The sequence below is a fragment of the Durio zibethinus genome, chromosome 5 (assembly GCF_047325235.1).
Source record: "Durio zibethinus cultivar Kanyao isolate XHJ-2024 chromosome 5, ASM4732523v1, whole genome shotgun sequence".
NCBI classification, from domain to species: Eukaryota; Viridiplantae; Streptophyta; class Magnoliopsida; order Malvales; family Malvaceae; genus Durio; species Durio zibethinus.
The window spans coordinates 2097866-2169954 of record NC_143166.1 but is presented as its reverse complement, the minus strand read 5'-3'; the positions used below and the strand labels follow the sequence as shown (position 1 = coordinate 2169954).

Sequence of the window (72089 nt, the reverse complement as noted above, 5' to 3'; positions counted from 1 at the left end):
GAACATGAGCTGCAAGATTTTTACTAGTATCGCTCAACTTCAAGATCTCAACTCCATTCAGTATTACATCAGCAAGTTGTGGCTTTGAATCAGTGTTAGGCTGCAAGGCAAGCCAAAGATCATTTCTTTCTTCTTTCACTTCTGAAACTGTGATAATATAGTCCTTATGCATTGCAACCAAAGGACTTCCAGCCATAGCAACTATATCCAGGCTGCTTTCCACTGTCTTGTTGTTGGCATACACGTTGAACACTCTCTGCTTCACTTCAGTTACATATAGTTGAATCTCGCAGAAATGAAGCCTAACAATGTATTTGAAACCTGAGTCAACAGGAAATGTCCATGTCAGATCGTACCCCACATTGGCAGCCTCATCACTACCGCCAATTGTCCTGGCTGTATTGTACAGGTCCCCCGGTGCTCCATATTCACTTAATGTCCAAGAGCTTGTATTGTAGTCTATATGATCATCATATGCTTCAATAGGAGTGCCATTTCTAGAACCCTGTCTGTATAGTTGGTCATCCAGCCCAATCCAGAACGGCTTGTTCAGACTGTTACTATACCTACGTTGATTCTGTGAAGTATCTCAAGCTCAGGTTCGTCTTGAATGGACGTAGCATTGGAAGTTTCCTTCACTCCATAATCAGAGAGTTTGAGGGACATTGAGTAAATCTCTATCCCATTTACAAAAGCAAAAGCGTCTGAAGCATGTAGTGATGGAGCAAAGATGATATTCAAGGACTGTTTCTTTAAGTTAAGGAGGAAATCTTTAGTGAAATAAGGTGATTTCAAAATGCTTGCCATTACAGAAGGGCTAAAATTGTTTAAAAAAGTGTAATTGCCAGAGGTGACAGAGAATTCGGCCAGTGTAAGAAGTAGGGTAGAAATGAAGGCGAATAAACTTGAGGCCAGGGGACATAGGGAAACTATAGGTGAAAGAAGAACGAAAGAAGCCTGCAGTTGCATATGGATTCGCCGGAACCTTTCCGGTTATAACCGAGATCACAGGGCCGATCCATGTTTCTTCATAATAATCCGGGAAAAGATTTACATCCCCAATCCAAGTTTTACCATTAAACGATGAGTTTCCCGCATTTCCGCAGTCAAGAATTATTTGGTCCGAGGAGGAAAAACAATTCCAGAAATTGAACAAGAAGCTGAGGTGAAGCAGAGAAACAAGTGATATCCATGAGGCGTAGGGATTGGGAATTTTCTTCATAGAGGCAATATTGTAACAGCTGCTCAAGGAAGAGAAGAAGATAGATAGGCAAGCGTAGCCGAAACATCCAATAACTAGGTTGTTAAATTGGTAATCAAATGTAAAGGGGTCGTTGGTCCGATGTTTCCATTCCAAATTTGTCTGATCCATAGCTAATGTGTTGGTCCTCCTGGAAACTTTGGCCTTTCATTTTCGAATTGACGAGAATCAAGTCGAGAATATAGTTCCATCCAAAAGCACGCGGATGTTTCTTTGATCATTCCTCAAAAGTCCCAATTGCTTCATTGCACTGGGAAAGTAACTTGAATTTCAACAGTCATAACATAAAAGCATAGCCATTAAAGAAATGAAAACAAAGAAATTATAAGAATCTTTCTGTTGCAACTGAGAATACTAGCTTCACAGTTCATTACTTAAATACTGACAATAAGTCTTTCTCTAGTCTTCCACTGAGACTAATTGGGTAAACTTTTCTTCTCTAGAAAACCATTAAAATTCTTGGAAGTTTCCGTGAATTAATTTGTGTTGACTGGGAGGATTGCTTCATGGGTTATTATTTTTTCTTTAAAAGCAAAGTTGCATCTGTTCCAGCTCCGATTTATTCATAAAATTAACGGTTTTGATTCAAATCCCCACATTTGTAATTTATTTTTTTAAAGGATAAAGGATAGACCGGATGGCTATAGAGAGAAATATCTAGCAAGAATCGTATAATTGGAGTCAAACTTAAAAAAAATTTTCTATACTTAGGTCAAGCTAAGTAAAGAATTAAAAATTGTTAATTAAGTCTCTTTTTACCTCTGTAAGTGATGATTTGAAGAGTGAAAAACCAATATTATTTCTAAGGTTGTAAATACATATATATAAATATATAAATGGGTTTAAAGCTCATAAAATATATCCAAAAATAAAGCACAACCTTATAAGTCAATTAAACATAACATATATTTTAATAGCCCTTTAAATTGAAGATGGTTCGAAATAAAACATTTGAAGTTTAAAAACTAAATAATAAAAACACGAATTTGAAAAGGACTTTGTAAAAAGATCTGTCACTTGTGATTCAGAAGAAATATGTGGTAGCATGATGGTGCCTTTGTGTATCTCTTATTGGATAAAATAATAATCTATTTTAATAAATTTCATCTATACATAAAAAATATCATTGTGAACAATTTGAATTGCACTTTTACTACTACAAAAGAGTATAATAGGAGTAGACGTGTCAACACCTAAATCCATAAGTAACCGACAAAACCACATGAATTCTGTTGTAGTGTCTGATAAAGCTCTATACTCTACTTTAGCACTTGAATGTGCCACAACTGTCTGCTTTTTGCTTTTTCAAGATATCAAAGAATTACCCTGAAAAACATAATAACCAGTTGTAAAACGTCGATCATTAACATTACCAACCCAATCAAAATAAAAAAAAGACAAAGTTCAAGTTTAGAAGTTGATGAGAACAACAAACCTTTTATATATCATTCCTCACAAATATCTTAATATCCTAAGAACTATAGCAAAGTGAATTGTCCAAGGTGTTGTCATAAATTAGCTTACAACTTGAATTGCATGACTAATATCAGGTCTTGTAACTGTCAATTATATAAGACTACCAATCAACTGTCTATACAAAGTATCATCATTGAAAAGTTCTCCATTAATAGCTTTCATTTTGACATTAGTTTCAAGAGGAGTGTCAATAATTTTATTATCAGATAAGCCTACTTTAAAAATAAAATCAAAAGCATATTTCACTTTAGACAAGACAAATCCATGAGAGGAACAATCAACTTTAATTCCTAAAAAATATCATAATGGACCAAGATCCTTTATCTCAAAGGTTTTCCTGGGATGATTTTTTATATTATGAATACCAAGGTTATCATTTTCGGTTATCACCATATCATCAATAAAAATAATATAATAATAAGAACCCCTTATAGTAGGTAAACGAGGTGGGCCCTACACATCACAATGAACAAGATCAAAAGAAGATAAAGAAACTAATTCACTTTTATTGAAAGGTAAAGCAGACTATTTTGCTAGTTTACAATTGATACAATTATTAGACGTTTCTGACTTAACATAACCTAACTTGCCACTGGATACCAAATATTGAACTTTAGAACAAAAAATATGTCCTAACCTATAGCGCCAAAGGAAAAAAGATCAAAGATTTTGAACAACATAAACTAATAAGGATTTTTGCACAAAAGGATGATCAAATTAACCAAAAGGATGATGTGACACTTGAAGTTTTCTAAAACAAATAATCTTCCAATTTTACGGCTTGTCCCAACCACTTTCTCTGTCAAGCAATCATACACCGCGCGACCACAAGAGTGAAAAATGACATTAAAACCTTGATCACATAATTGACCAACAGATAGCAAATTCATGGAAAGTGATGGAACCAAAAGAACATTATAAAAAAAAACATTTTGAGAACATGAGACATAGCCAATATGAGTAGCAGACATATTTGAACCATTAATAGTATGAATAGAAGGTGAACAAGTAATAGGACTTGAAGAGTTAATGATAGAATTATCAAAAGTCATATGATTAAAAGCTCCAAAATCAATGATCCAATCATTAAAATTAGTGCCTATAGTAGTTAACAATGCATATGTAGAAGAATTATTACATATAAAGTTGTTACTCATTCTAGAAATAACCTATTGAATAATTTCTTAAGTTTGATATGTAGTGGAATGAGAGTTAACATTAAAAGTTTTTGTAAATGACGTTGTAGTAGCAACTCGACCCATTTTATGCAAGCCAAATTTCTTTTTCAATTCTAGAAAATTATGCTTTGTATGTCCCAACTCGTGATAGTAATAATATTCAATCTTAGAAGAATCTTTTTGTTGAAATGAGCCAAATGAATTGGAGATAAAATTTTTCGAACATGCAGTAGCTAGTAAAACAATATCATCCCCTCCTTTGGATTGATTGAGGTTGCCTCTCCTAGTTTCTTCAACCATCAATTCTAACAAAACAACATTAACAGAAGGAAAATGGTCACGATGTAGAATAGAAGCACAAATGGACTCAAAATCATCTTGAAGTGCCATTATGAATTGTGCAAGATGACTTTCTTCTCTGTATCGATAATATAATTCTGTGTCAACGGTCCATTTAGGTTCCATAAGAGCTAATTGATCCTAAATAATCAACATTTCAGAATAAAAATAAAAAATTGATTGTCCCTTTCTCTGGTTCAAAATAGCAAGATCCTTATCAAGTTTATATCTTCGAGCAAAATCAGTTTAACATAATGTTTTTCAAGAAAATCCTAAAACTCCTTAGTAAGGCCATATTTCTAAAGTTGCACACTAAATGAAGGAGCAAAAATATTAGCAAATGAAGTAACAATTTCGCTATTATTAATTTCCCATTGTTCATATTCAAACATAAAATTTTCTAATCTGTCAAAAGCTCTCGGACATTTTTTATCACCTGTAACATATGTCCAAAGTCTTTTTCCTTTTACAAAGTTTCATATCAAATAAGACCAATTAGTGTAGTTTGTTCCATCTAATTTCACTGTAATGGGTTGTAATAATTCTGAAAGAGCCATAAGAAAAAACAATTCAAAGTCAATACACTGATCAACCCATAACAAGCCAATAAACTGATCAATTCATAAAAATTGAAACAGACAAGCCAATTTCATAAGTGAACAATCGGGAACGAATAAAGTATTTAGTCAACCCACAGCCAATAAATAAAAATAGGAAAAGACAAAGACAATTCCAATTTCACAAAATCCAAGATGTAGTCAATGGCACAAAAACTAATTCCACCCAATTTCACAAAATGACAAAACAAAAAAAATATAAATGCAACAACCATTTATCAAAGAAAAAAAAGGTCAAACAATAGCAAATCAAAGTAATCTGAAACAAAGAGAAATAACAGACACCAAAAACTTTGATATTATGATGACTTGAAAAGTGAAAAGCCATTATTATTTCTAGGATTATAAAATACATATATACAAATGTATAAATAAGTTAAAGCCCATGAGATATATCCAAAAATAAAACTCAACCTTATAAGTCAACTAAACATAATATACATTTTAACAGTAAGAACTTGTTTCAGAGTAAAACTCCAATAACTTATAGTCACAAATAAAATATTTTAAATTTATGCTTTTTTTAATTCTTATGTATCACATGTAAGTTGACAAAACTTTACAAATGAATTTCAAAGTATAAAAAATGGAATTAAATACAATTTTATTGTAATACTAATCAACAAATTAAAGAAAAGTCTTATTAAAACAAAAATGACAAGATAGATATTATACTTTTGTGATTGCAATTTTTAGAAATCTTACTAAAAAACTGAAATTTAGTTAAATTACTAAATAAAAAGTAGTTTTGTAAAAAAATTGATATTAATTTGCAAAAAAATTGATATTAATTGCAATTATGATTAAAAACAATTATCAAGAATTCACCCTAAATTAGATCTAACAATTCATGTATTTATGTCATATAAAATACTAATAATTTATGTATTTGTACCCTATTTTATACGAAAATTACATGCCACAATTCATATTGTTACGAAAACATGAAAAATATTTTTTCATTATGTTAAACATATTTATGATTTTTGCAAAAATTTTAAACTGTATTAACTTGATATCTTTTATTCATATTGTTTTTATGTCTTATCATCATATTGTATTTGAGATTGTTAGGTTTACCTTAAACATCTGAAGTTAATAAGAGATTGTGGTGTAAAAGCACATATTTAACAATTTGGCGTTGTGGAATTATTGTGGTAAGAGAACGAAATATTTAAAATGTTTAAATTAAAATACATTTTAATCAAATAATTTGATTAAAAAAATTCACATAAAAGGTACCTATCGTAATCACAATTATGTAAAAGATAAAAATATTTATTTTAATATATTGAAAGGTAGGCATCTATTTTCTGCCTCACTTACTAAGTAATTTACTTATTTAACTATATATTCTCATATTTTATTTATTTCAACCAACTTTTTTTCTTATTTACTAACAATTAGAAAAAATCAAATTTGTTATAACATACATTGCAAAATTTGTATAACTAAAGAAAATTAATGCTATGTACTTAATTTATACTAAGCCAATGAAATAAAAATTTGGATGAATTGATAGAAAATGATGTGTATTGTTTTTCAAACATTTTCTTTTAATCCACAGGTTAGGTAAAGAATAGAAAATTGTTTGAAGCCTCTTTTGAATTTTTTTTTTCAGTTCGTAGAATTTTTTTTCTTGTTGTGGCCTGAAAGGGGGTAAGGGGTTACAAACAAGGGACAAGTTTAATTAAATTTGGAAATCAAATTTTTCAACATGACTTACCTAAGTAATATAATTGAAAAAAAAATTATGAAATCGTTACTTCACGTTAACATATATATATTTCATTTAAATTATTACGTGTAAGTAATTGATGACTAAACCACATTGATTCATTCATTCATTTTCATAAAAATTAATATTTATCCTATTTGCAAAATTTAAAGCAAATGTTCTTTTTTGGTAATTAATCTTCTGCTAAAAAATTTTAAATAAAATTTTAAATAATGACAATGTTATAGTTGAAAGAACCATAAGAAATATATACAATTTGGCTCTTGTTACCCCTACTGCTACTTGTATATACAAAAGATTTAAATATGGCTTGAATTAGTGAATTGATTGGCCAAAAAAATTAGTGAAGTCAATTCTTTCTACATTCTTACTATTAAGTTGGAGGAGAAGAAAAAGAAAAAGAAATATATGTTCTCACTTAGTTCTCATGCAGATGCTTATATATCTCCCTTTTTTTATATTATTTCACTTCTTTCATTTCAAAACAAATATTCATATTTAATTTAACATGAAATAGGCTTTTTGCACTTTAATTTTAAGAAAATTTCCAATATTGATTTTAATAGTTTATAACATCATAATGTAAAGAAATAAAAAAATTAATACTATAAAATATTAGAAAAAAAAAACTCTAAATGTTTGAAAAGAAAATGGTTTATTCTTTTGAAATGTAGAAAAATCAAAGATCATATGAACTTTAATTTTTTAAAATTAATGTAGTATTGTAGAGGATCTTGATCAATATTTTTTTTGAAAAAAAAAATGAGATTTTATTTTGATCTTTCAATATGCTAAAATTCGAATTCTGATTCCTAGACATCTTTATCATTTATATCATGAACATTCTAGCATACAAGGTTGAGTTGGTGGTCAATCCCCCCTTTGAAATGGCCTTTTCAAATGAGTTGGTCAACAGACATGGCAATCTCACACAAAATTTACCAGTTAATTAGATTGAAAGCACTTATATTGTAAAACAACTGATAAAAAAAGTTGCAAGATTCAAGCAGAAACCAGGTCAAAAGGCCAAATTATTGCAAGTAGAACCATGCATGATACAGTTATGGAGTTTTGCAGATTCAGGTATGAGTTCCAAAAAAACAAAAGTTGTAAAATCATGTGCTTCTTTTAGGCCATGTGGCATCCGGAAGAGATACTAAAGAGGTCAAGGGACCCAATTGTCTTTCTCTTAGCCATAATCCAGGGCCATGAATAATGACACAACACAAACTTTTTCATTCACACACCAAACCATCGTTTTCCTTTTACTTTAATAGTTTTATTTACAAACAATAACACTAGGAAAATCACATATATACTGAAGTAAGATTAGAATTCCCTTTGTTGAAAAGAGTTGAAGGCTAATTAAAAAAGTAACGCTGTTTTGTTTAAGCCAAGAGCCAGAAATCCTTGTGCAGCTTAGTGGTGATCAAATAACCGCCAAGTTTTTTGCTTTTCCTTCTTACTGCAACTACCATGCAACTGGCATTCTGGATACAGTAGTCGACAAATCCACCAGTTACCCGGTTCCCTGCACCAGTAAGTAGCCAAGAAATATGGAAAAGAGAAACAAATTATTTAAAAATGAAAGGCTCTGACAGTATGTCAAGGATCACCCAATTTAAAAACTTGAATTGATACATAATTAGGAGCCAAAAATGGCTGGTAAGAACTGTGTGTTGTACATTGATCACACCATTATTTAAAACTGTTTCTCACTTATTATGAATATTTTACCATCTTGGACGCTAATAGAAACAGCTACTGCGTTAAAAACTTTAGGCATCACTCTGTAGAGAATGAAGCATTACTTGAAGTCCATGTTGTGGCTGAAGCATAAGTTGAGGAAATGGCGCATGAATATAGGCTGGGGACAGAGTAATAGTGTAGCGTTGTAGGATCATTGAGAGAGCAGTCTTTGTTTCTGTGGCTGCAAAGCTCATACCCACGCAAGATCGAGGTCCCGATGAGAATGGAATAAATGCAACCGCATTGTATTTGGTAGCTTTGGCAATGCCTTCTGCGAATCTCTCTGGTTTGAAAAGATGCACATCATCACCTCATAGTGGAGAGTCATGGTGAAGTGCTATGATCGGGAACATAACCTCCAAATTAAAAGGAATAATGAGCCTTCCCAATTGAACATCTCTTGCAACATTTCTAGACATGGCAGATACAGGAGGATACAATCTCAGGGTTTCATTGATGATCATGATCATCTGCGAGCAAAATAAATTTATAATTTATTAAATGCTGGTAATACACGCTATTGAAATGGTCAGACATTGCGGTTTTGCTTACAGTTTTTAGCTTGGAAATGCCTTCAGAATGAGGATTTTTGTCACCAAATACCTCGATCACCTCTCGTCTTGCTTTCTCTTGCCAATCTGTATGGATTGATAAAAGCAGGACTGTCCATGCGAGCAAGGAATTAGTGGTTTCTTGCCCAGCAAACTAGAATGTTTTGAACACATCTACCAAGTCTTCTACGGAGAGCCTGTTTTTCTCATCCGAATCATGAAAAGCATTTACAAGTAATCCTAGAAAATCACTGCCGAAACTGTCAGCTTCTCCAGTCACTATTTTCTCTTCCCTTTTCTTAACCATTTCCATCACGCATTCATGCATTCCTTTAGCAAGCTTTTCTGATTCTATTTAATCAGTAGTTTTCCAAATCTTGCTGCAAAAGCAAACGAAGGTATAAGCCCGATACATGGAAAAAGGAGAAAAACTAAATCCTTTCGGAACATATTTCAGATTTTGCACTCAAGTGACTTCTAGGTATTTCCTTTCTATTTGGAAATCAGGGGCAAACTCTAGAGTCTAGATTAATCAAGTGAAGACCACACCTAACCAAGATATTATTCAATTTGACTCGAAAGTTTGGTGATTGTATCTCACAAAAACTTATGAATTTAAATATTTGCATATATCATAGCAGATCTTTATAATGTCTCAACGTGAGGTTAGAACATTCCAGATTAACTTACCTGTTGCCAGGAATCCGAGATCTATGAAGATTTCTGGTAGCAAGTATTGATAATTTAGTCAACATTTGAAAAATCTTCTCCCCTTCCAAGTAACAGCTACCAAAAGCTGTTCTAGATTAACTTCTGAAGTCAGTAACCTGAATTGTTCAAACACTTCAATCTCTTTCCCTTCTCGGCCTTTCCACTTCTCTAGCATTGTCTCAACAGCAGCAATTATTGCTGGATTCATGCTCTGCCAAACACAACCATCCATTCTGTAAGAAACTAATTCATAACTCTTAAATGTCAGTACAAAATAGACTTTGTTCGAAGTTTTACTTTTAAGCTCTCCCCATGTAAAGCACGATTTGCCAGCTACCTTTTCCTGGCCCATTTTTCACCTTCGGTTGTCACAAGCCCGTCCCCGAGTATCTTATAGATAAAGTTTTCAGCCTTCTTTTTTGGAAAAGATCCTTCGATATTTTTCAGAAACTCTTTGACTAGTTCTGGTTCTGAAATTACCAGTTGAGCTTGAGTTCCTTCCCAGGTAAGATAATTCTTCCCTAATAAAAGAACAAAAAAAGGGTTCATTTTTTTATTTGAAGTTATAAACATATTCCAAGTGAAAAACATACTAATCATCTCACGATATATGTTGATCCAGGAGCAAAACTGAGGCAGCACCCTGGGAAATGTATCATGAGTCAAGGCAGCCATAGGTTTGCTTAATGCTTCTTTTCTGAATTGGACAGTTGCTTTGTTGTTTCCATTGATGAATTCATATGGAGGTCCTTTGATTCCCTGTAAACTCAGTGCGTACTGTATGCGGACAGGTATCCACCAATATTTGTGAAGGAATTTGAATAGAGCTATGAGGAGAAACAGGCACAAAAAACTTGTGAGAAGGATTAAAAGCTTTGCTGTGGAATTCATTTTCGTCTCTTAACAATGAATTCAGATGTTTTTATGTACTAAACATTAAGCTTTTATGAGCTGAAGACTAACGCTTTAGAAGCCCGCTTTTGGCTTCATTTGGATATTTTTTATAGAATTGCATAACAAATTTAATACGAAAGGAATCAAAAGGAAACAAGAAAAGAAAATTAATTAAACTCAAAATTTTCTTGCATTATTAATTGGTGTCATTTTTAGAATCTTGTCAGCTGATTCTAGAAATTAGATTATATTTTGGAAGTTGATACATACATAATGCACGTGTAATTCTTATCTTTAGAAATTTGTGTTAATAAATAATTTTTTATATACTATAATAATAATAAATACTAATTATTTAATTTCAATTTTGATATAATATAGGTAAATTTTGATACTTCACTACAATTTTGGTAACTTATGATATAATTTTGGTAATTATTGATACAATTTTGATAATCATTGATATAATTTTGATAATTTTTGAAAAAATTTTAATAATCTTTTGATGTTATTTCTAGAATCTTGTCAGCCGATTATATAAATTAGATTATATTTTAGAATGTGATACATGTATAATGCATGAGTAATTTTTATCTTTAGAAATTCATGTCAATAAATAATTTTTTATACTATAATAATAATAATAATAATAATAATAATAATAAATACTAATAATTCAATTTTAATTTTGATATAATATAAGTAAAATTTGATAACCTTTGATAAATTTTTGGTAACTTGAATACAATTTTGGTAATTTATGATATAATTTGGATAACTATTGATACAATTTTAGTAACAATTGATACAATTTTACTAATCTTTGACAATATTTTAATAACCTCTTGATGTAATTTTAGTAATTTTTTGGGAACTTATGATATATTTTTGGTAATTATTGATAAAATTTGTGTCATCATATATTTAACAACAGATTCTAGTAAGAAAGTATGAGTTTAGTTCTAGTATAAGATAATTTTCTTTTTATATAATAACATTATTGTTTTATTCAAATTTATAATTTTTTTATTAAATAAATTTATGGTAAGTTTATCTTAACCTCCAAAGATGAAATTTTTAGTTCCGTTTCTATTAGTATCAAAGGTCAATTCTTGCCAACTTTAAGTATAAAAAATTTATTAGTAATTGATAATTAAGTTATTATTGATTTATTACTATGTTATTAATGATTTGCTATTAAGCTATCAATGATATACAACTAAATTATCAATGATTTATTATTAAATTAATATTGATTTACTACTAATTTATGAATGATTTATTACTAATTTATAATTGGTTTACTATTAAATTATTAATAATTTATTATTAAATTATTGATAATTTGTTATAAAATAATAACTGATTTATTATTAATTTATCGATAATTTATGATAAAATTACCAATTATTAATTAATTTACTATAAATTATCATTGATTTACAACTAAATTATTAGTAATTTACTATTATGTTATCATTGATTTACTACTTAAATTTTTTATTATTTACTAAAAAATCACCATAGATTTATTACTAAATTAACAATGATTTATTATCAAGTTATAACTAATTTATATTAAATTATCTATAATTTACTATTAAGTTATTATTGATTAACTATTGAGTTATTGATGATTAACTACTACTAAATTATATTAATTTATTTTAAGTTTCCAATTATTAATAACACAATTATTATTGATTTCTTACTAAGTTATTTATTATTTACTACTAAGTTTATTAATTAATTACTTTTAAACTGAAACTGATTTACTATTAATTATCACAAATTTACTATTAAGTTATCATTAATTGATTATTAAGTTATCAATTATTAACTAGCAAATTATCACTTGTTTTTTATTAACCTATTATTAATTTACTAATATATTGTTAGATATTTATAACTATGAAATATGAAATTTAAAAGTCCACTAATAATATATGAGATAATGTTCTTTTTATATAATAACATTATTATTTTGTTCAAGTTTTAAAATCTTTCACTTTTTTTTTTTTCTGAATAGATTCATAGTAGGTTTATCCTAACTCCAAAATAAAAGTTTTGATTTCATTTCTGCTAGTAATAAGGGTTTATTCTCTAGCAAGTTTAAAAATAAAGAAAGTTATTAATGATTAAAATTATAAAGCTATTTACTACTAAGTTATCAATTATTTACTATTAACTTATCAATTATTTACTACTACTTTATGAATGATTTGCTATTAAGTTATAAATGGTTTATCATTAAATTATCCGTGATTTACTGCTAATTTACTGATTATTTACTAAAAAGTTATTAATGATTAACTAATTTACCACATAATTATCAATAGTTTATAACTAAGTTATTATTAATTTACTATTATGTTATTAATGATTTACTACTAAGTTATCAATTTACTATTAAATTATTAATAATTTACTATTATATTTTTTTGTATTTAGTATTATATTATCATTAATTTACTACGAAATTTTTAATTATTTATTACAAAATTATCACCAATTTACCATTAAATTATCAATGATTCACTACCAAATTATTATTTATTAATATTAAATTATGCATAATTTACTATTAAGTTATCACTAATTAACTATTATGTTATCAACGATTTACTATTAAGGTATACTAATTTACTTTTAAATTTTCAATGGTTAGCTACTAAATTATCAATTATTTACTTCTAATTTATAATTGATTTACTAGTAATTTGTTTATGATTTACTACAATAAATTAATTACTATTAAACTAAAATTGATTTACTATTAAATTATCACTAATTTACTATTAAATTATCACTAATTTATTATTAACTTATCAATAATTAACTATTAAGTTATCACTTATTTTTTATTAAGTTATCATTGATGTAGTACTATGTTGTTATGCATTTACAACTCTATTATAATTACTTTACCATCAAGGTATTACGCATTTTATTATTGTATTATTATTAATTTGCTAAAAAGCTATCAATTATTGACTATTAAATTATCATTCGTCTACTATTAAGTTATCACTAATTTACTACTAAGTTATCAATAATTATTATTAAATTATACTGATTATATTTAAGTTTTAATGATTAATTACTAAGCTATTAATTATTTATTACTATATTATCATTTATTTGTATATATCCAAAAAAATAATCACAATTTATGTTAGAAAATATAATTTGTAAATGAAAGAAAGAACGAAGAAAAAGTTCAGGTATAAATAACTTAAAAAATATGAGTAAATGTTCTTAATTTACTATCAATGATTTAGCAAATAATAATAAGTTAAAATAATAACTTTTTTATATTAATGCAAATATTAAAACTAAATTAAATAAATATATACAAATATATATTAAGTCAATATTTTTAAAATATTCTTTAAGGTTTTTAGTTTGTGATAAAATAGTACACATTAAGATAAATTTTATTGATGATTTCATTAAATTATTAGTGTATGTGTTTTCTAAATTGTTAACGAAGTACAATTACATATAAAATATTAAAACTTTTAAAATGTTCTGTCACTAATGGAAATAATAAATTTTGTCTTATGTTTCTATTTTTAAATATATAATTTTATTTAAAAATTTTGTTAAATATATGATAAAAGTAATGAAAACAAATGTACTAAATAAAATTTATAAAAATTAAATAGACAATAATTTTAAACTATTCAATTAACAATAATTATCTTCGCATTCTTCATAAAAAATTTCTTCTAACAAACAAAATATAATATATTTTTAATTATTACTTCATTCCTCTTACCATCATTCAAAATGATTTTTTTAATATTTTGATACTAATGAACTTCTCTATTCGAAAAAACTAAAAATATATTGTAAGGGATCATAACAATCTAACTAATATTTAAATCTATGTTGTCTTCCTAAATAAGTATGAATTACGATATCTCTTTTACATGAAATATTTGAATTGTTTTACTCATTTCATATAGCAACAACTTGATCAACAAATAAGCAATTATAAACTCATTGATTTAAATTAATAGTTTTGTAATACAAATTTAAAATTCTCAAAAGATAATATATTTTTAATCTCTGTAAAACTTGAACATAAAAATTTTCTTCTTGAATTATTTTTAGTATCTCCATCATTTTTGCAATTAATTAAATTTTTATTGTATTGTACTTTCATTCTATTTTGAAATTTATTATCGATGTCATAAAAGTATAGTTCAAAGAATATGAATTAATTAATTCAAAATTCAAATTGAGTATAAATAAATTTTTACTCATTTTAAATTTTAATTTAATTAAAAATAATATAATATACGTAATTATAAAAATGAACTAATTTAACTCAATTTCAATTGATTTTTAAAACTAACAACTTAATATTTATTTAAAACCCAAAATGATTGAACATAACCATAATCCAAATTGATATAGTAACCCAATGAAAATCCAATTTTTCTTATTCATCTTTTGTAACAATTTAAAAGTTCTTTATTTAAGTTTTTTTCTTTTTCCATTCATCTTCAATGTCTTATTTTTATTGTTTTTGTGGTTGAATTAGTTGAAGTATAAACCAATTATTAAGTCAAATTTGCATAGTTGCATAAATGAATAATTGAGTACTATATGAATAAAAGTATATAATAAAACTTGACTCAACCCAATTGGTTGTTGATCCTATATCTAAAATCTAACTTGAAAGAATGAAAAGTAAAAATTCAAAATGACTGAAGTACTAAATATACAATTAAATAAAGATTTATCAAATGAATTTTACTAATAAATGCTCTTTTATCACTTTTATGTTTAGTTAAATTTTAATTTATAATAATATTTTTATAGTAAATGTAATGTGATAATTAATTTGATGAATTTCAATTCTTTGAACAAATATTACCTAATATGACAATCTTAAAATTTTGTATATCACAATGAATATTCTTCAACTAACATAAAAAAGAAAATAAAGGAGTATACAATGTTTTTCTAAATAAAAGAGTTTCACATTAATCCTAAAGAAATTTGAAATTAATACATTTGTGTATTTTTTATTTAAACATCATATAATACTAATTTTCTTTGTCATATGAAAAAGATAGAGTTATGCATAATCATTTAATCTTTTATTTCATTTTTCTACTTAGGATAATTTTGGATTGGTGCTTCCATCAATTGAATGTCATTGTACATTATATAAATTGAAAGCTTAATTTTTCTTTTATTTAAAAAATTTTATTATGCATAAATTTTTATTAAATAAAAATATTAAAAATACATAATTTTTAATATTAACAACATAGATACATACTTATTATATACTACTTATACAATTTATAATGATTTTCTTGTCAGTATTAACAACATAAATTTTTATGAATGAATATAACTTTGACATAAACACATTTAAAAGCCAATTCCAATGAATTTTGTTGAAATAATTCTCCAAAAACAATTAATTTTACTTCACTTGATATTTTTTTTACTTAGAATAATTCACATTAGGTTGTTCAATTACCTAGATTACAAAAAAAGTGAGTAATTTAATATAATTAAGAAATTTTAAATAATCTTTAGATATCAATCTTGAGATATAAATTAATCATACATGTGCATATTAAGATAAAAGTTAAAAGAAAATTAAATTAATTATTATTTCGATCATAGTAAATAATTCTTATAGCAATTTGACGGAACCAATCTTGAGTTACTTGTAATTCCACCACCTCCTGAATCATCTAATTTTACAAGTAGAAAGTTCAATAAAAAAGTTCAATGAATCACATATTGCTAATTATTAATGGAAGGGTAAATTTTATTTGCATTTAATTTAATATTAGTTTTATTCTTGGGAATAACAATTACAAAATTCTAGAGAAAAAAAAAAGAAATTAATTATAGGGGTCAAACTAAACTGTAAAAATAATATATTAAAAAAATTATTTTTAAGAACTAAAAAGATTTAATTATGTTATCAATAATCAAATGATCAATTCATAAAACATATAAATAACAAAATCATTAACATACATATATAAGTAATATATTAAAACAAAAAATTTGAAAGACAAAAAATAAAAAAAATAAATATAGTTAAATGACTTAATTATGATTATCTTTAATGAATTTATTTATCAACATTAACTACCTATAGAATTATTTTGATAACAAGTAAAACTACAAATTCCATATAATAGCTTTATTCTTATGCATGTTAAACTTTGATCTCATTCTATTTGTATCTTTATTTAATGTGAAAAATTATTATACTTATAAAAAAAGGAGGTAATTAAAAAAAGTCATTTAAATTAAAATTTATAAAAAATTACTAATGATATTGTTATCAATCACATTTAATATTTTGAGAATTAAAATCATCTATATATATTATTGTTAGTCAATCATTTTTAACACCTTTTTAGTCTAATAATAAAAAGAGTTTATAATAAAAAATACATTTAAATTAAAATTTATAAAAACATTTACTAAAGATATTTTAGCTAATCACTTTTAACACTTTTGAAATTAAAATTTTAAGTAATTTAATTTCACATAAAATCTATTTTTAATTTTAGTTGATTTAAACTAAACCTAAATAAATTGATAAAACTTTATATATGTAAAGATAAATTTGTTAATTTAAAAATTTATAGAAATATTTAAGTCAATAACTATTAACACTTTTAAAGTTTATATTTTTATATATAGATGATATAATCAACCAAAATCTATCTGCAGAAGAAATCGTAATCATACCCAATTCATTGAACAAGAAAAGAAAGTAAAAAATTAGTCATATCTTCCAATCACCTAGAAAATGTCTTGCATCAAAAGGTTATAAGACAAACAATAACCAACATTTGACAATTCATACTTAACCTTAATATAATCTTCTAATCACCTTCAATCCAATTCTTGCTTTTTATTTAGAGTTTCTAAGGATCCATTGATAAAACGAACATGGCAATGTAATGAAAATCTGCTTATCGAACTCCCAAATGAACTGGTAGCCCATGACTTGTTGTAGCTTGCATCATTATGACATGGATAATGTTCCATCCATATTGTGGAAAGGCATAAAAATGTAGCATAATAATGATACAAAATACTTGCATAATTGATTGTTTTCGATTATGTTTAATTTATCCTTTTAGTATTTTTTTTTTTACAAAAATCTTTTTAAATTTTCACTAACCAAAAAATGCAAGACTATAATGAAATGACATATTGAGGACATCTCATCATTAGATTATTTTGGCCAATCAAAGAATCAAGGTACCAATTTAATTTGAAAAATGGTCCTCCAAACAAAAAAAAGAGTTTACTTTAGTTCATCATTAATACTTAATAAGAAAATAAAATAATTAGTCAATATTTTAATTTAAGAAAGAAAATTAATTAAGGAAAGTTTATTTTAATAATTAAAAACTTTAGTGTTAATAAAAAATAAAACTAATCATTTTTTTAATTTAATAAAAAATCATTAATTAAGGATAAAATAATTAGCTTAACAAATTATCAAGGACATATATGTCTATAGCATTATGAAGAATGTGTAATAGTGGGTTGGGTTGGATTGGAGCAGCTTGATAAAATTGAGAGGATGGAAATAGCAAATATGCTATTGGTAAACTGCATAATTGACAATGGAGGCTATTATACAAAAACTTCCTATAAAATATCATCTCACTTGGCATGTTAGAGAATTTCAAAAGAATTTAATCACTTTGATTTTATTTTAAAATTATTTTCATTTAATTAGATATAAAAAATGATTATTTATAAGTGGATTCTGATTGACTGGATCTTGATCTATGTGATTTTAGTAAATCTTCAATTAAAATTTTTAACCAATTAAATATTTAATTTAATTGATTAAAACATTTTCACCAAATTTGGACATGTGCATGCATCTTACCAATTTTATTGTAGCATTCAAATTCTATTATAATTTGTACAATATGTATCCAAAATATTAATGCTCTGTTACTGCTATCACTATTTGGTCATACATCTTTGATTTGGAGATTAACATCAGCCTTTTCCTGCAACAGCAATGCTTGTTCGAGTTTACAGAGCACATCACTTATTGATGGTCGATCTATTGGCCTACTGGCTAGGCACCTTACTGTAATGTCCACTAATGTGGTAAGGCACTCGGACATGATCTTTCCTCTTAGGTATGTTTCAATCAAGACATCAAATTTTTCACTTCGATAGCAATGAACAACCCATCTAGCCAATCTTACGTTTGACTGATCATCCTCTTCTGGCTCACGATTAACAGCTGGTCTTGCACACAAGACTTTTGTTAGAAAATTTAAGAAAATAGAAATAATAAGAAAGAATAAAATATGATTTTGAGTCGTAAAGAACACTATCTTAAAGGCAATTATACCTATAGGATACAATAAAGCCTTAAAAACTCTCTAAATCAGAAGTAGTGAAATTGGTCAAGTAAAAAGATCTATTTATAACAAATGAACAGTCACTAATCAAGCCATTTAAAAAAGTCATGATATTCTGTATAGTTATATTTTGTTGCTGAAATAAACTTTATTTAAATAGTCATGTTTTCTTGTTTAGACATATTTATTCAAAATTAGTAATATTTTGAAATAAATAAATAATACAAAATTTAAAAGATTTAAAAATTAAATCTATTTGCCAAACAAGCCTAAGTGCCCTAAGTGCCCAAGTGCCCATCTTTGACTTTTAAAATTGTCTGACTTGGCCCACTCTAACATTTAGCTCAATTACTTAAATAATATAAGTAATCTCTTTTAAACCACATATAAATAATCTTTTTACTCAATGTGGGATACACTACATTCTAAATTACCAACAATCCCCCACTGGTTTGGAATGTAGGTGCTTAATTTTTAACCTTTCACACAAATAAATATTATGAATACAAGAAAGTATCTTTTAATTGAAACCTTCAATTAGCATATATACCTTAAAATTCTAACAAAGTTTATGGCGTCCATAGATTAAACCTTAACTCCTAGTGTTAAAATTGAAGATATAACACATATAATACTTATTTAATATTCTGTCAGAGGTTTATAACCGCTTTAGCATTATTATAGCCATGTGCTTATCCTTATTTATAAACATTTACAAGAAAGTTTCCAACTTTCTTGTTGAAGCGGCACCACTTCTATGTTTATGTAGGAGAAGTTTCTTATTTATGTCTCTATTGCTATAGACATTTAATTATAAACTCCATTAAGAGTTCAATCTCATCCTTCATTTATGCAATGGCTTATACTAGTATTCCAAATATTTAGAATGGGTTGACTAGTGTTTACAAACACATAATAAAAACTCGTTGTTAACTGTTAAACTTTGCAATTAGAGGTTACTAATTCAAAGTTAGGTTCCCATTATTGGTGTCTAAAAGGAATTTTAAACCCATTCCAATTGTGGTGCTTCTTACCAAATTTCTAGGTAGTGCCTTGGTAAGAGGATCTGCTAAGTTGTTAGTAGATTTAACATATATTATGTTAATTATCTCATTTTTTATAATTCTTTGATATAATCATGTTTTAAACTAATATGTCTAGATTTTCCATTATAAATTTCACTATAAGCTCTAGACATAGTAGCTTCACTATCACAGTACAAAGAAATGGCTGTCATTGGTTGTGGCCACAACTCTATATCCATTAATAAATTTTTTAGCCATTTAGCTTCTTTGTTTGTTGTAGCTAAAGCTAGAAATTCAGATTTCATAGTTGAATGTGAAATGCAAGTTTTTTTCTTGGATGCCCAACTAATTGCACCATATCCAAGGGCAAACATCCATCCTGAAGTGGATTTATTGTCACTTATACTAGTGATCCAACTTGAATATGAATATCCTTCCAAACCAATTGGATCTCAGAAATAAAATAAGCCAAAATCTTTAGTTCTTTTAGGATAATCTAGAACTTTTTCTATGGTTTTCCAATGACTTATACTAGGTTTACTTTTATATCTTGATAGCTTGTAAACAGCAAAAGCTATATCTGACCTAGTATAATGCATAGCATACATAATACTTCCAATAACACTAGTATATTCAAGTTGTGTAATTACATAACCTTGATTTTTTTATTAATTTTATACTTGTATCATATGGAGTATTGGCTTCTTTTATATTAAGACACTTAAACTTATTAAGTAGTTTCTCAATATAATAACTTTGATTAAGTACGAAATGCTTGTTATATCTCTTAACTTTAATTTCCAAAATGGTATTAACATCATTTAATCTTTCATTTTGAAGTTAGAAATCAAATATCTTTTGGTTTCATTTATGCCAATTATATTAGTACTAAAAATTAGCATATTATCCACATAAAGACATATTATAACTCCATATTCTTTAGCAAATTTTAAGTAAATACACTTATCCACTCTATTATGTTTAAAACCATTGGCTACTATGGTTGAATCAAACTTTTCATGCCATTGTTTAGGAGCTTGCTTTAGCCCATAAAGAGACTTAATTAATTTACAAACTTTATTCTCATTACCTGGAAGAATAAAACCTTTTGGTTGTTTCATGTATACTTTTTCCTTTAGGTCACCATTTAAAAATATTGTTTTAACATCCATTTGATGCACATGTAATTTATAAATGAAGCCAAAGATATAAGAACTCTAATGGATGTTATTCTAGCTACCAGAACATATGTATCAAAATAATCTATGCCTTTCTTTTGTTTGATACCTTTTGTAACTAATCTTGCTTTAAAAGTTTGTACAAAACCATCTATATTATATTTCTTTCTAAACACCCATTTACATCTTATCGGTTTAAAACCTGAAGGTAAATCTACCAAAACCCATGTATTATTGGACATGATTGAGTCCATTTCATCATTAATAGCTTTTTTCCAAAAAACAACATCTCTTGAAGTTATAGCTTTATTAAATGTTTTAGGGCCTTCATCTATATTTAGTAGAATTCTTGTTTTCTTAAACACTTTGGTTCTATTTCCTTCTACTATAAATACTATAGAATTTGGAGAAACAAAATCAGAAGGTAAAATATTCTCTTTTCTAGTTCTTTTGCTCTTTCTAAGTTCAACAAAATCATTACTTTCTTTTCTTTTATTTCTAGTCATAGGAATCATTTCAATTTGTTTCTCCACATCAATTTCAGTATCACATATAAACTTATTTTCAAAAAATTTTACATGAATAGATTCGATAATAACATTAATATTTAAATCGTCTATATGCTTTTGAATTCTATGCATAACCAATAAAAATACTTTTAATATCTCTAGGTCATAATTTTGATTTATGAGGATGAGGTATTTTATAAAAGGCAATGCAACCCCACACTTTAAAATAATCCAAATTTGATTTTCTACCATGATTCCAAAGTTTATATGGTGTCTTTAAGAATTTCTTTGAAAGAATTCTATTATGTTTGTGGCATGCTGCTAAAAGTGCTTCTCCCCAAAGATTTAGAGGTAATTTAGCATTTAACAAGATACTATTTACAATATCAACCAAGGTTATATTTTTTCTTTTGACAAAACCATTTTGTTGGGGTGCATAAGGGACTGTCTTTTGATGAATAATTCCATTATCTTCACAAAAAAGAGAAAATGAATCGAAAAAATATTCACCACCCCTATCAATTTGAAGAATTTTGATTTTCAACAACTAATTTATATTCTTTGAATTTATCAAAAGCTTCATCATTTGTTCTCATTAGATACACAAAAGTATAATGAGAACTATCATCTATAAATGTTATAAAATACATTTTTCCTTCTCTTGTTAATAAACCATTTAACTCACAAATATCAAAATGTATGAGTTTTAATAATTCTGTATTTCTTTCAGTTTTAGGAAAAGGTTTATTAGTCATTTTTGCTTTGACACAGATTTCACATCTAATGTCATGATTTTTTTGGTATGTTACATAACTATCCTAAGTCATATGATTCATATTTTTATAATTTAAATGTCCTAATCTAGTATGCCATAAAAAAGAAGAATGCTCAACAATATAAGCAGAAACATTATTTATTTCATTAATGCTTAGTTTAAACATACCATCATTGGAATATCCTTTTCCAATGAATACACCATTTTTGGACACTATAACTTTATCATACTCTATTACAATATTAAAGCCTTTCTTACATAATAGATTTACAGATACAAAATTCTTTCTAATCTCAAGAACATGAAAAACATTAAGTAAAGTTAGTTTTTGTCTTAAGGTGAATTTCAATTCAATTGTTCCTTTTCCAATCACTTTGGTAGGAACATGATTTCCTATAATGATGTTTTCTGGTCTCTTGCATTCTTCATAAGTCTTGAACTATTCTTCATGAATTGTTGCACCAGAATCTAGCCACCAATTAGATGACTTATTTGTAGTGGCCATATGAACTTCAATGATCATTCCAATTTATATGTCAGTCACTATTGCAACAAGTTCATTAATTTCTTGCTCAAGTAGATTTGCCTTGCTTTTAAAACTGGAACCAATCTTAATTCCAACATTTTTAAATCTGCAATCTTTAATCAAATGTCCTTTCTTTTCACAATGGAAACACATTTTATTCTTATTAAATTTGGATTTCTTAAATCCATTCTTCTTGACGTTAAAAATGTTTTGAAATTTATCAGAAGACTTGTGGGTTTTTTAGAATTTTGTCCACTCATATAATTCACGTTGGAACCTCTAAGAAAGTGTGCATCTCTTGCACGATTTTTTGCTTTAATTTGTATGTGAGTCTGAAATTCTTCAATAGTGAAAATATCTATTGAATGCAGAACTTTATTCCTATATTCATTCCAAGAAGGAGGAAGTTTTGACAAAATAGCTCTGACTTGAAGTGAATCAGGAACCTTTATTTCTAGCTCCCTTAACTTAGAAACCAAAATTTGTCACTAGTGCACTTGGTCCATGATTGGTTTGTCATCAGTTATTGAAAATTCAAAGTATTTCAAAGCCAAAAACTTATCCTTACCTTTCTTTTTGTTCATGTATTTGTGTTCAAGAGCAGTCCATATCTCTTTTGGTGTTTTCATATTTCTATATAGGTCATATAGACGATCAGATAATGAATTCAAAATATAACCTCGACAGACTCATTCATCTTATCAATGTTTGCCTTTTGTTGCCTTAACAACATCAGAATCTTTAAAAGTTTATTTTGAAATTGGTTCCAAATTTAGATCAAGTACATAAAACATCTTCAATGCAACTTTTTTTTTTGTTATAACGTTTAGGTTGAGAAAAACTACTTATTAGACACAAAAATTATGGAATCGGCATCAATCTTTTTTACCTAAGTGTGATTTGCCACCTACATGAATCTATCCTTTTTAAGTTATCATAAGCCTAAACTATAGGTTTTTAAAAAGAATAGGTTCTTGTCTACATCAACTGAACTAAAGTTTGGGAGTCAATTACGTGCAGGAAAAGTATTAGCACCCCTTTGTACCCAAAATTGGTACTAAATTAATTATGTGTTATCTAAATTAAACCATAACCAAAGATGATTTTATCATGCAAATCAAACAATTCTAATCTTTTTATTTATTTACAAAACATGGTGATACAAAAATTCTATAACAAATATCAAGTAATTATGCAATAAATATTAAATCATACCATGCAAAAATTATCATGCAAATATATTATAAATCATACTAAACATCATGTAATAATATCATGCCTAGATGATACTAAAATATTCTTGCAAAAATGTCATGCAAATATATTAATTATCATGCAATAATAGCAATCATGTAAATATATAATATCATGCAATAATATAAAACACCATATAGATATATTAATAACCATTCAAGCAAATATATAATCATGTCATCAAATATAATCACACATATATATTAGTAATTATGTATAATCATGCAATTATGCACACAATAAATATAGAAACATGCAATTAAATATAATTCAAATATAATATTAATCATACAATAACATAAAATATTATATCATGCAATAAATATAAAATCATGCAATAATAATAATAAATAACTATGCAAACAAATATATTAATAATCCTACAATCGCATAAATAAATAAATTAATAATCATGCAATTAAATATATAATCATGCAATTAACAATGTAAATCATGCAAATAAACATACAATTAAATATATAATCATGCAATCACACAAATAAATAAATTAATAATCATGTAAATAAGCATGCAATTAAATATATAATCATGCAATTAAAAATATATAAACCATGCAAATAAATAAAAGAAAAATAAGAGTAAACAATAAATATTATAAAAGTTATGCAAAAATCACAAAAAAAAAAAAATGAAAGCAAATATTACCTCAATAAATCACAGGTTCCAACAATTTTTTGCTTTTAAAAATTGATATTTCCTACTATAAATTTTAGCTTTCCTTCTAAAAACTCTAACTAGATCTTCTTGCAAAATTTTTTTCTTGATTGCTTTTTCCTTGTTGGTTCAAAACTTTGCCCAAATTTTTTCTCTTTTTCAATGATATTTGTTTGATCTTAAAGTGAATTGCTGTGAGACCCTCATTTTGATATTAGATTCAAGGTCCTTCTATAAAGATTAAATCCCTTTCGATTTGGAAGAAATTAATTCAACCGAATCTAGGATTTCACTATAAATTTTATTCTTTGTGTAATCTTCCCTTTTTCAATAGATTAAGCCTCAAGTCTTTCCAAAATTATTCAATTATTAAAGTTAAAATTTGAGATAGAATTCAAGAGTTGAATTGACTCCAAGAGTTGAATTAAATCCAAGATTTTCTATGCAAAATCCTACATTTTTTTTATTTTTATTCTTTTGAAAATTTTTTTTTACTAATTGACTTTGTCTTTTTTAACTAAAAAAATAAAAAATAAACCAAAAATTAAACTAAAAAAATTAAAATACAAATAAAATTTAGGGCTTAATCTTTGGGCCTAAAATTTACTTTTCCAATTAAGGCTCAATTGCATAATCAAAATTAAAATTTGAAATCAAATGAATTTCAAAAAATCTCTAGGCAAAATAGGGTGTCGACAGTTATACCTTTTTATACATTTTTTGTGAAATAGGAATTGTACAAAGACAAAAGACATCCATGTTGTTCGGGTCAAGAAAAATTGAAAAAAAAATTGAAAAAGCTCCTCCTCAGAGGTTTGAAACTTTTTTTTTTTTTTGAAAAATGCTCCTCACAACTAAGGTTTTTAAACTTTTGAAAAATAAAATGCTCCTTTACAACGGAGGCTTTGAAACTTTGAAAAATAAAATATTCTACCACAACTAAAGTTTTGAATGAAACGATTTTCTACAATTCTCAAATTCAATTTCAAGATTCAAACTTTAATTTTTCTTCCTTTTAAACATGCATAATGCAAGGGATGAATATGATAAACACAATGTATGCATGCAATGAATGCATGAGCCAAAGATTTTTTAAAATTCCATCTTAATTTCATAGCTTAAACTTTGATCTTTCTTTTCCAAACATGAAGTGCATAAGTGCAATAAATAAGATGATATATGCAACATGTAATGAATGTAGTGAATACAACACATGAATGGAAAATTCCTATGCAATTTCAAACTTTAAACTTTTTTTTCTTTTCCAAATATGCATGATGAATGCCATAAATGAGTGTCATATTCTCAATATGATGCATGCATGTAATGCATGTGATAAATGCAATGTATGCTATGCAATTCATTTTCAATTATGGTAAATCCAGGAGTTATCAAAACTCTTGATTTATATTTTGACTCATTTTAACTCATCAACACTTGTGGTTTTTAACATGAGCTATTATGCATTATTAAGTAGTCTTATCCATTATATCATCTAAATCCAAAGTTTTCTTATTTTAATGGGATCTCAAGACTCTTTTTTGTGTCTTCTTTTCAGCTTTTCATCATGTTTTTCTTCAAATTCTTTGAAATCGGCTAGCAACTGTATCAACTAATTTGTTATCCAAAATTCTTCTTCATTAGCTTTATCATTTGATTTCAACATTTGAAATGTTTCTTTTCATTTGTAAGCAACAAAGATTAAAATCATTTTAAACTTCTTTCATTTTTCACATTTCATTTTTAATATGCCTTAGTCACTTAAAAATAATGCAAGGATATTTCATAATAGTTCTTTATTCATTCATCATTATTTCAATTCAATACCAAATGTAACCCATCACATTTCTTTAATTCATCATGGGAAGAAATAAATGGTGAAGAACAAGAAAAATCAAAGAAAGGGTATTCATTATAAGAATAAGTCTGGTAAAGAATAAATAGGCAAAGAAATCATTTCAAAATGAATCATCAAGATAAACACTAGCAAGGATACACAACATCTAAGATAATGAATATTCAGACAATTCTAGACAAATTAATTTTAAATTTTTTTCCAAAGCTCATTCCATTGATATTCTTAATATTTCATCAATTCAAGCATTATCCCTATTTCTTGAGGATCTTTATCAAGGCTATTTTCCTAAGTTTCTTTTTTATTACTTAAATTGCCCTTTTAGGATTTTAGTTGAAGTCTTCATTTTTTCTTTGTTTTTTTGTTTTTGCTTTTTTTTTTTTGAACATCTATCACATCTTTTCCTTCTCATTTTCCCTTTTCTTTTAATCTAGCAGTGACATCTCAATCAAAATTTCCAACAATCCCATGATAAGTTTATCTTAGTTCAATTCATGACACTCTACTTCGACCTTTCACATTCGATCCAATTGGACTTTTAAGAGATGTAACATAGGCTAAGGTGAGAGGATTATTAAAAAAAAAAAGATATAATAAGCCCAAAATTAGTTCAAAAGGTTATAAATAAAAGGATCATTTTTTATCATATGATGCAACTTGGTTTTTTGCCCCATTCTTCATTAGTTCTCTCTTTTTCTTTTTTCTTTCTTTTCTTTACATTTTTTTATTTGCATTTTTCATCCTTTTTCAAGAAAGATCTGAGCACCAAAGAGGTTTTTTGTTTTGTCCTTGAAATCAATAAAGATCTTCACATTCTTTTTTCTTTATTTTTTTCTTTATGATCAAACCTTTTCAAACTTTGCTCTCTAATGTAGAGGGTGATCTTTAGTTAAGGTTTTTTCAAAAAAAATTCAATAAGCTTAAATGAGATAACAAATGGATAATTTTACTCCTTGCGTGAAGGGTAGAAAAAAGATGGTCATTTCTCATTTCAAATATAAATACTCTCAAGGAAGAACATTTATTGATTAAGAGCAAACTTTGAGTGAATCATCATAAGAAAACCACATACCACATCACTTCAGTCTACAAATAAGCAAAATCTCATGCTAGTTTCATTTCATAAAACCTATTCTCTTTTACTTTAATGATCCCAATAGATTAAAAGTCTCAATTTATCAATTCCATCAATATGAATAATTATTTCAAAATCGAATCCAAAATTATTGTCATGATTATTTGAACATTCATTATTTAAAAGATAGGAGTAGGTGAAATATGAAAGGCATGTATATAAAAGCAATTGAACAATAAAAAAATGTAATGAAAATGCATCTATCACTTATGGAAATGATGAAAGATAAATAAAAGGTTGAGATAAAATAGTCAAATGTTACAAAATTACATTATTTCTTAAAGTTCTTAAGGTGATAGACATTTATAAAAACTCTTTCAAAATTATGCCCCACTGTGGTTTTTAATGAGTTAAGGGAGTAGCTCAGTGTATGTCATAGGAATTGATCTATAAAAGCTTTTTCTCTTTTCACCTGATTTTTAAGTTAAGCAACTGACCAAGAGTTAGATGACTGTATGACTAGTTCACAAGTATAAAGACTTGGGGAAACATTGTTGATGGTTGGGTAGTAAGGTTTGTACATCAGGTAAGGATAATATGGAGTGAAGCCTCCAACTTGTTGCCCCTCATGAATTAAAGCTTGAGCATCTCTTTCTTTTTTTTTTTTAGCACTACCCATTTATTTGCATCACCACCTTCAAGTTTTTCATTCTTGATGGCATTTTCAATGATATTTCAGAAATTACCATATCATTGAAATTTTTAGTAGCATTTTCAATCCTTATTTTATAGTAGGGAGTCTTGAAAGTATTGACAAATAAGATTGTGATCTCATTTTCAGTGATGGTGGTTGAACTAGGACAGCAATATCCCTTTATCTTTAGGCATATTCTTTGAAACTTTCAGTATCTTTCTTTTTCATTCTTTGTAGAGACATGTGATTTAGTGTTAGATCTATAATGTGTTTGTATTGTGTAATGAAAGTCCTTACAAGTTTTCTCCACCCACGAATGTGAGATTTATGTAGTTGCCCATGCCACTTAGCAGCTAAACTAGTAAGACTGTCTTAAAAAACATGGATGAACAACTTTTTATTATGAGCATATGCAACCATCTTGCGATAATACATCATAATATGTGAAGTAGGGCATTCGGTCCCATCAAACATTTTAAACTCAAGCACTTTAAACTTTGGTGGAATCATGACACCAGGAACCAAGCATAATCTAATAGCATCTGTCATAACATCTAGATCCGATGATCTATCGCTAGACATTGACTTAAGGGAGTCGCCACCAATCTTTTTTATCTAGGTGCGATTGGTCACCTAAAGAATCTGTCCTTTCAGGGAATACCTAAGTTTAAGGGTCCCTAAAATAATAGGTTCAGGTCTACTAACCAGAACAAGGTTCGGAAGTTCGATTACGTGTGAGGAAGATTATAGCACCCTCACAACGCCCATCAAGAGATGGTACCAGCTTAAATTTGTGTCATCCAATTAGCCTTAAAATTTTATCAAGTAATTAATTATTGAAAATTATTCTCAATTGACTCTAATACTTTTAGTAGAAAATTGAGAAAATTTCCTCACTTCAGGAGTATGCAAGAAAACTACTGTTTCACTTACAGAGGTTCTATCGTCGGATTATTTAATATTAAATAAAAAGAAAAAAATGATTATTTTTGTGTAGGAAAAATTGATACTTTCAACTTTTCTCCAAAAATATTTTTTTTTTGGAAATTTATTTTTAAGGAAAATTGATACTTTCAACTTTTCCTCAAAAATTGATTTTTTGAAATTTATTTTTTAAGGAAAATTGATACTTTCAACTTTTCCCCAAAAATATTTTTTGAAAATTTATTTTTAAGGAAAATTGATACTTTCAACTTTTTCCCAAAAATATTTTTTTGAAAACTTTGATTTTCAAGGAAAATTGATACTTTCAACTCTTCTTCAAAACCCTTTTTTTGAAATTTTATTTTCAAGAAAAATTGATACTTTCAACTTTTTCCCAAAAATATTTTTTGGAATTTATTTTTAAGAAAAATTGATACTTTCAACTTTTCCTCAAAAACCTTTTTTTTGAAATTTTATTTTCAAGAAAAATTGATACTTTCAACTTTTCCCCAAAAATATTTTTTGAAATTTATTTTTAAAGAAAATTGATACTCTCAACTTTTCCTCAAAACCCCTTTTTTTGAAATTTTATTTTTAAGAAAAATTGAAACTTTCAACTTTTCCCCAAAAATATTTTTTGGAAATTTATTTTTAAGGAAAATTGATACTTTCAACTCTTCCCCAAAAATATTTTTTTGATTTTTAATAAAAGTGAAAATAAATAAAAATAAAAAAATAAAGAAGAGTAAAACAAAAATAAAAATAAAATAAAGATAAAAAGAATATTAAATAAACCTAATCTAATAAATAAATAAATAAATAAATAAACAAATAAACAAATATAATAAAAAAAATTAAAAAAAAAACCTGGAGCGGCTCGGAGTACATCTCGGCTCGGCTCGGCTCAAGAAAGAGAAACGGCTCGGAGAAGCGGCTTGGGACCCCGGCTCGACTCAGTTATCGGCTCGAAGGGGGGAGACACGCGCGGGTCAGGAAGCGGGTCGACGCTCGGGTCGGGTTGGATCTCGGTAAAACGCGCGGATCCTCTGGGTCACTTAAGGCAAAAACAACGTCGTTTTGGGAGGGTATAAAGGCACCTCTCTCTGTTTTCAGCAGAAAGCTTCTCCCCTCTCTCTTTCTCTTCTTCTTTTTTTCTCTCGCTTCTCTTTAAAAGGTCGAAGAACTCCGGTTGAATGTTCATCAGATTCTGGAAAATTTCACCGGAATCTAGGTTTTTCACTGGAAGTTGGCCGAAAGTTGGCCGAAAAGTTGGTCAATTTCTGGGATCCTTCATCGAAAACTGGGCAACTCACCGAAAACTTTAAAGTTGGTCGAAATTTTCATCGAAAAATGTAACTTTTGCCAGAAAATTCAACCGGAATCTGAAATTTTCCAGAAATTCCTAGAAAAAAAATCACCAAAAATCTTCAAAAAATTTCTGCTAATTCTCTGAACACTTCTAAACCTTTTCTTAGCCTTCTATACGCCCCTTTTCTCTCAAATCAATAGCTTTACTCACTTTTTTTTTTGTGTCCTTTGCTTCTGTGTTCTGTATCTATTTATAAGGATTGATCAGAAGAGTTTCTGATCAATCCCTATTCCTTTTTGGACGGGGATTCAATCTTTGAATTTAATCTGGACTCTTCTGATTGAATTTCAATCCAATTTTCAGTCAGATAAATAAAAAAAAAAGAAAAAAATCAAACGAAAATAAATCAGATAAATAAAAAAAATTAACAGATAAATTAAAATTAAATAACAGATAATTACATAAATATTAACAGAAAAAAAAGAAAAAAAAATAATAATAAAGATATATACATACTAATAAATACATAAATACCTAAGATAAAAATAATAATAAAAGAAAAATATATATATACATATATAAAATAATAATAATAAAAATAAAATAAAAATAAAAATGTAAAACACAAAAAATAAAAATAAAATATATATATATAGACTTACCCATTTGGACCAAGCCCAATTGATCTGGGCCTGGATCAAATTGAGTGTTTACAGTTGCCCCTCTTTTTACATTTTCTGTGAAACAGAAATTGCGCAAAGACGTAGACACTCAATCAAGACTCAACTCAACATCTTCATTTTTTGTTTTTTTTTTTTTTTTTTTTTTTTTTTGTTTTTTGTTTTTTTTGTTTTTTGCTTTTTGTTTTTTTGACCAAAGTTCCTCTAAGCAGAGGCTCAACGACTTTGAGAAACATAAATGGCTCCTCTAATCAGAAGCTTAACGACTTTGAAAAATAAATTGCTTCTCTAAACAGAGGCACCACGACTTTGGGAAAGTAAATTGCTCCACTAATCAGAGGCTCAACGACTTTGGAAAATAAATTGCTCCTCTAAACAGAGGCACCATGACTTTGAAAAGTAAATTGCTCCTCTAAACAGAGACACCACGACTTTAGGAAAGTAAATTGCTCCTCTAAATAGAGGTAACAGAACTTTGAAAAATAAATTGCTCCTGTAAACAGAGGCACCACGACTTTGGAAAGCACAACGACTTTGGAAAGGTAAATTGCTCCTCTAAACAGAGTCACCATGACTTTGGAAAAGTAAATTGCTCCCTGACACTCATGTCCAAAGGAGTTGAAAGTTATGTTTGAAGGAATTTCAGGAGATTATGCCCAAAGGTCTTATAAATCAACCCTGATACCAAAAGAGATCCTATTTCAAGGATTATGAACTTACCTGACAAGTTTCTTCTCAAAAATATCTTCATACCTGTCTTCTCTATGTGGGATGTTGAAACACCCCTGTTTCTTGAATTTATACACTATACTTTCTTGAAAATAGTGTATGCTATGCAATGTGCATGAATTTCAATGCATGTTATGCAAATGTTGGCCAATTAATTCCTATTCAATGTATGGTACTCAAGTTTTTCAAGCTTTTTCCTTGGGCATCAAGCCTTTTGATTCTTCAGAGATCCAATTATACTGTTCTTTTAAGATCAAACCAATGTAGCTCTCAATTATCTTTTTCACTCACATTCTTCCTTGTTCAGTTTCTCAATACTTTGGAATAAGCTTCATCAATCGATCATCACTTGACCATCATTCAATGAATTTCTCAGCACTAACAAATTTCAAAACAAGTTTTATCCACCATCACTGGGTCATTACTCATGGGTGTATCAGCATTAACCATTCCAAAACAAACTTTGTCCACTGATTATTTTCATCATTCAATCATAACTTGCAAGTCATATCGACCAATTCATCCTTAAACTCATCACTTGGTTATACCACTTTTCAAGATTTGCCTCATCATATTCTCCATTTGGTGGCATCATATATCCTTTCAAATCATCTCTTTTAAGTTTCTACCATTTTTTCATTTTGTTACCACCATCATCTTAGATTTCTTTTCAAATGAATGCAAGACTCTTTTAAACCCATATTCATTCATTCATTATCATTTCAAATCTTGACAAATACAATGCAATCAAGCATTTTTTCAATTCATTCTAGGGGTGTAACAATAAAAAAACACAAGGTGAATTATGGTAAAGATAATCAATGAAAATCTATTTCGGTACAAAAAAAATGGGAAAGGAAATAAATTAGATACATGTCATTAGGATGAATTGTATGTCCAAATGATGAATATTCAGACAATTCTCAACATTAATCTAAGATTCTTTTTTTAAAAACTCATTCCATTTACTGTTAAAGTTATCTTGAGCTTGGCGAACTTTGCCCCAGTCTTTGAGGGATCTTCAAATGTCTTTGATCTTCCATTCATGTGAACCATTTGACCTGGATTTTCCTTTACCAAAATCACCCTTTCAGGTTTTCAATTTGAGTTTTCTCATTTTTTCATTCATTCATTCTTTTTTTTTTTTTTTTCATCATCTTTTTTTTTTTTCTCATTTTTCATCCATTGTTGATATCTTTCATATATCAAACTTTAAAGCAAAGTAGCATGATTCCATTGCTTTATCATGAGTATACCTTTGCTCAACATATGATCATTCAAGTTGAGTATTCACACTTGATTCAAATGGACTTTTCAAGGTTGTAATGTAGGCCAAGGTGAAGGGTCATAAAAAAAATGGATATAATAGGCTCAAAACATGTATTAACAAGGTTCAAAACGAAAGGATCATTTTATATAACTTGACATTTTGCCCCACATCGTTTCACTACTTTTTCTTTTCTCACACAAAGAATTCTCATTACCTTGCCCCAAGTCATGTGTGGCATTTATTTTTCTTTTTCTTTTTTTTTATTTTTGAGACCTTTTGTGATTTTTTTCAAAAATTGCCCCTCGGTGTAGAGGGTGATCCTTGATTGGGGTTCCTCCGAAAAATAAATCATAATAGGCTCAAAGGGGTAACAATAAATGGTTTTTCAAATGGTAAAAGAAAGATGGCCATTTTTCATCTCAATTGTGAATAATTTTCTTAAACATCATCTATTGAACAAAGCTCATGATCATGTATAAAAGATTACATATCTTTCACCTTTGGTAATGGCTTACCTCTTTTTTTTTGCTTAAATCATCTCCTCATATTAATATGGATGAGTTCTCAAAATTAAATCTTAGAATTATTGTTATCATTGTCTAAATATTCATCATCTAAAATTTAAGAATGGGAGTATAAAGTTATGAAAGGTAACAGAGCATGGAGTAATGGTCAAGTGAAAGAGAAAAATATAATGAAATGCATTAACTTGCCTTTATTAAGATGATAACAAGTGAAATCATATTGCAAAAAAAGAAATCTAACATTACTCGAAAAAAAATCTTAAAATGACAAAAAAAACCTTCAACCAGCCTTATCTCCATTCTTAAAAATTATCCCCCTATATGATCAGGTGAAAAATCTCTATTGACATCTTGCCCCTCAATTCATTGTGACTCTCCGGATCCCTTCTGTTCTTGACTTTCACTCAGTACGCTAACATTAGGTGTTGTTACTTTTTCCTGATCAAAACTTACCATTCCATCATTGATCAACCATTGTACCTTATGCTTTAAAGCAGTGAAATTTTCAGTAGAATAGCCAATAATTCCATAATGGTAATCGCAGCGGGCTGTAGGATCATACCACTTTGGATAGGGTGGTTTAAGCGGTTTCACATGGCTAGGGGCAATCAAATGGCTATTATAGAGTTCTCGATATAACTTTGTATAAGTCATAGGGATTAGATCAAATACAGGTTTTTCTCGAGTAGTCCGTTGTTCTCATGAACCACTTGTTGGGTTAATAGGACGAATTTGGGTTCTTACAGGAGCTTGAATGTTAAGGCTATATGTAAGATCTTGAGGGTTAAAAATTGATTTATGTGGATGAATAAGGTGGTTGTGGAGCTAGCTGGTATGGGTAGGATGAGGCATTATTCACAGTAGGATAGTATGGAGAGTAACCTTGGGATGGATAGGGTTGATAACCCTGAATTGTTGTCTATCAAAGTTCACAGCTTGAGCTTGAGCTTCTTTCTTTTCTGATTTCTTCTTGGTTTTTTCTCCTTTCAACTTACCATTTTTAATGGCACTTTCAATAATTTCTCCAGAGATCACCATGTCAGTAAAATTCTTTATTGCATTCCCTATCATCTTTTCATAATAAGAAGACTTCAAAGTGCTGACAAATAACACTATAGTTTTTTTTTCAGTCAGAAGAGATTGTACTTGAGAAGCAACATCCCTCGACCTCTGGGCATACTCTTTAAAAGACTCATTTACCTTTTTCTCTAGATTCTGTAAAGACAAAAGATCAGGGGCCAAATCGATAATATGTCGATATTGACTGATGAAGTCATGTGTCATATCGCTCTAAGAACAAATGCTAGTTTTGTCCAGCTGAACATATCATCTGGCCACTGAGCCTGTAAGGCTATCCTGAAAGACATGCATTAAGAGTTTTTCATCATGAGCATGAGCTGCCATTTTCTGACAATACATGATGGTGTGAGTTTTGGGACACTTTGTACCATCATATTTTTTAAATTTTGGTACTTTGAACTTATGAGGAATAACCACATCATGGACTAGGTAGAGCCCAGCAGCATCTACTGACCCATAAAAGCTAAATCCTTCCACAGCCCGTAGCCTTTGCTCTAGCATACTAATCTTGAAGCTTTCCTGAACTTCCATTCTTATCTTTTCTTTCTCCTTCTCCTTTAAATCATCTAGATCAGGAATTGATTCTGCTGCCTTTTCAGTGAAGACAGGATTTACGTAGCTATTATACTGCCTTGGGTTAGAAGCTGATGGCATTCCAGGATATATTGGATATACGAAGTGTTATGATGGAACATCTTGAACAGACTGGGCTTGAGGTGGGCCAAAACTTAGAGGATATAAAGGGTCAACCACTTCTTGCAGCGAGGGAACTTGTTGGCTTGTATTTTCTTCAACTTTTTTTCCTTTATTCATGTTATTAAGAGCCTCCATAATCTTGCTGAGCTCACTTTCAATCTTCTCTTGTGCTTTTTCTATCTTTTCAAATCTATGAGAATTTTCCTACTCCATTTGTCTTGCTCTGGATCTTGTGTTGTATCGATTGGCAGGGTTCTCGCTAGATGGAGCTATCCTTAGACCTTGAGTACCATACTTATGATTAGAAATGTTATGCTATGCTTTATGTATGATGCTTTGATGCACGAATGAAATGTACATTTTTCTGAATGAATCTAGTATGAAATGGATGCAAATGATTGTGTTAAAACATGATCATGAAAATAATGCATATGCATACAATCAGACAAACAACATAGTTAGTTTCATGGATGAAATGAAAGTGATGCTGATGTATAATATTACATATGATAATGAAAATGAAACACAAAGTTAAACAATTAAAATGATTAGATAAACACCCTTTTTGTGTCTTAATTTCAGGGTATATTTATCATTGGGTAGAAAAGGCTCTATCCTAGGTTTAGGCACTCTTAAGGTTCACTATATGCGATTTTAAGGTCAAAGTCTAAAGGTCTTCAAATTGTTCCTTACATCCTTGTCCATCACAGACTAGTAAAGCACCCTAATCCTCACCCATTACAGGCTACAAGCGAAAAAGGTTCAATTTGAGTGGGAGTATTTCACTAGCCACTACGGAGGCATTAGACCTCACGAAAGCAATAGGTACTTTACTCCCTCCTAGAGGGATGGAGCTCGGGTGTAGAGCTCATGTTATGCACATGTACATGAATGACATAATTAACAAAGTAAATAAACATGAATGAATAATAACACATATATACAAAAAGGTTCAATTTTATTAGGCTTTTGGATAACACAGATTATTTGCTAGCCTGACTTTCAAAGTCCCCAGCGGAGTCGTCAAGCTGTCTAACATCTAGATCCGGGGATCTATCGCTAGACATTAACTTAAGGGAGTCGCCACCAATCTTTTTTATCTAGGTGCGATTGGTCACCTAAAGAATCTATCATTTTAGGGAACACCTAAGTTTAAGGGTCCCTAAAATAATAGGTTCAGATCTACTAAAAAGAACAGGGTTCGAGAGTTCGGTTACGTGTGATGAAGGTTATAGCACCCTCACAACGCCCATCAAGAGATGGTACCAGCTTAAATTTGTGTCATCCAATGAGCTTTAAAACTTTATCAAGTAATTAATTATTGAAAATTATTTTCAATTGACTCTAATAGTTTTAGCAAAAAATTGAGAAAACCCCCTCACCTCAGGAGTATGCAAGAAAACTATTATTTCCCTTGCAGAGGTTCCATCGTCGGATTATTTAACATTAAATAAAAAGAAAAAAATGATTATTTTTATGCAGAGAAAATTGATACTTTCAACTTTTCCCCAAAAATTTTTTTTGAAGATTTATTTTTAAGGAAAATTGATACTTTCAACTTTTTCTCAAAAATTGATTTTTTGAAATTGATTTTTTAAGGAAAATTGATACTTTCAACTTTTCCCCAAAAATATTTTTTTTGGAAATTTATTTTTAAGAAAAATTGATACTTTCAACTTTTCCCCAAAAATATTTTTTTGGAAACTTTGATTTTCAAGGAAAATTGATACTTTCAACTTTTCCTCAAAACCCTTTTTTTGAAATTTTATTTTCAAGGAAAATTGATAGTTTTAACTTTTTCCCAAAAATATTTTTTGGAATTTATTTTTAAGGAAAATTGATACTTTTAACTTTTCCTCAAAAACCCTTTTTTTGAAATTTTATTTTCAAAGAAAATTGATACTTTCAACTTTTCCCCAAAAATATTTTTTTGAATTTATTTTTAAAGAAAATTGATACTTTCAACCTTTCCTCAAAAAGCCTTTTTTTTGAAATTTTATTTTTAAGAAAAATTGACACTTTCAACTTTTTCCCAAAAATATTTTTTGAAAATTTATTTTTAAGAAAAATTGATACTTTCAACTCTTCCCCAAAAATATTTTTTTGATTTTTAATAAAAGTGAAAATAAATAAAAATAAAAAATAAAGAAGAGTAAAACAAAAATAAAAATAAAATAAAGATAAAAAGAATATTAAATAAACCTAATCTAATAAATAAAAAATAAACAAATAACAAATAAATAAAAAAAATTTTAAAAAAAAAAACCTGGAGCAGCTTGGAGTACGGCTCGGTTCAGCTCGGCTCAAAGAAGAGAAACGGCTCGGAGAAGTAACTTGGGACTCCGGCTCAGCTCAGCTATCGGCTCGAAGGGGGGAGACACGCGCGGGTCAGGAAGCGGGTCGACGCTCGGGTCGGGTCGGATCTCGACAAAATGCACGGATCCTCTGGGTCACTTAAGGCAAAAACGACGTCATTTTGAGAGGATATATAAGACTCTTCCCTCTGTTTTTCGACAGAAAGCTTCTCCCCTCTCTCTCTCTTCTTCTTTTTTTCTCTCGTTTCTCTCTAAACGATCGAAAAACTTCGGTTGAATGTTCACCGAATTCTAGAAAATTTCATCAAAATCTGAGTTTTTCATCGAAAGTTGGTCAAAAGTTGGCCGAAAAGTTGGTCGGTTTTTGGGATCCTTCATCGAAAACTGGGCAGCTCACCGAAAATTTCAAAGTTGGCTGGAATTTTCGTCAAAAAATGCAACTTTTGTCAGAAAATTCAACCGAAATCTGAAATTTTCCAAAAATTCCTAGAAAAAAATCACCAAAAATCTTCAAAAAATTTTTGCTAATTCCTTGAACACTTTTAAACCTTTTCTTGGCCTTCTATACGCCCTTTTTCTCTCAAATCAGTAACTTTACTCACTATTTTTTTCTGTGTCATTTGCTTCTGTGTTCTATATCTATTTATAGGGATTGATCAGAAGAGTTTCTGATCAATCCCTATTCCTTTTTAGACGGAGATTTAATCTTTGAATCCAATCTGGACTCTTCTGATTGAATCCCAATTCAATTTCCAGTCAGATAAATAAAAAAAATAAAAAAAAATCAAATGAAAATAAATCAGATAAATAAAAAAAATTAACAGATAAATTAAAATTAAATAACAGATAATTACATAAATATTAACAAAAAAAAGAAAAAAATAATAATAAAGATATATACATATTAATAAATACATAAATACCTAAGATAAAAAAAATAATAAAAGAAAAGAAAAGAATATATATACATATATAAAATAATAATAATAATAATAAAAATAAAATAAAAATGTAAAATACAAAAAATAAAAATAATATATATATATAGACTTACCCAGTTGGACCAGGCCTAATTGATCCGAGCCTGGACCAAATTGGGTGTCTACAACATCTATTGGCCCATAAAATTCTATTCCTTTAATGGCTCTAAGCCTTTTTCTATGAGGTCTATCTTTTGAGAACCAGAGCTTTTTTTAATTCAACAGACCTTATCTTCAGGTTTTCTTATTCCTTGAGATCATTAAGATTTGAATCTTGTGTAGGATTAGATGTCTTGACGTTAAGAATAAGGGAAATGAGAGCATGAGTAACAGGTGTCATCATCTCAGTCTGCATATAAAGATAACTTGTAGTAAATGGCATTTAGTGCTAGGCTCTTTAGGATATATGTGCTGAATATGGGCCAAAATTAAAGGATATAATGGATTAGTCTCATTTTGTATTACCACATCTTCCATCACTTTCCTCATCTTGCTAATGTTTTTTAACAATTTGGTAATAGTTTCCAACTGCCTTTTCAGTTCTTCTTGTGCTTTCTTTAGCTTTTGGAGTTGAAGAGTGTATTCTTCTTCCATGATCATTGCTTGATATCTAGTGTTGTAGCACTTAGATTATTTGAAGATTGAGTTATACTTGAATCTTGATTTTTCATAATTTTTAAGAATTGGGATAATTTATTATAATGCACTTTAGAGAGATGTTTATATATGAATGCATGAATGCATGAATGCAATAAAGAGGATTTTCCACATAATAATTTTTAACAAAGAAAATTTTTATTGAATTGAAAGTTATTTCCAACTAAATCCAATATTACATCTATGAAAAGTCTAAAATTTATTATGGAAAGAAATCTCTAATTTGTTGATATTAGCTTTACACTTCATTAAGGAAAGCTAGTAGCTTTTGGCCATATGTTTTACACTAGTGGCACCTTTGTCTTCCATTCTTAAATTTTTTCTACCATGTCCTTGACTTTTGTAAGTAGTCATAATGATTTGATCAAGTAGGCACTCTAACTAGTTATGTTTTCTCACATATGGCTCTTTTGTTTGCTCACATTTTTCAGTAACAACATCCATTTGTGTTTCAATTTTGATCACTACTCCACTAAGCATTTGGTCATGCTTTTGTACTTGGTGAATATTTTCTTTTTTTCTTGTATCTTTGCTTGTAATTGTATATTTTCTTTTAAAAGTTAGGCTAACTCATGATTGGCGGATGACTGTGTGATGTTGAGATAAAAAAAAAAAGATTCTTCCATTCACCTCTTTCTTATCTGAGTGCTTGAACCTTTTTGTCCATTCTTCCTTTTAACTCTCTTTTTAGCCTCTAATTCATCTTTTTCAACTTGAAGCTATCTTTTAGCGTTTTTCACTATCAATAGGGGATAAGAGGTGATGATTTCATTAGGCCATTTAAAGTTGTTTTTTCAAGGATTTTAATGTATTTACCTTGTCTAATGTGCCACACAAAGTACTCAAGGGTAACTTCATTTAAGCATCTCTTTCTATCTTCCTTTAGAGGCAAAATTCAAAGTTTGTAAGATTTTGGCTACCTTTATGAAGGCATCAGTTTCAATATATGAGAACTCCATTTTACTAAGTCTAGAAGTGGCTAGGATAAATTGTTCATAGCTTTGTACCATGACGGGGAGAATAACTCACTGCACCCAAAAGGCCTAAGAGAGAAACCCAAAGCTTATCTTCACAACCATGCAACATTGGTCTATAAGGTATCAAAACAGCTCTCTATATCACATTTTAGCTAACGAGCTTACATAAAAATAAGATCCATGCTTCTTTGGACTTTTGTGTAAGATTTTCACAAAATTTTTTAATAGGAGTGCTTGAAGTGAAATAGGGCCTGTGAAATTTACCACCATTATTTTTTATATGATTTTTCATCCAAATGGTTAACAATTGGGCATATAGAGTAAAATGACCATTTCCATTTCAGCAGCAATAATTTAAAGATCTAATAGTGTCAGCCAAAATTGAGGGAATATGGTTGATTTGGTAACCAAGTTGATCAAAGAAATCCACCATTGCAACATTAATAAAACCAATTACTTTTGGAAATACCATCATCCTATATAAAGCCAATGCCATCAAATCCATTCCTCTTTCAATGCTTAAATATTTGGATATAAAGTCACTAACAATAGACCAAGGAATACCAACACTTTCACTTTTTTCCTTTTACCCAATTATCAACAGTTTGGATATCTATGGCCATCATTTGAGTAGCTTTTTTTGGTAACTAGTCTTTTTATTTTTCCAATATACCTTATTAGGATTGGAAAGATCCAAGTGAATGAAAGTTGAATATTCTTCAATAGTTGGCACCATGTCAACCTCATTCAACATAAAGCAATGATATCAAGGTTCCTAAAATTGAACCATGACCCTAATAAGCTGATCATCAACAAGGATTGAAAGAAGTAATGCAAGGTCCCCAAACTTCTTTTGGAAAGTCTCTTTGGCATTAACACTCCATTGGTTCCAAATACTAACTAAATTGCTAAGATCATTTTTTTTAAGATTGAGATGTATTTTGGCAAATAGAGTAGTTGCATAATTGGTTGGCAAATAATCACCTCCTTTAAGTTGAGCTTCCCTGGGCTTTATTCTCAGGCACATTGGGAACTTTGATAAGCTCTTTATGGATATAATTAAGATTCTTTTTGTTAAGATTGTTTTGTGACAAACACTCCTTATATAAATCTAATGATCTATGCATGTACAATAAAGTGAAGAAAAAAAATGTTAGTTAACATAATATAATATATGTAAAGAATAACAAAATATAAAAGATTAGTATGCAAAAATATATACAAATAATAACATAAACTTACAAGAATAATAAATGTCCCATCATGTGTCATATTTAGGTTTTTTCTAAGTAAAGAGAAGGTAGGGCTCTAGCTTAGGTTTGAATCCTTAGAGTTCATGTACATGCTGAGTTCAAAGACTTAACAATCTAAAGGCTACCAAACTGTTCCCCACATCATTGTCCATTATAAACTAGTAAGACATCCCAATCTTTGCCCACCATTATAGGCTAAAATGGAAATGGTTTAATTTGAGTGAGAGTTTTTGTTAGTTCATATGAAGGTTATTATCTCACGAAAGTGTAGGTACTTGCTCCATCCTAATTAAGGATGAAGCCTAAGTATAGAGCTTATGCATGAATGCAAGTGTAGTGTGTAAAAGGACATGCTGAATAATCAAATAAATAGGTGTGAATAAAAGATAATATCTACAAAACAAACAAATGAGAATTCACAAACAAATAAGTTAGTCCATATAAATAATTACATAATAAAAACTATCAAAGTAAGGCTTAAGACAACACTAATGGCTTGACTCTCTAATGTCTCTAGTGGAGTTACCAAATTGTCATAATGTTTAGTTTGGGAAAACTACCAATTAGACACAAAAATCATGGAGTCGTTACCGATGTGTTTTTACCTAGGTGTGATTGGCCACCTATGTGAATCTATCCTTTTTAAGGTTATCCTAAGCCTAAGCTAAAGGTCCATAAAAAGAATAGGTTTTGGTCTACATCAATAAAACTAAGGTTCAAGAGTCGGGTACGTGCAAGGAAAGTATTAGCACCCTTTTACACTCAAAATTAGTACCAAATTAATTATGTGCTATCTAAATTAAACCTTAATCAAAGATGATTTTATCATACAAATCAAACAATTCCAATCTTTTTATTTATTTACAAACATGGTGATACAAAAATTCTATCAAAAATATCAAGTAATCATGCAATAAATATTAAATCATACCATGCAAAAATTATCATATAAATATATTATAAATCATACCCAATATCATGTAATAATATCATGCCTAGATCATACTAAAATATTCATGCAAGAATGTCATGCAAATATGTTAATTATCATGCAATAATAACAATCATGTAAATATATAATATCATACAAATATATTATCATGCAATAATATAAAATACCATACAAATATATTAATAACCATTCAAGCAAATATATAATCATGTAATCAAAAATAATCACACAAATATATTAGTAATTGTGTATAATCATGCAATTATGCACACAATAAATATAGAAACATGCAATTAAATATCATTCAAATATAATATTAATCATGCGATAATATATATAATATCACATCATGCAACAAACATAAAATCATACAATAATAACAACAAATAACTATGGAAATAAATATATTAATAATCATATAATCACACAAATAAATAAATTAATAATCATGCAATTAACAATGTAAATCATGCAAATAAACATATAATTAAATATATAATCATACAAATAATAATATTAATAATTATACAAATAAACATGCAATTAAATATATAATCATACAAATAAAACTATATAAACTATGCAAATAAATATATAATTAAATATATAATCAAGCAAATAAAAATATATAAACCATGCAAATAAATATAAAAATAAGAGTAAGCAATTAAATATTATAAAATTTATACAAAAATCACAAAACAAAGAAAGCAAATATTACCTCAATGAATCACAAGTTTCAATAATTTTTCACCTTTCAAAAACTGATGCTTCATACTATAAATCTTAGTCTTCTTTCTAAAAACTCAAACTGGATCTTCTTGTAAATTTTTTTGCTTGATTGCTTCTTCCTTATTGGTTTAAAACTTTACTTAAATTTTTTCTCTTGCCAATGATTTTTGTTTGATCTTGAAGTGAATTACTTTAAGGCTCCCTTTTTGATCTTAGATTTAAGGTTTTTTATACAGGAATTGAATCCCTTCAATTTGGGAGAAATTAATTCAATTGAATCTAGGATTTCTTTTCAAAATTTATTCTCTGTGTAATCTTTCCTTTTTCAATAAATTGAACTCCAAGTCTTTCCAAAACTATTCATATAAACTTTTTCACGAAAATCTCTATTCAACAAAGCATTTTTTACATCCATTTGTGATAAAGCCCATCCTCAAATAGAAGCAATAGCTATAAGAGTTCAAATAGAAGTCATTCGAGCTACAAGAGCAAAGGTTTCTTCATAGTCAATACCATATTCTTGTGTAAATTATTTTGCAACCAACCTAGCTTTATATCTCTCGATATGCCTATCTGATTTAGTCTTTACCTTGTACACCCACTTACAACCCACTATAGATTTTTCAAGAGGTAAATCAATAAGATCCTAAGTATGAGTTTTCTCTAAGGCATCTAATTCTTCTTTATAGCTACTTGCTAAAGAGGATTAGAACTTGCTTCACAATAAGATTTAGGTTCAATAATAGAAAGAATTGTAGATAAAAAACAATGAAAATAATGATAACTTTATGAAAGAATTCGCTCATATGTTGAATGTCTAAGTTATGGGATAGACGGTTCTAACGAATTTGATAGTAGTAATGCAAGATTGCTTATGGTAGAGCTTGTGATGGGACAAGCTTCATTTGGATGAATTTGCTGAGGAGTTGGAGAACTATCAAAAAGGATAAAAGGCTCATGAAGATCATTAATAGATCTGAAAATGAGGCAATGAATACATCAAAATATTTTCCCAAAAAGTAACATGTTGAGAAACACTAAGTTTTCATGCAATAGGATCATAGCAACAATATCCTTTTTGTCCAATACCATACCCTAAAAACACACAAATTGTAGTTTTTTAAGATAATTTATCACACTAAACTTTAGGAAATGAAACAAAATATGTAGAACCAAAAATATGAAGCTCAAAATAATTAGGAGTATTGTTATATAAACGTTTAAAAGTAGAAAATTCACCAGTGATAGAAGAAGGAATACGTTTTCTAACACAAACTGAAGTAAGTGCAATTTTCTTTTAATATTTCTTAGGAATCAATGAAGATAACAGCAAGGCTCTAGTGGTTTCCATGATATGATGATGTTTTCTTTCAACAACACCATTCTGTTACGGTTTATCAGTACAAGATGACTTAAGAAGACTACCTTGAGAAACAATAAACTTTTTTAAATTACTTGATTGATATTCTCTAGTAAAATCAGCATGAAAACATTTAATTATTTTAGAAAGCTGTATTTTGATCATGGTAGAAAAATCTTGATAAATTTCAAGTAAATATGAATAATGCTGAAACAAATAAATCAAAGTGTACCTCAAATAATCATCAATAAAAATAACATAATATCAAGAACCCCCCATAGTAGGTAAATGAGATAGGCCCTGTACATTAGAATGAACGAGATCAAAAGAAAATAAAAAAAAAATTGATTCACTTTTATTGAAAGGTAAAGCAGACTATTTTGCTATTTACAACTGATACAATTATTGGATGTTTTTTTACTTAACTTAACCAAACTTACCACTAGATACCAAATATTGAAGTTTAAAGCAAAAAACATGTCCTAATTTACAATGCCAAAGTGAAAAATATTAAAACTTTTGAACACCAAAAACTAATAAGGATTTTCACACAAAATAATGATCAAATTGACTAAAAGGATGATATGACACATGTAAGTTTTCTAAAACAAATAATCTTCCAATTTTATGCCCTGTCCCAACAATTTCCCTATCAAGGAATCCTGCACCACACAACCATAAGAGTGAAAAATGACATCAAGACCTTGATCACATAATTGACCAACAGATAGCAAATCATGGAAAGTGATGGAACCAAAAGAACAATATCAAAAGAAACATTTTGATAACATGAAACAGAGCTAACGTGAGTATTAAAAATATTTGAATCATTAACAATATAAATAGAAGGTGAACAGGTAATATGACTTAAAGAGTCAAAGATAGAATTATCAAAAATCATGTGATTAAAATCTCTAGAATCAATGATCCAATCATTAGAATTAGTACTTGTAGTACTTGACAATGCAGATGTAAAAGAATTATTATCCATAGAGTTGTTACTCATACTAGAAAAAACCTATTGACTATTCTTTTGAGTTTGACCTACAGTGGAGTGAAAGTTAACATTAAAAGTTTCTATAGATGATATCACAATAGCAACTCGCCCCATTTTATACAAGCCAAAATGTTTTTTCAATTATGGGTAATTATGCTTTGTATGTTCTAATTTATGACAATAGTAACATTCAATTTTAGAAAAATCCTTTTGTTGAAATCAGCCAACTAAATTAAAGGTAAAATTTTTTGGACGTACAGCAACTACTAAAATAGTATCATCCCTTCCTTTGGATTTATTGAGGATCCCTTTCCTAGTTTTTTTGGCCACCATTTCTGACAAAACAACATCAACAAAAGAAGAAGGGACACAATGTAGAATAGAAGCATGAATGGACTTTAAATTATCTTAAGGTGCCATTATGAATTATGCAAGATAACTTCCTTCTTTATATAGTAATATAATTATGCATCAATAGTCCATTTAGGTTCTATAAAATTTAATTGATCCTAAATAATCGACATTTTAGAATAAAAATTAGAAATTGATTGTCCTTTTCTCTGTTTCAAATTAATAAGATCCATCGCAAAATTAGTTTGAATATCATGTTTTTCAAGAAAATCCCAAACTTTCTTAGTAATTTCAAATTCCTCGTGTTGCATACTAATTAAAGGAGCAACAATATTAGCAATCCAAGTAACAATTTTGCTATTGTTAATCTCCTATTGTTCATATTCAGATACAAAATTTTCTAATTTGTCAAGAGCTCTCGGACATTTTTTATCACCTGTAACATATTTTCAAAGTCTTTTTCCTTTAAAAAAGTTTCGCATCAAATAAGACCCATAAGTGTAGTTTGTTCCATCTAATTTTATTGTAATAGGCTATGATGATTCCGAGAAAGCCATGAAAAAAAACAATTCAAAGCCAATACACTGATCAACCTATAACAAGCCAATAAACTAATCAATTTGCAACAACTGAAATAAACAAGTCAATTACACAGGTGAGTAATCCAGAATCAATAAAATATTTAGTCAACCTATAGCCAATGAATAAAAGCAGGAAAAGGCAAAGGCAATTCTAATTTCACAAAACCCAAGCTGTAATCAATGGCATGAAAACCAATTCCATAAAATGACAAAAAAAAAAAAGCCAAATGCAACAACCAGTTATTAAGGAAAAAAAGTTCAAACAATAGCAAATTAAAGTGACTTGAAACAAATAGAAATAGCAGTCACCGAAAACTGTAATACCATGGTGACTTGAAGAATGAAAAACCAATATTATTTTTAGGGTTGTAAAATATACTATTGTGATTGCAATTTTTAGAAATCGTATTAAAAATTTGAAATTTTGTTAAATTACTAAATAAAAAGTAGTTTTGTAAAAAAACTGATATTAATTTAGCAAAAAATTGATATTAATTGCAATTATGATTAAAAACAATTATAAAAAATTCAACTAAACTAGATCTGACAATTCGTATATTCATATTATTTAAAATACTGATAATTCATATATTTATATCACGTTTTATACAAAAATTATATATTATAGTTCACATTGATACAAAAACATGAAATATATATTTTTTTGTTTTGTTAAACCTATTATGATTTTTGCTAAAATTTTAAATCATGTCAACTTCGTATCTTTTATTCGTGTTATTTTCATATTTTATCATCATATTGTATTTGAGATTGTTAGGCCTACCCTAAACAACTGAAGTTAATAAGAGATTCTGGTGCAAAGGAACATATTTAACAATTTGGAATTATAGAATTATTGCGGTAAGAGAACAAGATATTTAAAATGTTTAAATTAAAATACATTTTAATCAAATAACTTGATTAAAAAAATTCACATAAAAGGTACCCATCTTAATCACAATTAAGTAAACGATAAAAATATTTATTTTAATATATTGAAAGGTAGGCATCTATTTCTTAGTAATTAATTTACTTATTTAATTATATATTGTCATATTTATTTATTTTAACCTACTTTTTTTCTTATTTACTAACAATTAGAAAAAATCAAATTTGTTATAACATACATTGCAAAATATGTATAACTGAAGAAAATTTTAATGCTTTGTACTTAATTTATACTAAGACAATGAAATAAAAATTTGGATGAATTGATAGAAAATGATTTGTATTGTTGTTCAAACATTTTCTTTTAATCCAAAGCTTAGGCAAAGAATAGAAAATTGATTAAAGTCTCTTTTGAATTTTTTTTTTTCGAATTCTTAGAATTTTTTTTTCTTGTTGTGGCTTGAAAGAGGGTAAGGGGTTGCAAACAAGGGACAAGTTTAATTAAATTTGGAAATAAAATTTTTTAACATAACTTACCTAAGTAATATATTGAAAAAAAAATTATGAACCATTACTTCATGATAAGATATATATTTCATTTAAATCCTTACGTGTAAGTAATTGATGACTAAACCACATTGATTCATTCATTCATTTTCATAGAACATTAATATTTATCCTACTTACAAAATTTAAAGCAAATGTTCTTTTATGGTAATTAATCTTCTACTTGAAAATTTTAAATAATGACAATGTTATAGCTGATAGAATCATAAGAAATATATACAATTTGCCTCTTGTTTCTATGCACCCCTACTGCTAGTCGTGTATATAAAAAATGTAAATATAGCTTGAATTAGTGAATTGATTGGCCAAAAAAATTAGTGAATTCAATTCTTTCTACATTCTTACTATTAAGAAGGCAGAGAAGAAGAAAAAGAAAAAGAAAAAGAATTAGATGTTCTTACTTAGTTCTCATGCAGATGCTTATATATCTCCCTTTTTTTTTATACTATTTCAGTTCTTTCATTTCAAAACAAATATTCATATTTAATTTAACATGAAATAGGCTATTTGTACTTTAATTTTAAGAAATATTTCAATATTGTGTTTAATAGTTTATAACATCACAATGTAAAGAAAAAAAAAATTAATACTATAAAATATTAGAAAAACTTTAAATGCTTGAAAACAAAATGGCTTATTCTTTTGAAATGTAGAAAAGATCAAAGAATATGTGAACTTTAATTTTGCAAATTTGATGTAGTATCATAGAGGATCTTGATCAATAATTTTTTTTAAATGAGATTTTCTTTTTAATATTTGAATATGCTAAAATTTGAATTCAGATTTCTAGAAATCTTTATCATTTATATCATGAACATTCTAGTATACAAGGTTGATTTGGTGATCAATTATATCCCCACTTCGAAATGGCCTTTTTGAATGAGTTGGTCTACAGACATGGCAATATCACACAAAAATTACCAGTTAATCAGATTGAAAGCACTTATATTGTAAAACAACTGATAAAAAAAAAGGTGCAAGATTCAAGCTGAAACCTTGTCAAAAGGCCAAATTATTGCAAGTACAACCATGCAAGATACAGTTATGGAGTTTTGCAGATTCAGGTATGAGTTCCAAAAAAACAAAAGTTGTAAAACCATGTGCTTCTTTTAGGCCACTGTAGCATCCGGACGAGATCCTAAAGGGGTCAAGGGACCCAATTGTCTTTCCTTAGACATAATCCAGGGCCATGAATAATGACACAACGCAAACTTTTTCATTCACACACCAAACCCACTTTTTCCTTTTACTTTAAAAGTATTATTTACAAACCATAACACTAGGAAAATCACATATATTCTGGAGTAAGATTAGAATCCCCTTTGTTGAAAAGAGTTGAAGGCTAATTAAAAAAATAATGCCGTTTTGTTTAAGCCAAGAGCCAGAAATCCTTTTGCAGCTTCGTGGTGATCAAATAACCTCCAAGTTTTTTGCTTTTCCTTCTTACTGCAACTGGCATTCTGGATACAGTAGTCGACAAATCCACCAGTTACCCGGTTCCCTGCGCCAGTAAGTAGCCAACAACTATGGAAAAGAGAAACGAATTATTTAAAGCTGAAAGGCTTTGACAGCAAGTCAAGGATCACCCAATTTAAAAACTTGAATTGATACACAATCAGGAGCCAAAAATGGCTGGTAAGAACTGTGTGTTGTACATTGATCACACCATTATTTAAAACTGTTTCTCACTTACTATGAATATTTTACCATCTTAGACACTAATAGAAGCAGTTATTGCATTAAAAACTTTAGGCATCACTCTGTAGAGAATGAAGCATTACTTGAAGTCCATGTTTTGGCTGAACCATAGGTTGAGGAAATGGCGCATGAATATGGGCTGGGGAGAGAGTAATGATGTAGCGTTGTAGGATCATTGAGAGAGCAGTCTTTGTTTCTGTGATTGCAAAGCCCATACCCACGCAAGATCGAGGTCCCAATGAGAAGGGAATGAATGCAGCCGCATTGTATTTGGTAGCTTTCGCAATACCTTCTGCGAATCTCTCTGCTTTGAAAAGATGCCCATCATCACCCCATAGTTGAGGGTCATGGTGAAGTGCTGTGATTGGGACCATAACCTCCATATTAACAGGAATAATGAGCTTTCCCAATTGAACGTCTCTTGAAACGTTTCTAGACATGGCAGATACAGGAGGATACAACCTCAGGGTTTCGTTGATGATCATGTTCATCTGCACTATTGAAATGGTCAGAGATTGCAGTTTTGCTTACAGTTTTTAGTTTGGAAATGCCTTCAGAATGAGGATTTTTGTCACCAAATACCTCGATCACCTCTCGTCTTGCTTTCTCTTGACAATCTGTACGGATTGCTAAAAGAAGGACTGTCCATGCAAGCAAGGAATTAGTGGTTTCTTGTCCAGCAAAGTAGAATGTTTTGCACTCATCTACCAAGTCTTCTATGGAGAGCCTGTTTTTCTCATCCGAATCATGGAAAGCATTTACAAATGATCCTAGAAAATCACTGCCGAAACTGTCAGCTGCGCCAGCCAGTATTTTCTCTTCCCTTTTCTTAACCATTTTCCATCACACATTCATGTATTCCTTTAGCAAGCTTTTCTGATTCTATTTCATCAGTAGTTTTCCAAATCTTGCTGCAAAAGCAAACAAAGGTATAAGCCATATACATGGAGAAAAGGAGGAAATAAATCCTTTTGGATCATATTTCAGATTTTGCACTCAAGTGACTTCTAGTATTTCCTCTCTATTGGAAATCAGGGACAAACTCTTGACTCTAGACTAATAATGTAAAGACGGTACCTAAGGGAGATATTATTCAATTTGACTCGAAGATTCTGTGATTCTATCTCACAAAGCATTATGGATTTAAATCTATGCATATATCATAGCATATCTTTATAATGTCTATGTGAGATTAGAAGGTTACAAATTAACTTACCTGATGCCCGGAATCCGAGATTTATGAAAATTTCTGCTAGCAAGTATTGATAATTTAATCAACATTTGAAAAATCTTCTCCCCTTACAAGTAACAGGTACCAAAAGCTGTTCTAGATATAACTTTTGAAGTCAGTAACCCGAATTGTTCAAACACTTCGATCTCTTTCCCTTCCTGGCCTTTCCACTTCTCTAGCATTGTCTCAACGGCTGCAATTATTGCTGGATTTATGTTCTGCCAAACACAACCATCCATTTTGTAAGAAACTAATTCATAACTCTTAATGTCAGTACAAAATAGACTTTCGAAGTTTTACTTTTAAGCTCTCCACATGAAAAGCATGATTTGCCAACTTCCTTTGCCTGGCCCATTTTTCACCCTCGGTTGACACAAGCCCGTCCCCGAGTATCTCATAGATAAAGTTTTCAGCCTTCCTTTTCGGAAAAGATACTTCAATTTTTTTAAGAACCTCTTTGACTAGTTCTGGTTCTGAAATTACCAGTTGAGCTTGATTTCTCTCCCAGGTAAGATGATTCTTCTCTAAAAAAAGAACAAAAGAAAGGGTTCATTTTTTATTTGAAGTTAGAAACAAATTCCAAGTGAAAAACTTCGGAATTATCTCACCATATATGTTGATCCAGGACTAAAACTGAGGCAGCATCCTGGGAAATATATCATGAGTCAAGGCAGCCATAGGTTTGCTTAATGCTTCTTTTCTGAATTGGACAGATGCTTTGTTGTTTCCATGGATGAATTCACAAGGAGGTCCTTTGATTCCCTGTAAACTCAGTGCGTACTGTATGCGGAAAGGTATCCACCAATATTTGTGAAGGATTTTGAATAGAGTTATGATGAGAAACAGGCACAGAAAACTTGTGAGAAGGATTAAAAGCTTTGCTGTGGAATTCATTTTCGTCTCTTAGCAATGAATTCAGATGTTTTTATGTACTAAACATTAATTCATTCTTTTATATAAGATTTACTGATGCTTTAGAAGCCGGCTTTTGGCTTCATTTGGAGCATTTTTTTATAATAAAATTTAATCAGAAAAAAGTGTTAGAACTCAAAATTTTCTTGCATTCTTCTTGTCATTTATAGAATCTTGTGAGCCGATTATATAAATTAGATTATATTTTGGAAGAATTAGTTTTCGTGACATGTGCTTTGCAAGTGATTCTTAACGATATTATAATTATAATATAATTAAATAATTAAATATTTGTTTTTAGTAATGAAATTGAAAAAATCATCGTAATACTAAATTAAATTGAAATTTTAAATTTATTTTTTAAAGTAAATAAATATAACAAAAATTTTAAAATGAAATTTAATAAAAATAAATATCTAATTTTTTTCTAGGTTGATTTTTCTATTTAGAAGTTTCCACTAAGTTCATAAACTATAATTTACTATTAAGTTAACACTTATCATTAATTTACCATTAAATTATAAATAATTTACTATTAAATTATCAATAATTTATTACTAAATTAATGATAATTTACTTCTAAGTTAATATTGATTTTATATTAAATTATCATTAATTTCTGTTATTATCATTCACATTATAACTAATTTAGCAATGAGTTCTTGATAGTTTACCACTAAGTTTATATTGATTTGTTATTGTCATAACGTTTAGATCTGGGGATTTATCGCTAGAAATTGACTTAAGGAGTCACCACCAATCTTTTTTGTTTAGGTGCGATTGGCCACCTACAAATTTATCCTTTCAAGGAACACCTAAGCTTAACTAAGGGTCTTTAAAAGAATAGGTTCAAGTCTACTAACCAGAATAAAGTTCGGGAGTTTAGTTACGTGTGAGGAAGCTTATAGCATCCTCATAATGCCCATCGAAAGATGGTACCAGCTTAAATTCGTGTTATCCAATAAACCTTAAAAATTTTACCAAGTAATTAATTATTGAAAATTATTCTTAATTAACTTCAATACTTTTGACAAAAAATTAAGAAAATCCTCTCACCTCAAGAGTATACAAGAAAACTATTGTTTCATTTTCAGATACGCTATTGTCGGATTATTTAACATTTAAAATTTTCAAGAAAAGAAAAGAAGAAATGAGATAAAAAAAAAGAATAATGATTCAACTTTTGATGCAAATCCTTTTTCTTTTATTTAAAAAAAGAAAATTCATTGCTTTTGTATAAGAAAAATTGATACTTTCAACTTTTCCTTAAAATATTTTTCTTGATAATTTTTATTTTTTAAAAAAATTAGTACTCCAACTTTTCCCAAAAATGATTTTTGTTTTAATTTTTGAAATTCTAATTCTGAGAAAAATTGATACTTTCAACTTTTCCTCAAAAATATGTTTGAAAATTTTACTTTCATGGGAAATTTCCCTAAAATATTTTTTTTGAAAATTTTATTTTTAAGAAAAATTGATACTTTTAACTTTTTTTAAAAAATATATATTTTTAAAACCTTTTATTTTTCAAGGAAATTGATACTTTCAAGTTTCCCTTAAAAAAATATTTTTTTGTAATTTCTATTTTTTTAGAAAAAAAATTATTGAAAAGAAAGAGAAAAAAAATAAAATTAAAATTAAGGAATACCAAATAATTATAAATTAATAATAATTATAATAATAAAATAAATAAATAAATAAATAAAAATTTTAAAAAAACTTTGAAACGGCTCGAATCGACTTGGATTCGGCTCGGCTTGAGAGATAAAATCGGCTCAAATGTGCATCTTAGTAGGAAACGGCTCGGCTCGACTGGAACCCAGGTGGAGAAGCGGGTCACTGGTTCGGGTGCGCTATGGGTCGGGTCGGATCTTGGCAAAACGCATCGATCCTCTAGGTTTACTAATGCAAAAATGACGTCGTGTTGGAGGGGGTATATAAAGCTGAAACTCAATTTTTTTTCAGATTTCCCTTCCCCTTTTCTCTCAGTTCCCTTTTTTTCTCCTCTTTCTCTCTAAACAATTCTAGATTTCAGTTGAATGTTCTACCGAAATCTGAAAAAATATGCCGAAAACTTCAAAGATCATAAGAAACTTTGTCAAAAAATTCAAGTTTTGTCAAAAAATTCATCGAAATCTGGAAATTTTCTAGAAATTTTCCAAAAAAAAAATGCTAAAATCTCTAAAAATTTTCCTAAAAATTCTAGAACTGCCTTCGAATTTTTTTTTGCCTCTGTTTTCTTTATGTTCTCTTTTGTGTGTTTTATGTGTGATTTATGGACCTATTTATAGGGATTGATCAGAAACTAGGATTGATCAGAAGAGTTTCTGATCAATCCCAATTCCATCTTGGATTAGGATTCAATCTTTGAATCCAATCCAGACTCTGATTGAATCTCAAATTCACAGTAAAATTCTAATTTTTTCTAATCCTAATCCCAGTCGAAAATCAATCAAGAAAAACATAAAGTCAAGAAAACAAATAATAACAATAGTAAAAATAGTAATAATAATAGATAAAAATATATATTAATAGATAAATAATAATATATGAATAGATAAATAATAAATATATATATTAATAGATAAATAATAAAATATGTTAATAGTTAAATATTAAAATATATATATATTAATAAATAATAATAGTAATAAAAAATTAAAAAAATACAAATACAAATACAAATAGGCTTTCCTATTTGGACCAAGCCCAATTGATTCGGGCTTGGACCAAATTAGGTGTTTACAGCTGCCTTATTTGCACATTTTTGTGAAACAAAAATTACTGGTTGTATTATGTTAGCTTTTCATAAAACATCAAACAGCTGACTTGGAGGAGTCTTAATATCTGTAATTTTTCTCTTCACATGACACTTCTATTCGTAATTCAAGGCATTACGTTATGATTAGGCAAAGGATTGTCACTAACGTTTGGTACAGTTACCCCTCTTGTATCAAAGCTAATAATTCCATCCTTGATTAGCCATTGCACTTTGTGTTTTAAGGCAGTGTAACTTTCAGTGGAATGACCAATAATCTCATAGTGATAGTCACAATGGGTTATGGGATCATACCATTTAGGGTAAGGCGTTTTGAGTGGCTTTAATTTGCTAGAAGTAATTAGATGACTGTTGTAAAGCTCACGACATAATTCTATATAAGTCATGGGAATTGGGTCAAATACAGACTTTTCACGAGTAGTTCGTTGCTCTCGTGAACCACCTATTGAGCTAGCTAGACGGGTTTAAGGTCTTAAGGTAGTTAAGTGTTAGGACTGTATATGGTGTTTTGAGGCCTAAAAGAAGGTTAATATGTTTGAGAATAAGAGGATTGTAGGATTGGTTGGTATGAGTAAGGGGAAGTGTTATTCACAGAAGGGTAATATGGAGGGTATTCTTATAGTGAGTAGGGTTAATAACCCTTGAATTATTGTCTATCAAAGCTCACAGCTTGAACTTTAGTCTCTTTCTTTTTTGGGGCTCTTTTGTTGGATGCTTCGACTCCTTTCAACTTGTCATTCTTGATGGCACTCTCAATAATTTCTCTTGAAATCACCATGTCAACGAAATTTTTGGTTACATTTCTTATCATCTTTTCATAATAGGAAGATTTCAAAGTGCTAACAAACAGCACTGTAGTCTCTTTATCAGTCAGAAGAGGTTACACCTGAGAAGCTATATCTCTTCATCTCTGGGTGTATTCTTTAAAAGACTCATTTGTTTTTTTCTCTAGGTTCTATAAAGACAAACAATCAGGAGCCAAATCCATAATATGTCGATATTGATTGATGAAGTCATGGACCATATCGCTCCAAGAATGGATACGGGTTCTGTCCAGCTGGACATACCACCTGGCAGCAGAGCCTGTAAGGCTATCTTGAAAAACATGTATTAATAGTTTTTCATTATAGACATGGGCTACCATCTTCCGATAGTACATGGTGATATGAGTTTTTGGACACTTCATACCATCATACTTCTCAAATTTTGGTACATTGAACTTTGGTGGAATAACTACATCTGGGACTAAGCAAAACCTAGCAGCATTGATAGAACCATAAAATCTAATTCCTTCTATAGCCCGTAACATTTGTTCAAACATACTAATCTTCGAACCTTCCTAAGATTCCACCACATTTGCCTTTTCTTTCTCCTTATATCTCAAGTCATCTAGGTCAGGAACATGGATCGGTTCTATTACCTTTTCAGTAAAGACAAGATTTACATAGCTATGGTAATGCCCTGGGCTTGAAACTGATGGCATTTCAAGGGTATACAGGATATGTGAACTACTGTGGTGGTATATCCTGTGTGGACTGGGCTTGTTGTAGATCAAAACCTGAAAGATATAAAGGGTCAGTCACTTATTATGATGGGGGGCCTTGTTGGCTTATTTTTTTTCTATTCATTTTCACTTGTTTAGCTTATTGAGAGCATCCAGAATCTTGCTCAACTCATTCTCAATCTTTTCCTATGTTTTTTCCAATTTTTCAAATCGATGAGAGTTTTCTTGCTTCATTTGTCTAGCTCTGGCTCTTGTGTTATATTAGTGGATGGGGTTCTTACTGGATAGAGCTATCCTTGAATCTTGAATACCATATCTTAGAATTAGCAAGTTTATATGACTATCTCATGGTTACTTTGTTAAATGTAATGAATGAGGATGCAATGAATGAAAATGCATGTGTGCAAAGAACATTTGCCTTAAGATAGTGCTCAACCAAAATATTTCATTTATTTCAAAGAACTTACATTTACATAGAGTTTATCATCCTAGAGTTATAACCATAAAATTGTTTGATCTGTTTATACTGGGCTCTAGCTTCTTCGATGAAGTTTAGAAGACGCTGCCCATGTTCTCTTACTAGGCTACCACTTGCTTCAATGTCTCTGCCTATTCTACCATCTCTCTTGCCTTACATACCCTTTTACAAATTTGGGTCGTTAAGTGCTCAATGTACTTTTGTCTTCCTAAGTTCTCTCTTTTACCACACCAAACTCGATATGATAACTCTCTATGCTCTCTAACCAATGCAGTAATGTAGTCTTCTTGTTCATTCAACTGCTGTTTTAACCTACTTAGGTAATTGTTCAACATGTTATTTTCTATCTGTACTTGGATGCTTTTTCCTTCCAATTCAGCATATTTTTATTTCAATCACGCATTCTCTTCAGTCAACTCAATAATTGTTATCTCTTTGGCTTGTACCCTCACACACAACCTCTTATGTTCATAATGTAACTCTGATAAGTCTTTAACAGCTATGTCACATTCCATAGCAATCTTGTAAACTTTGACTTCATGTTTTTTAGCTTTATCTTTTCATTGATCTTTCTTCTCTCGAAGCTTTTGGATTTCTTACTTTAACTTATCTTTTTTAGACTTAAATTCTTTTGTCGTAAGCTCCAATTCTGATGGTGTCTCTTCAAACTTTTCTTTTATTGGCGATTGAAAGCTTTCATAAGCGAATACCATTTCTTATCTTCGTCTCACTCTCCAAACTAAGTAGCCTTGAGTGACTTTATCAATGAATGGTCTAGGACTCATTCTACGAGGGTTTTTCCATGCCTTAATCATCTCATTCATCCTCTGAAATGCTTTTGGCCCACTGTAAGAAAAATCTGATTGATAAAGCTCATACGTCATGGGAATGAACTATTTTACCCTAAACTACCTTTTCACTAGAAGTGGTGTATGACTTGTTACTCCTTATAAACCCAGTAGTGGGACCACAGTGTTATCTCCATATTGATATAGCATAGGTTCACGATTAATCCATGAGACCAACCATTTTACTTTAGTGCTTATCAGTTTTTGTAATAAAGTTTCCCACTCTTTCTTAGACTTTTCTTCTGACCACCTACTTTCGTAAAATTCCTTGATCAAAGCTCGATTATAGATATAAAGCTTCGAGAAAGCACCTTTTTTTCATTTGAAGTGGCTTTCATCCATAGGTACAATAACTGTATACAACCTATAAAATGTCCTCTATTTCAAATATAGTAACTCAAAGATCTGACAATCTCTGCTAATACTATCATTGAAGGATTATAGTCATTAATCATACTTTTAAAAAAGTCAATCATTGCTAGTTCAATATAACCCAGCACTTTTGGAAATATCACCATTCCGTATATGGCTAAGGCAAATATGTCTAACCCCTATTCTTCGTCGACATGTTGCACTAAAAAATCATGAAAGAACTTTCAAGGTTGGCAAACCTATCTTGTTTTTCCTTTATATGAGAATCCATAATCTCCTTGTCTATCCCCATGAGATGGGCCAAATTCTTACGAAATCCTTATTTATGTTTTTTAATAAATATCTTGTCAGGAGCCTTGAGGTGCAAACCTAGCAAAGTCGAATATTTTTCAATGGTGGATGTCATGTCAACTTCATTGAAAATGAAACACTTGTATGCAGGATCCCAGAAATGCATTACAGCTCTAAGTAGTTAATGGTCAACATTAACTGCAAAGAGGTGTGCTATATGCCCATGCTTCTAGTAAAACTCTTCTTGTCTAGTCGGACTCATCTTCTTCCATATATCAACTAAATCTTCTAGATTATTTTATCTAAGGAGGATGGATGTTTTTTATGTCAAAGTGGAATCATAACCAATTGGTAGGCAATCTTCTTTCTTTAGTTAAGTCTTTTCTGACCGGACCTTTACTTCATTGGGTGGCTCACAAAGAGCTAATACAGATGAGGAGCAAACTAATCATTCTGTGAAGTCTATGAAACATTTTTTGTTGAATATCATCTTTCAAACAAATGTTCTTCATGCAACTTTATGATATGAGTATGAAACAATGCAAAAGAATAAGAACAAAAGGTTAGTATACCAAATAAGGAGAAAAAAAATAAATAACTAAGTAAATTAAAACATCATACAAAATAAAAGGAATGAACCCTATGCTTTTGGTCAATTCTAAAGGGAGAGAGATGGCTTTATCTATAGGTTAGGCATTCTTAAAGTTAACTATATGTGGTTCAAGGTTAAAAGTCTAAAGGTTCCCAAATTGTTCCTTACATCATTGCCTATTACAGACTAGTAAGGCACCTCAATCCTCACCCATTACAGGTTACAAGCGAAAAAAGTTCAATTTGAGTGGGAGTATTTCGCTAGCCACTACGAAAGCATTAAACCTCACAAAAGCAATAGGTACTTTACTCCCTCCAAGAGGGAGGAGCTCAGGTATAGAGCTCATGTTATGCATATGCATATGAATGACAAAATTAACAAAGTAAATAAATATGAATGAATAAAAAATCTATACAAAAGGTTCAATTTTATTATGTTTTTGGATAACATAAATTTATTTGCTGGCCTGACTCTCAGACGTCCCCAGTGGAGTCGCCAAACTGTCATTACGTTTAGATCTGGGGATCTATCACTTGACATTGACTTAAAGAGTTGCTACCAATCTTTTTTGTTTAGGTGCGATTGGTCACCTAGAAATTTATCCTTTCAAGGAACACCTAAGCTTGACTAAAAGTCCTTAAAAAAATAAGTTCAGGTCTACTAACCAGAATATGGCTCAAGAGTTTGGTTATATGTGAGGAAGGTTATAGCACCCTCACAACGCCCATCAAAGATGGTACCAGCTTAAATTTGTGTTATTCAATAAGCCTTAAAAATTTTATCAAGTAATTAATTATTAAAAATTATTCTTAATTAACTCAAATACTTTTAGCTAAAATTAAAAAAATCTCTTCACCTAAAGAGTATGCAAGAAAACTACTATTTTATTTACAGATGCTCTATCGTCGGATTATTCAATATTAAAAATTTTCAAGAAAAGAAGAAATGAGATAAAAAAAAAAAAAGGAATAATGATTCAATTTTTTATGCAAATCCTTTTTCTTTTAATTTTTTTTTAAAAAAAAAAACTCATTGTTTTTGTACAAAAAAAATTGATACTTTCAACTTTTCCTTAAAGCATTTAGAGTTTTTATTTTAAGAAAAATTGATACTTTTAACTTTTTCTTAAAATGCTTTTCATGATAATTTTTATTTTTAAGAAAAATTGATACTTCCAACTTTTCTCAAATTTTTTTTTTAATTTTTGAAATTTTAATTTGGAAGAAAATTGATACTTTTAACTTTTCCCTAAAAATATATGTTTTTTAAAACCTTTTATTTTTCAAGAAAATTGATACTTTCAACTTTCTCTTAAAAAAATATTTTTTTTGTAATTTTTATTTTTTTAGAAAAAAAATTATTGAAAAGAAAAAGAAAAAATTGAAATTAAAATTAAGGAATACCAAATAATTCTAAATTAATAATTATTATTATAATTATAATAATAAAAATAAAAATAAATTAAAAAAATTAAAAAAAAAACCTTGGAATGACTTAGCTCGGCTTAAGAGACAGAATCGACTCAAATGTGCGGCTTAGTAGGAAAAGGCTCGGTTGGAACCCAGACGGAGAAAAGGGTCACCGGTTCGGGTGCACTATGGGTTGGGTCGGATCTTGACAAAATGCACAGATCCTCTAGGTTTACTAACGCAAAAATGAAGTCGTGTTGGAGATGGTATATAAGGTTAAAACTCGATCTTCCTTCAGATTTTCCTTCCTTTTTTCTCTCTCTTCCCTTCTTTTCTCCCCTTTTCTCTAAACAATTTCAGATTTCGGTTGAATGTTCTACCAAAATCTGAAAAAACACGTCGAAAACTTCAAAGTTTGTCAGAAACTTTGTCGAAAAATTCAAGTTTCACCGAAAAATTCATCGGAATCTAGAAATTTTCCAAAAAAAAATCCTAAAATCTCCAAAAAATTTTCTAAAAATTCTAGAGCTGCCTTCAAATTTTTTTTTTTGCCTCTGTTTTATTTTGTTCTCTTCTATGTGTTTTTTGTGTGATTTATGGACTTATTTATAGAGATTGATCATAAGAGTTTTTGATCAATCCCAATTCCATCTTGGATTGGGATTCAATCTTTGAATCCAATCCAGACTCTGATTGAATCCCAAATTCACAACAGAATTTCAATTTTTTCTAATCCTAATCCCAGCTGAAAATCAATCAAGAAAAATATAAAGTCAAGAAAAAAATAATAATAGTAATAATAATAGATAAAAATATATAGATAAATAATAATATATGAATAGATAAATAATAAAAATATATATTAATAGATAAATAATAAAATATGTTAATAGATAAATAATTAAAAAATATATATTAATAAATAATAATAGTAATAAAAAATTAAAAAAATAAAAATAAAAATGCAAATAGGCTTACCCATTTGAACCAGGCCAAATTGATTCGAGCCTGGACCAAATTGGGTGTCTATAGTTACTATCACAGGTTTACTACTAAGTTAACTCTTAATGTATTGTTGGCCATGTCTACCCCCTTCTACTTTTAAAATCCCAATTCACTAATCTTTCATATCTATTTTTCCCATTTTGGTGCTTTTAAAATTAATTTTTTTCATTGAATGATAAATTTAATGAGTTGTTAGCACTTTTATTTTTGTAATTTATATTCGTAATTTGGTTGTTTTAAACATAAAAATATTTAGCTCCTTAAATTTTGCATATTTCTTTCTAATCAAAGTATGTTGACATTTATTATTATGTCTCTTTCATTTTCTAGTCAAAACAATTTCTTTCCATGCTGATAAAATATTATTAAAAATATTCAATTGCTATTTATATTGTGCATATGATATTCATATAATTTAATTTCATGCAATCCTTACATTTTTGTTTTTGAAGCTCATAGTTTTAGTTTTTTAATATTGTATAACTTTTAGCCCTTTTTTTTTATAAATTATTAGTTTGATTTATTTTAATTCATCATTAATTTACGCATGCAATACTAATTAATTATATTATAAGTTACCAAATTTTATTAAAATTTACTAAATTTATATCGATATATTAATAAAATCTTGTCAAAGATTACCAAAATTGTATTCAAGATTACCAAAATTTTATAAAAGTTATCAAAAGTATATAAATGATTACTATAATTATAATATAAGTTAAAGAAATTATATCAATGATTACCAAAATCATATTAAAGGCTACTAAAATTTTTTCCTACTTTTATTCATTGTCTACAGGTTAACTAAATACTTTATTGGTTTTGGATTGTTCACCTATGTAATTGGCTTATCTGTTTCACTTGTTACGAATTGATCAATTTATTGGCTTGTTATGGGTTAATTAGTGTATTGGCTTTGAATTATTTTTCTCTTATGGCTCTCTTGGAATCATCACAGCCTATTACAATGAAATTAGATGGAACAAACTACATTCATTGGTCTTATTTGATGTGAAATTTTTTAAAAGGAAAAATACTTTGGAAATATGTTACAGGTGATAAAAAAATGTCCAAAAGCTCTTGACAAATTGGAAAATTTTGTGTTTGAATATGAATAATGGGAGATTAATAATAGCAAAATTGTTACTTGGATTGTTAATATTGTTGCTCCTTTAATTAGTATGCAACTTGGGAAATTTGACACTGCTAAGGAAGTTTGAGATTTTCTTGACAAATGTTATGTTCAAATTGATTTTGCTAGAAGATATAAGCTTGAGATGGATCTTGCTACTTTGAAACAAAGAAAGGGACAATCAATTTCTTATTTTCATTCTAAAATGTCAATTATTTGGGATCAATTAGCTTTTATAAAACCTAAATGGATTGTTGATGTAGAATTATATTAACGACACAGAAAGAAAGTCATCTTACACAATTCATAATGGCACTTCAAGATGATTTTGAGTCTATTCGGGCTTCTATTCTACATCATGTCCCTTCTCTTTTTGTTGACATTGTTTTGTCAGAATTGATAGCTAAAGAAACTAGAAGAGGCATCCTCAATCAATCCAGATGAAGAGATGATACTATTTTAGTAATTGCTGCACGTTTAAAAAATTTTATCTCCAATTCATTTTGCTCATCTCAATGAATGGATTCTTCTATGATTAAACATTACTACTATCATGAGTTAGGACATACAAAGCATAATTACCCATAATTGAAAAAAAATTTGGCTTGCATAAAATGGGGTGAGTTGCTGCTGCAACGTTGTCTATAGAAACTTTTAATGTTAACTCTCACTCCACTATAAATCAAACTCAAGAGATTTTTCAAAAAGTTATTTCTAGTATGAGTAACAACTCTATGAGTAATAATTCTTCTACATCTGCATTATCAGTTACTCTAGGTACTGATTTTAATGATTGGATCATTGATTTTAGAGCTTTTAATCATATGACTTTTGATAATTCTATCTTTGACTCTTTAAGTCCTATTAGTTATTCACCTTCTATTCATACTACTAATGATTCAAATATATCTACTACTCATATTGGCTCGGTCTCATGTTTTCAAAATGTTTCTTTTGATAATGTTTTTTTGGTTTCATCACTTTCTATGAATTTGCTATCTATTGGTCAATTATATGATCAAGTTCTTGATGTCATTTTTTTACTCTTATGGTCGTGTGGTGTAGGATTGCTTAACAAGGAAAATGGTTAGGACAAGCCATAAAATTGGAAGATTATTTTTTTTGGAAAACACACATGTGTCACATCATCCTTTTGGTCAATATGATCATCATTTTATGCAAAAATCCTTATTAGTTTCTGGCATTCAAAAGCTTTCATCTCTTTCCCTCTGGCATTGTAGGTTAGGACATGTTTCTTGTCTTAGACTTCAATATTTGGTATCTAGTAGCAACTTAGGTTATGTTAAGTTATAAACGTCCAATAATAGTATTAGTTACAAGCAAGCAAAATAGTTTATTTTACTTTTCAATAAAAGTGAATCAATTTCTTTATTTTCTTTTAATCTTGTTCATTCTGCTATATGAGCCCATCTTGTTTACTTACTATGGGGGTTATTATTATGTTATTTTTATTAATGATTATTCGAGGTACAATTGGATTTATTTGTTTCAGCATTGTTCGAATTTACTTAAAATTTATCAAGATTTTTTCGCCATGATCAAAACACCGTTCTTTAAAACTATTAAACATTTTCATGCTGATTCTGCTAGAGAGTATCAATCAAGTAATTTAAATGAGTTTCTTGCTTCTCAAGATACTTTTTTTGAATCATCTTATATTAATACACCATAGCAAAATGGTGCTGTTGAAAGAAAGTATTATCATATTATGGAAACCACTAAAGCCTTCTTGTTATCTTCATTGGTTCTTAAGAAATTTTGGGGAAAAGCTACACTTACTTCAGTTTATGTTATTAATTGAATTTTTTCATCTGTCATTGGTGGAATTTTTCTTTTTGAATGCTTGTATAACAATACTCCTAATTATTCTAAGCTTCATATTTTTGGTTTTACATATTTTGTTTTGCTTCCTAAAGTTCAGTGTGATAAATTATCTAAAAAAAATTGCTATTTATGTGTTTTTAGGGTATGGTATTGGACAAAAACAATATTGTTGCTATGATCCTATTGCACAAAAACTTCATATTTCTCAGTTGTTACTTTTTAAAAAAATATTTTGATGTATTCATTTCCTCATTTTAAAAAATCTACCAATGATCCTCATGAGTTTCATATCTTTTTTTATCCTTTTGTTGATTTAAATGACTTTAATTAATCTTCCCATGTGTCTCAAAGTTCTCCAATTCCTCAGTAGATTCATCTAAATAAAACTTGTCCCATTACTGACTCTACCATAAGTAATCATACACCACCATTGTCTAATTCATTAGAGCAGTTTTGTTTCAAAACTTAGATGTTCAACACGTGAGCGAATTCCTTAAAAATGTTATCATGATTTTCATTGTTTCTTATCTACCATTCTTTCTATTTGTAAACCTAAATATTATCGTGAAGCAAGTTCTAATCTTCTTTAGCAAGCAGCTATGAAAGAAGAATTAGATGCCTTAAAGAAAACTCATACTTGGAATCTTATTGATTTACCTCTTTGAAAATCTATAATGGATTGTAAATGGGTGTACAAGGCAAAGACTAAATTAGATGGGTTTATCGAGAGATATAAAGCTAGGTTGGTTGCAAAAGGATTTACTAAGAAGTATGGTATTGACTATGAAGAAACCATTGCTCTTGTAGCTTGAATGACTTCTGTTCAAACTTTTATAGCTATTGCTTCTATTCGATGATGGATTTTATCACAAATGGATGTAAAAAATGCTTTCTTGAATAGAGATACTTGTGAAAAAGTTTATATAAAATCTCTTCTTGGATTGTTTTGCCAAACTAATCAAATGTGCAAGCTTCGACAAGCTTTATATGGTCTTAAAACAAGTATCGCGTTCTTGGCTTAAGAATTCAACACTATTATGCTTAACTCAGGATTTGTGGAAAGTCTTTATGATTTAGCATTATTTATTCGTCGATCTAGAAAATGTATTGTATTTTTGCTTCTCTATGTTGATAATATGGTGATAACTGGAAATGATAACCTTGGTATTTAGAATATAAAAAATCATCTTAGCAAAACCTTTGAGATGAAATATTGTGGTCCATTATGATATTTTTTAAGAATTGAAGTTGATTATTCCTCTCATGGATATGTCTTGTCTTAAGTAAAATATGCTTCTAATCTTATTTTTAAAGCTGGTGTATCTGATAATAAAACGTTTGACACTCCTCTCAAAACTAATGTCAAAATAAAAGCTACTAATGGAGAACTTCTCAATGATGCTACTTTGAATAGACAGTTGGTTGGTAGTCTTATATATTCGACAGTTAAAGACTTGATATTAGTCATGTAGTTCGAGTTGTAAACCAATTTATAACAGCACCTAAGATAATTCACTTTGCTGCAGTTCTTAGGATATTGAGATATTTGCGAGGAATGCTACATAAAGGTTTGTTGTTCTTATCAACTTTTAAACTTAAACTTCATGCTTTTTTTTTATTCTAACTGAGTTAGTGATGTTAATGATCGACATTCTACAACTGGTTATTATATTTTTTTGGGTGATTCTTTAATATCTTAGAAAAGCAAAAAACAAATAATTATGGTGCGTTTACATGTTGAAGCAAAGTATAGAGTTTTATTGGATGCTATAGCAGAAATTATGTGGTTATGTCAATTACTTATAGATTTAGGTGTTGACATGCCTACTTCTATTCCATTCTTTTGTGATAGTAAAAGTGTAATTGAACTGGCTCATAATAATAATTTTCATGAATGGACAAAAAATATTAGAATAGATTGTCATTTTATCAGACAAGAGATACACAAAGGCATTATCATGCTATTGCATTTTTTTTTAATTACAAGTAGCGAATATTTTTACAAAGTCTATTTCAAGTTCACGTTTTTGTTATTTAGTTTCCAAAATCCAAATGTTTCATTTCGAACCATCTTTAGTTTGAGGGGTTGTTAAAATATATATTATGTTTAGTTGACTTATAAGGTTGGGCTTTATTTTTGGATATATCTCGTGGGCTTTAAACCCATTTATATATGTGTGTATATATATGCGTGTATTTTATAACCCTAAAAATAATATGATTTTTCACTATTCAAGTCATCAAAAATTTTATTAAAGGTATTTTAATCAATCACCTTTAACACTTTTTAGTCTAATTATAAAAAAAGTCTAATAATAAAAAAATTATTTAAATTAAAATTTATAAAAAAATTTACTAAATATATTTTAACCAATCACTTTAACACTTTTGGAATTAAAATTTTAAAATGTTAAATAGTCTCTACTTTTAATTTTAATTGATTTAAATTAAACATAAATAAATTAAGAAAAGTTGTATTTTCATTTGATGCGCAAAATCATTCTACTAATAAAATTAGTATAATAATAAAAAAGTTATTTAAATTAAATTTTATAAAAAAAAAAATTTTAATGATAGTTTAATCAATTACTTTTAATATTTTTGGATTTAATTTTCTTAATAATATTTTAGTCAATCACGTTTAATAGTTTTTTAGTTTAATTCATTTAAATTAAAATTTATAAAAATATTTAGTAAAGATATTTTATCCAATTACTTTTAACACTTTTGGAATCAAAATTTTAAAAATTTAAGCAATTTAATTTCATGTAAACTCTATTTTTAATTTTAGTTGATTTTAATTAAATTTAAATAATTTAATAATATATATATTTAAGAATAAATTTATTAATTTTAAAATTTATAAAGCTATTTAAGTCGATCACTATTAACACTTTTATTTATATTTTTTTATATAAATGATATAATCAATTAAAATCTGCCTACAAAAAAAAAATCATAATCATACCCAATTCATGGAACAAGAAAAGAAAATTAAAAAAAATAGTCATGTCTTCCAATTACCTGGAAAATGTCCTGTATCAAAAGGTTATAAGAAAAACAATAACCAACAATTGACAATTCATACTTAACCTTAATATAATCTTGTAATCACCATCAATCCATTTCTTGCTTTTTATTTTGAATTTTTAAGGGTCCATTCATAAAATGCACGTTGCGGTGCAATGAAAATCTTCTTATCAGACTCTCAAATGAACTGCTAGTCCTTAACTTGTTGCAGCTTGCATCATTATGGCAAGAGTAAATGTTCCATCCATTTTGTGGAAAGGCATAAAAATATAGCACAATAATGGTGCAAAATACTCGCCTGATTGATTTTTTTTTATTATGTTTTAATTTAACCTTTTAGTTTTTTTTTTTTTTACCAAAATCTGTTCAAATTCTCACTAACCAAAAATTGCAAGACTATAATGAAATGACATTGGGAAGATCTCATTATTGGATTTTTTGGCCAATCAAAGCATTAAGGTACCAATTTAATTTGAAATTGGTCCTCTAAACAAACACAATAATTTACTTTAGTTCAATATTAATACTTAATAGGAAAATAAAATGATTAGTTAATATTTTAATTTAAGAAACAAAATTAATTAAGGAAAGTTTATTTTAATAATTAAAAACTTCAGTGTTAATAAAAAAATAAATAAAACTAATCAATATTTTAATTTAATAAAAAGTCATTAACTAGGGACAAAATAATTAACTTAAAAAATTATCAAGGATACATGTCTATAACATTATGAAAAATGTGCAATGGTGAATTGGGTTTGATCGAGTTGTATTGGAATAGTTTTCGATAAAATGTGATTTAATTTGTAACGTAAAAAAATTTTTAAAAAAAAATTAATTACTTTGATTTTATTTTTAAATTATTTTAATTTAATTAGTTATAAAATAAATAATGATTCAAAGGTGAATTCTAATTGATTAGATTATGAGTTTTTGAACTTTAATTGACCAAATTATGTGTCTTTTATCTTAATCTAAGTAAGTGTGATAAATCTTCAATTAAAATTTTTAACCAACTAAATATTTAATTTAATTAATTAAATCATTTTCACCAAATTTGAACACGTGCATGGATCTTATCAACTTAGCGTAGTATTCAGAATCTACTATAATCTATACAGAATCTCGAAGGATTCTAAAACCACCACGTGTCCATTTTTTTATAAATGTTTTAGGGAAAACCTGCTCGGGTTGGGGGAAGCAGCAGTTGGACAGGTGGTGTTTTGCCAACTCTACGTTACAGGCAGATATTCCCTTCCTTTTGCTTTTCTTAATCCTTTCCTTTTCCCTCCATCACTCCCAACGCCTCCCCTCCTCTCTAGTCTCTTCTTTCTAACTCCTTTTAACTCAACAACACTACACTAAACAAACAAAATAAATCTATCAACAACTCTGTACCACTGTAATTTATGGCAATGGCTCACCAAAGTTCTGATCGCTTAACCTCTGTTGGTACGCGCTATTGAATTAGAATCTCCGTAAACGAAGAAAGAAAAAAGAAGCCTTCTTTTTAGGCTGTTCATTTTCAATGTTGCTTCTATCGGTGTTGTGGGTTTAGTTCTAAAAAAGCTTTAGAGGAAACCATCAGCCAAAGGCAAAGGAGGAGCAGGTAGGACCCGCCTTCCGACTCAAACAACAACCAAAGCGGTAATGATGAGATTGGGCAATGGAACCAAGAATAGAAATTCCCGGTGGGCAGATGATGAGCCGAAGCCGGTAATTCACCTTCCTCATTTCATGAAAGATTTTACTGGAGGTATCCAATTTGACCCTGAAATTCCAACTTTGGATAGTAGGTTGTTAGAGATTAAAAGAATGTTGCCATCTGGATTGCCATTGGATGTTAGACTTGAGGGAGCTAGGTCTCCTTCACTCGAACCTTCAAAGAATAGGAACTTGCATGTTTTAGTTGAGGCTGAAACACAAGAATCACTTGATGTTGCCGCTGCAACGGTGGAAAAACTCTTGCAGTCTGTTGATGAAGTATTGAATGAGCATAAGAGGTTTGACATTTGTTTTTATTTTTCATTTTCTTTAAATAAACTTATACAATATATACAAAATTTGTTGCGCCTGAAACAATAATCACAACAATACAGAAGCAATAAACAACAATCAATAATCAAATGTGCAGAAAAAATAAAGCACACCAAAATTTACATGAAAAACCCTCCAGTGTATAGGAAAAAACCACGGGCCACCAGAAAAATCTTCACTATCAAATAATAGTTATACAAAGTTCTTCTCTAGCTAAAACTAGAACTAATCAACAACTAGAGAAACAATTGGAGAAATCTCACCAAATAAGTGATTCAACAAATACACCCTAGATTTGTTCCTAGAGAGCTTAAAACCCAATCTTCACCGTTCAGAATGTATAACTCTGAATCATAAACCTACTGACAAGGTTCCAACTCAATCGAACCACGGATCGACTTTCGTTTAACCAACTCTCCCTTCTCCTTTTTCTCTCTCTGCTTTTCTTGGCTTTTCTTCTTTTTCTCTGCTTGGTTGTCGACACACACCTTAAACAACCCCACCTCTTTTTTATTAAATAGCTAGGGCTCTGTGTAAAATAAAAGATCAAGGCCCATGGCCTTTACTTGATCCAAAACCACTTACATGAGACTGGACCCTATTTTCCTAACAAAATTAAAACCACACCAGAAGAGTAAACATCTGATTTGCGAGTTAAAGTTCCGTTTCTGCCATATTCAGGGTCCAAATATCCAAAGGTACCCTTTGGTCCTGAGTTGACTCGGTTCCTACAGGATCTCGCAGTCTTGCCTACTTTTGACAGGCCAAAATCTGAGACTTTGGCCACCCAATATTGATCCAGGAGTATGTTTGTTGATTTGATGTCCCGGTGAATGATGGAATGCTCTGTGCCCGTGTGGAGTTAGTGTAATCCACGAGCAGCACCAATGCAAATCTTGAGCCTCTGAGTCCATAACAGTGGTGGATTTTGAGTCCCGTAGAGATGATCACGTAGAGTGCCATGAGCCATGTAATCATATATCAGGATCAACTCATTGTCCTCTTGACAATATCCAAGCAAAGATACAATGTTCATGTGACGAAAAGTGGAGAGCAATTCGATTTCAGTTTTGAACTCTTGGACTTCTTGGTGGGACTCAGGATTTTTGCGCTTAACTGCCACTTTGGTGAACCCATCTTCCAGTAGACCCTCATAAACCTGACCGAACCCGCCACAACCAAGCACAAGAGCTTCACTGAAATTATTAGTGGCAGCTTTTATATCTTCCAAGGGAAATTGAATGGCAATGATCTGAAGATTTAACATTTAGGCTGCCTGTTTTACCAAGGTTTTTCTCGTAATGTTTCGAAATCCAATGAGAAACCAGGTAGACTGTTAGAGAGACTAGACAAATTCCAAAAACCATACCCAGAACCAATCCAAGGTAGATATTAGATGGAGTAGTCTTGCCCCGACTATCTACTTGAACATGAGCTGCAAGATTGTTACTAGTATCGCTCAACTTCAAGATCTCAACTCCATTCAGTATTACATCAGCAAGTTGTGGCTTTGAATCAGTGTTAGGCTGCTAGGCAAGCCAAAGATCATTTCTTCCTTCTTTCATTCCTGAAACCGTGATTATATAGTCTTTATGCATTGCAACCAAAGGACTACCAGCTATAGAAACTATATCCAGGCAGCTTTCCACTGTCTTGTTGTTGATATACACGTTGAACACTCTCTCTTTCACTTCTGTTACATATAGTTGAATCTCTCAGAAATGAAGCCTAACAATGTATTTGAAACCTGAGTCAACGGGAAATGTCCATGTCAGATTGTACCCCACATTGTCAGCCTCATCACTACCACCAATTGTCCTGACTGTACTGTACAGGTCCCCGGGTGCTCCATATTCACTTAATGTCCAAGAGCTTTTATTGTAGTCTATATGACATCATATGCTTCAATAGCAGTGCCATTTCTAGAACCCTGTATGTGTAGATGGTCATCCAGCCCAATCCCGAACGGCTGATTCAGACTGTCACTACCTGCGTTGATTCTGTGAAGTATCTGAAGCGCAGGTTCGTCTTGACTGGAGGTAGCATTGGAAGTTTTCTTCACTTCATAATCAGAGAGTTTGAGGGACATTGAGTAAATCTCTATCCCATTTACAAAGGCAAAAGCGTCTGAAATATTTGGTGATGGAGCGAAGGTGATATTCAAAAACTGTTTCTTTAAGTTAAGGAGGAAATCTTTAGTGAAATAAGCTGATTTCAAAATGCTTGCCATTGCAGAAGGGCTAAAATTGTTTAAGTGTAATTGCCAGAGGTGACAGAGAATTCGGCCCTGGAGATTTGGTCCATGGCAGTGTAAGAAGTAGGGTAGAAATGAAGGCGAATAAACTTGAGGCCGGGGCAGATAGGGAAACTATAGGTGAAAGAAGAACGAAAGAAGCGTGCAGTTGCATATGGATTCCCCAGAACCTTTCCGTTTATATTTGAAATCACACGGCCGATCCTTGTTTCTTCATAATAATCCGGGAAAAGATTTACATCCCCAATCCAAGTTTACCATCAAACGATGAGTTTCCTGCATATCTGCCGTCAAGAATTACTTGGTCCGAGGAGGAAAAACAATTCCAGGAATTGAACAAGAAGCTGAGGTGAAGCAAAGAAAAAAGTGAT

General features: G+C 29.1%; 4 pseudogenes; all 4 read right to left on the bottom strand.

The window, feature by feature from the left end:
- LOC111282848 (receptor-like protein kinase FERONIA) overlaps positions 1-1372 on the bottom strand; it is a 2488-nt pseudogene extending 1116 nt beyond the window's left edge.
- A 6077-nt stretch (positions 1373-7449) lies between these two features.
- Positions 7450-10511, bottom strand: LOC149518663 (cytochrome P450 CYP749A22-like; annotated as a pseudogene).
- Positions 10512-18508: 7997 nt separating this feature from the next.
- On the bottom strand, positions 18509-71036 carry LOC149518661 (receptor-like protein kinase FERONIA pseudogene; annotated as a pseudogene).
- Positions 49781-50553, bottom strand: LOC149518662 (cytochrome P450 CYP749A22 pseudogene; annotated as a pseudogene).
- Positions 71037-72089: the final 1053 nt, after the last annotated feature.